Source organism: Carassius auratus, chromosome 50, assembly GCF_003368295.1.
Source record: "Carassius auratus strain Wakin chromosome 50, ASM336829v1, whole genome shotgun sequence".
Lineage (NCBI taxonomy): Eukaryota > Metazoa > Chordata > Actinopteri > Cypriniformes > Cyprinidae > Carassius > Carassius auratus.
This window is the reverse complement of record NC_039292.1, coordinates 876,455-928,327: the sequence shown is the minus strand read 5'-3', so window position 1 is coordinate 928,327 and position 51,873 is coordinate 876,455. Positions and strand designations below refer to the sequence as shown.

The 51,873-nt window shown below is 37.7% G+C and overlaps 1 protein-coding gene across 1 annotated transcript; it reads right to left on the bottom strand.

Moving 5' to 3' along the window:
* Positions 1 to 13,601: 13,601 nt before the first annotated feature.
* LOC113066561 (beta-1,4 N-acetylgalactosaminyltransferase 2-like) lies at positions 13,602 to 28,806 on the bottom strand. Its single transcript, XM_026238454.1, has 11 exons — positions 28,136 to 28,806; positions 24,805 to 24,855; positions 24,577 to 24,714; positions 24,397 to 24,503; positions 23,932 to 23,969; positions 23,326 to 23,506; positions 18,059 to 18,145; positions 16,151 to 16,332; positions 15,921 to 16,064; positions 15,456 to 15,681; positions 13,602 to 15,106 (listed from the first exon to the last, which is right to left on the bottom strand). The coding sequence occupies exons 1-11, from the start codon at positions 28,246 to 28,248 to the stop codon at positions 14,925 to 14,927; spliced, it is 1,449 nt and encodes a 482-aa protein (XP_026094239.1). The 5' UTR covers positions 28,249 to 28,806; the 3' UTR covers positions 13,602 to 14,924.
* Positions 28,807 to 51,873: the final 23,067 nt, after the last annotated feature.

The following is a 51,873-nucleotide window of genomic DNA, read 5'->3' as shown; positions in this document are numbered from 1 at the left end:
CTTCCTATTTCATTGTTTAAAAAAATAGCGCCGCAACTTGGTGGGCGTTATCCTCGTAATGTCTCTGCGTGAGAAATACAAGGTGTGGCGTGTGAACGGGTTGAAAAGCGTGGGTCTCACGCCCAGTGCGTGAGACTTGAGAGCCCTGTATCCTGACTCATTGAAACTGGATCAAATACGTGAGATGGCGTGAATTTAAATGGTCGCCAATAGTTTAAAAGTAGTCCAACCTGTAATCCTGCTGCAGCTAGGTAGTTTTTCTCGATTGCTTGAACATTTCTTGAAACTATGCCTCATATTCTCAGAAAAGTAAACCCACATCCATAACATTGGCGTAACTTTGCTTTAAAAAGTGGTGGAACACCGAGCAACTCTTGCTAGTTGTTTTATTTAACCTTTTAACTGTCACCCCCATTTTTGAACATAGACGTGAAAGTACACTATTCTCACTTAAATTGTTATAATTCATAAACGCTTTTGAATACAGACCAAAGGTTGGTCTCTTTTTAAAGAAGACCATCTGCAGATTATTGCAGAAGTGAAATCATTTTAAAAAATTAAAGCATAAAAAAGTTATAGAAGTTTACATTTACTGTAAATACATTTATTATTTTATTTTTATTATATTTTATATAAAATAAATATTTTATAAAATATGTTTTAATCCAAAATTCCTATAAAATTAAAGCCATATGTCTAAATAAGTTGTGTTCCAAATTGGAAGTTGATATAAAAAAAATGTAGGTTACTATGCAATTTTGTTTAGGCGTTATACCACAAAAAGCCACCGGGGGCCATTGAAACTCCATTGAATTTTTTGGATGCATTTTTCTGTCACAAATGTATCAATTTCTCTCTCAATATTATGTCTATGACAAAATAACCACCAAATATGGAATCTTGAGACTCAGACCTTTCCAACGATATGTATTTTGTCAAGATTATGAAAAGTTTTGATTCTAAAAGACCGTAATATATATGGAATATGACCCCTCCCACTAAGGGGAGGAAAACTATAACTATATGAAATAATAATAATAAAAAAAAAAAAAAAAAAAAAAAAAATATATATATATATATATATATATATATATATATATATATATATATATACACACACACACACACACACACACACACACACACACACACATTTCTGCCCCCATATCATATAAAAACACTGAATCATGCAGTGTGAGTGAACTAAAGTGCACCAATCTAACCTATTAGACTTCCTATTGCCTTAGCTGAACTTTAGCTAACTTACACAATAGCTCTCTCATGAATCAGGGATGTTAGAAAGACAAATTAACTATTTTGTCTTTTGGATAATTAGCTGTAACTTCAAGGCACAGGTAGCTTATTCTGTTGTTCATCACTCACCTCCACAGCAAGACAAACACAACTGAAAAGAGAGAAGGCTTCACTTCTGCGACCGTCTGTGATGTGCATGTGCCAGTCAATGAGACGCGGATCATTTCTCAGCTTTTCCTGACCCCACCTGATATTTAGATTTTTATTTGTCTGACAGGGACACATATACAATATGACCACATAAAAAAAAAAAAAAAAAAAAAAAAAAAACTCCCCAGAAAAAAGGACACTCTCTTTAAAGGAAGAAAAAGAGCAGGTGCTCAAGGCCCTTTGATGTGTGCATGTGCCTGCTTACCATTCTGTAACTATTAAAATTATACTGCTCTCCTGACAGCCTATTATGTTTCCATACAACAGCATTATTGAATTACAGCAAAGTATTTCTCTAACTGTTCTGTTAAAGTTGCAAAGATCAAAGCATAGACCATAATAAAGATGCGCCTACCATTTTAACTCTGAATAAAAAAATATTCTATTTGACAGTCGGTGTACTGCACCTTAACTATCTTCTCTGAATTTTTAATCTTCAAACAGGAATCCCTTCTGTGGCACTGAACCTGCATTAAGTATTTTGTACTACAAAGTGGCATTAAAAGCCTTGGTTAATTAGCTATAATATTAGCTAGATTAGTTATAATAACAACATATTATAAATAAGTTTTGCCGATATTCCGCCATAACATCGGATTTAGATGTAGCCAATGTTTTCCTGAAAGAATTAAAGAAATCCCAGTGCAAATCAACTGGAAAACACTCTGACTCATTTTTCCATTAGACGTAAATTTTATATTATACACACACACACAATACAGGGCAAAAGTTTGGACACACCTTCTCATTCAAAGAAGAGTTTCCTTTATTTTCATGACTATGGAGGCCAGGTAATCTGGCGCAGCACCCCATCACTCTCCTTCTTGGTCAAATAGACCTTACACAGCCTGGAGGTGTGTTTGGGGTCATTTTCCTATTGAAAAATAAGTGATGGTCCAACTAAACGCAAACCGGCAGATATTCTACCATGAAGGCCTGATTCACACAGTCTCCTCTTAACAGTTGTTCTAGAGATGTGTCTGCTGCTAGAAATCCGTGTGCCATTGACCTGGTCTCTAATCTGAGCTGCTGTTAACCTGCCATTTCTGAGGCTGGTGACTCGGATGAACTTATCCTCCGCAGCAGAGGTGACTCTTGGTCTTCCTTTACTGGGGCGGTGCGCATGTGAGCCAGTTTCTTTGTAGCGCATGATGGTTTTTGTGACTGCACTTGGGGACACTTTCAATGTTTTCCCAATTTTTCGGACCGACTGACCTTCATTTCTTAAAGTAATGATGGCCACTCGTTTTCATGTACTTGGCTGCTTTTTTCTTGCCATTATACAAATTCTAACAGTCTATTCAGTAGGACTATCAGCTGTGTATCCATCTGACTTCTGCACAACACAGCTGATGGTCCCAACCCCATTTATAAGGCAAGAAATCACACTTATTAAACCTGACAGGGCACACCTGTTAAGTGAAAACCATTTCAGGTGACTACCTCTTGAAATTAATCAAGAGAATGCCAAGAATGTGCAAAACAGTAATCAAAGCAAAAGGTGGCTACTTTGAAGAACCTACAATGTGACATATTTTCAGTTGTTTCACACTTTTTTGTTATGTATATAATTCCATGTATAATTCCACAAGTGTTAATTCATAGTTTTGATGCCTTCAGTGTGACTCTACAATTTTCATAGTCATGAAAATAAAGAAAACTCTTTGAATGAGAAGGTGTGTCCAAACTTTTGGTCTGTATATATATATACATCTCCTCACTTTGAGTTCACTTTATAATTAGACGTGGAGGGGGGGGGGGGTACTCTAGGCTTCATGCCATTCCCGAGCTCGGGGCCCTTCCCCAGGCAGCACGGCAAATATGCATACCATACCTCAGCTAATTATATGTAAGCGTGAACTCGTGAAAACACCTTCTGTGAGACTATCCATAAGATACTCTGAAACATGAGAACACAAAACCAAACTGATGGAAGCATAAACATTCCTAACGCGTCATAGCGTAACATCATACTTTCAATCATTGTATTTTCATGAGGAAATTATGTTTGCATTTTCATTTATTCACAGCCTATTGTTGCTATACATTTCAGTTTAAAGTGCCATTGTTTAAACAAAATGCTCTACTGAATGACGTTGACGTTTCATACACGTTCAGTTGTTATGCTTTCAAATTTGATGCAATTAGTATTTTAACAATATGTATACACACCTCCTGAGTAACTATACCACTTGTGCAGTCAAAATGTTGTAATGGTTATTCTGTAATGGCCAATGGTTTGTGTGTAATGTGTGTGACATTTATTTTGGTATGACATTAAAATTCCTTTTAGAATAATAGTGCATAAATAGGAGAGGCAAAACAAATGTAATTATTTCTGAAATTAATTAATTTTATATACCTTTTATTTATACCCTACCTGCAGACACGGAAATTACATACACTTTACAGTACAAATATTTTGAGCATCCCTTATTCTGACCCTTATTTTCCTATATAATATATAATATATAATCATATAAATAATCCACGCAACAGTTTAAAAGTAGTTCAACCTGCAATCCCGCTGCAGGTTGTTTCATCGAAACTATGCCTCATTCTCAGAACAGGAAACACAAATCCATAACTTCTCACCCAATTCCTCAAACCCCCTATTTTCAGGTCGAAATGTAACTATTCACTCTTGCTGAAAAAAAAAAAAAAAACACTTTTCCCTCAGGCATCGCACACAAGACCTCAAAAACACACAACGACATAGTCTTACACACTGGTAAGATATTCAAAACAACATTTCCAAAACTGGTAAGTTATGTTGCCTTTTTATGGCCTATATTTTGATTCATTCATGTACTGCACAATACAACTTACAAAAATTATTCTGCCTCAGCATCCCGTCTTTGGTCTGGGTCAGGCCAGAGAATCTGGTCCACATCACAGGCTATATTGGCTTCATGGTTCCTATGCTTTCTGGCTGAAGTTTTGGTCACTTTTGATTGCTGGCGGTGCTTTCACTCTAGTGGTTGCATGAGACAGAGTCTACAACCCACACAAGTGGCTCAGATAGTGAACGTTCTAGCTTACTGCTCTGCACTTTGCTTCTTATTTCTGTACTTTTCTCTGATTTTTCTAAGATTTTTTACTCCAGCAGATCAGCACAATGCTCAAACAACAGATTTTTGGCACAAACGCTAAATCTAAAAACTTTGGGACTGGAATAATTCTACAAAAATTTGACTTTGCCTCCCACTGCCAGCAGCTTACATTCCGGAGACAGGAAAACAACTGCCTACATTCAAACAGAAGAGAGAGAAAATGCCTCCTGTTGGATCTACTTGTTGCATGAACTGCTTCAAACTTCTACAAAGGATTGTGATTCTTGAAACAAAGTTACTTGCTGGACTTCCAAAACAGATGGAACACTCAGCAGACCGTAGTCATGGACCCCCTCAGCATACAGCCGGTGAGTCCCATGAATCTTCTGAATCCAAACAGTTTATACCAAGTGTAGAGGAACAAGCTAAAACTGATCGCAACACTAATCGATGGCACAAACAGGGAGCAAGACCCAAAGGAACACGAGACATCAGATTGTCACGAGTTTCTCGTATTGCTGCTGTAGCTTCCTCTACCCCAGATTCGACTATGACAAGGCTTGTAAATACTGGTATTCTACCACCCCCTTTACATCTGGAGAACAGATTTGAATCATTAATAAATGTGGGTGATGAATCCCCAAATGTGATTAAACATGGATCGGATCAGCCAGCAGCTAACATCGCTACTAACAGACGAGGTCGAGCAGACAGCGATATTCAGCTCAGAGCGCAGCCGAGCCCAGGACTCTGATAGTGGGTGACTCTGTTATCAGAAACATTAGTAGCAGGACTACAACAACATGCTGCCTTCCTCAAGCAACGGTCTCTGATGTGAACAAGGAACTTAAGAACATTCTGATGAAGCACAAGACTGCAAATCGAATCATCATCCATGTGGGGAAGAATGATATTCGGAAAGAGCAGTCAGAACTCCTTAAGAAGGACTTCAGTGAACTCTTTGAAACACTTCAAAGACTCTGAGTTCAATCATTCATCAGTGGACCACTCTCAGCAAGGGGAACAAATATGTTTTCACGGATGCTTGGGCTGAACACATGGCTACAAAGATCTTGTAATATAAAAGGAGTGAATTTCATCGACAACTTCAATCTTTTCTGGGGCCATAGACAACTGTTTAAACCAGATGGCCTCCACCCAAACAAACTTGGTGCTAGAGTGCTTAAAGGTCCCATGACATGGATTATTTCCTTTTCTTTAAATGCTTTTTAATGTTTCCTTAGGTGTACTTATATTGTTAGTATGATTTAGAAATAAAAAGCATTTTTAGATCCTGATATTAGCCCTCTGGTTCGAATGCTCTGTTTGAAGGGGCTTGTCTGCTGTAAAACTCTGGGTAAACGACAACTGTTTTGATTGGCTGACATCTTTGCATACGAAATGCGTATAACATGTGGAACCCCTCTCATATACATATTTACTATTACAGCTGTCAAGATTAAAGAATTGTGGATTTGTTGATTATATAATTATTTTTTCGATCTTTTCACATCACATGAAAGGCTGCAGAGATGAGCACTGAGTAGACAGAGTCTGTTTATCGCGTGAATGCAGTGATCTCTTCATTATTGCAACACGATTTAGAAAGAAGTCTGTGTGAACTTGAATGATTAGCTACACATCAGAAATCACTGATCACAGATCAGGCATTAATTAACACTGTTATTCACTGTTTGTGCTGGTGCTGTCGAATCCATATCATAAAAGTCTGTTTGTAACGCCTGTGCTGACATTGCGACTGAATTATATGTAAATATTTGGGCGGGCAAAGAAGAGAAAGGGGAGGTAACAATTCTCCTTACAACATCACAATGACGAGATTCAAGATCAGCCCGTTTGAGCTTCCATTTTCTCAAAGGCAGAGAAAGATAGCAAAATCTCAATTTACACCAATTAAAATGTCTAGAAACTTGGGGACCATATACAGGCTAGAGGAACTCATATTAATGTTAAAAAAACCTCAGAAACTGAAATTTTCATGTCATAGGACCTTTAAGGACAATATAGTGTGTCAATCCATTCAGCACACACACACTGGGTATGAGTCATCATGTGGTTGACATATCCCACAAGGACACTGATAACACCATGCAGCCAAAACAAGCACTGTGGACGGACACTATCCCGGCTGAGCCCTGCCCACAGAGCGCCTCACAGACAGACCGTGATATATCAAAACAGCTACAAGATTCAGCACCCAAGGACGGCTTTCTGGAAAACAGCCAAAGAAGCCAGGACAACATACTATTGCTCTCTCCAGCATCTTCTGTGCTTTTCACAGAAAATGGAAGAATTGGTGTATGCTGGGACTAAACTCTCTCACTCATTCGCTGCTAGCCCTCAGATATAAAAAAAAAAATGGCGGGCCCCCCAACCACCAAAGCCTGTGGGCACTGTTCCTGTAAGAGCTCTCCAACCGCTGCCACAATGCCAGGGCCCAAACCCTCTATCTGTTGAAGGTGAACCAAAAAAAAACTGATAGCAGTGATATTTGTCGGGTCCCCGCTATTATAGCAGCAACATTCACAAATGCTTACAGAACAAGCGGGAACCTAGTGTGCCTGTAGCTTTCTCTATTTCAGTTTTATCACGTGATAGAAAGTCTAAAGCCTTTTCAAGCCGAAGGGCAAACTCATCTTATCTGCGGCCTATTATGCATCAAACTAAGATTGATGTAAAGATACAAAGCACTGCCATCAAGCTAGAACTTGTAGGGTGTTTCACACTTGGTTCACTTGCCTGGTCCGAACCTGAGTTCGGTTGCTCCCCTCCCCCTGCCCTCGCTGGACTGTGTTCATATTATAATATTTGAGTCCGAACCGCGGTTCGCTTGCATCATCAAGCCAGCAGCTGTTTACCCCGTTGCTTGGTAACGACAGCGCAGGAGAAGGCGGCAAATGCATAACATTACTCTCTGCACTTTTTTGCATTACGTTTTTGAACTGTATGTTTTGTCTATAAAGCTTCGGTATATAACGGCAACTTAAGTCTGTCTTACGAATGTGCTGAAAATGCTCTAAAGAACATTGAAGGCAAACAAAAATTAGATGTACAGCTCTCTGCTTGCAGTGCGTCAGTCACGCTCATCAGGAAAGTGAGTGAAACACACACAAACACACATTTTCAGCAAATAATTTGTCATTAAAAGCGGTTCACTTCCACGATTTGGTACGATTGCGTTCACATAAGCAGCGAACTGTACTAGAGTTCACAAAAAGCGTACCCCAAACCACGGAGAAAAACCCAAAAGACCATGCCCCCAAAAACCATGGTTACTATAGTTAAACCATGGTTACCACAAATAACCATGGTTTTGCTATATTAACCATAATTTAACCATGATATTTGTAGTAAATCTGTGGGTTATACAAATGGTGGTCAACACGCCAAAAAACCATGGGTTACTACAGTTTTACTATAATAAAACCATGGTTATTTTTCGTAAGGGCGCATCTGAGTACGGAAGACAGCGTTCACATCATCCAAACGAACCGAACTCTGACATCAATCAACCCGGGTACGCACCAAAAGTGCTAGTGTGAAAGCACCTTTAAACATTAGCTCACTAAAAAATAAATCATTTCTAATCAATGATTTTATAACCACAAACAATCTGGATTTTATGTTTCTAAATGAAACATGGCTAGAAGACAGCTGCAGTGCAACAATCCTAAAGTAAAGCAGCCCCTCCTAACCTCACTTACATTAGTGTCTGCAGGACTATTAGGAGAGGTGGAGGTGTCATTTGGTCAGTACCTGTCTTTAGAATATCTAGGGATTGTGCTGAAAGGTGCTCCACTCATTTTGATTATTATTATTTACAGGCCTCCAAAATACTCTCCAGCCTTTGTTGAAGAGGTCACAGAAATGTTATCAATTATTTCCTCAGAGTTTGACTGTTTTGCTATTGCAGGGGATTTTAATATTCACATAGATAATGCAGAAAACAAAACTACAAAAGAAATGATAATGGTTCTAAACACTTTTGACCTGACTCAGCATGTGCATGGACCCACACACAAAGGTGGACACACTCTGGATCTAATCATCAGTAGGGGTCTAAACATTTCATCCATTGCTACTAAAGACATAGCACTATCTGATCACTTCTGTATTTTCTTTGATATATTGATCCCTGCTACCACTGAATCTAGATCTGTCTCTGTCAGAAGGAGATGCATAAACGAGAACACAAGTGTACTATTTATGGAGGCTATATCTTTAACACCAAGCATTTCTGCAGACTCTGTTGATATTCTCCTTGATTCTTTCAACTCAGAAGTTAAGAATGTTATTGACGATATTGCGCCAATAATAGTCAGTAAGAAAACAAACAGACAGAAATCAGTTTTGGAGAAGATCAACAGCAGTTCAGACTAATGAATGTGAAACTAGCCACAGCTAGACTCTCAAACCTTATAAACAGTAACTTAAACAACACTCATACTCTTTTTGCCAGTGTTGAGAGACTGACAAACCCCCCAAGTCAGATTCCCAGTGATATGCTATCAGACAGCAAATGCCAATGAGTTTGCTTCCTTCTTTCCTGAGAAGATCATAAATATCAGGAAGGCGATTAGCACACCCTCAAATAATGCAGAGGTCAGACAGATTCGGCCACAATATCAAAAAGATACTATATTTATTTTTAAGCTATTGATAGCAAAATTCTGGAAGACATAGTGCAGCACCTAAAATCGTCAAACCTGCTATCTCAACACACTTCCCATGTCTTTTTTCAAAAGTGTGCTTAACTGCTTACAAGCAGATCTTTTAGAAGTCGCGAACACCTCACTTCTTTCTGGGACATTTCCAAACTCCCTAAAAACTGCAGTTGTTAAGCCCCTCCTGAAAAAGTGCAATCTTGATAACGCCATTTTGAGCAATTTTAGACCAATATATAATCTTCCTTTATAGACAAAATTATAGAAAAGTAGTTTTTGATCAGCTGAACAAATAGTTAAACTCAAATGGATACCTGGACAATTTTCAATCTGGTTTTCGACCACATCACAGCACAGAGACAGCACTCATAAAGATAATAAAGGATATTCGCTTGAATAGTGACTGGCAAAATATCGGCGCTGGTATTGCTAGGTCTTAGTACTGCGTTTGACACTGTCGATCATAACATACTTCTACAATGTTGTATGACACAGCAGGACATGCATACAAAATACTGAAGTGCTAAAGTTTGGTTAAAACATTTGTAGACAAATCTAGCAGGACAGCACTTCAAAAACACAACAAAGGGAAAGACAATTGCCTTATACTACATACAATCTTGACTTGAGTGTCTTATTGTTTGTGGGCTTTATGTAAAAAGTTTTGGGCAAATTAAATCAAAATACTTACATTTAAACATGAATTCCTCTGCAGAACTCTCACCTGCCTTGTTATTTGAATATATACACCGTCGCCATATGTAAACAAGTGATTCTGGGATATGGTACCCAGACAGCAACATAGTGTCGGCCCAGATCCGGCCCGCAGCTGGCCCGCATGAAATCCATGAAAGGAAGTTTCTGTTAATTTAACTGAAAATGTCCTGGTAACTTTCTGCCAGTACATCATCCGTTTTTTTACGGAATTTTTTTTACAGTGTGGAGAATAGCCAAAAGCAAGGTTTCAGTTGTGATTTCTGACATGTTTATGATTCACTGATGTAAACACAACATTTAATATATCTCCTTTAACATATATTTTAAAACATACTGTTTCATATTTAAAACATACACTGTTTTCCTATCAGCCTTGACGGTGAGTGTCAAATTATAGTCTAATACAGTTTAAACCCACCCAAACATAAAATTTATTGAGCAATTTTTGAAGGGGACACAAATAATACAGCTAAAATTGTACTTGTAAGGACAAGCATACACAGCCTTTACTATAAGTGTAGCAGGGAGGTGCTAATATACTTTAGCGGAGAAACTTGCTTACTAGCCCATAGCAATTTGCAAAGATTCATAAAAAACCTTATACTCACTTCTTCTGTAGATGAAGCCGTATCACAAATGATTAGTGCGAACATAAGCATTTACTGAACTGAAAGTGACATACAGCCAAGTATGGTGACCCATTCTCAGAATCCATGCTCTGTATTTAACCCATCCAAAGTGCACACACACAGCAGTGAACACACACAAACCGTGAACACACACCCGGAGCAGTGGGCAGCCATTTATGCTGCGGCACCAGCAAAAATCCTTTCCCATCAACTGGTCAAAATGTACAACACATGCAAGACACATGTGCTTTGATGTAAACAAGCACGCGATAAGCACATGGAGAACATAGATGAATAAAAACCACATTCACTCTCTGACAGCAGATGGCGCTAAGCTTCAGAAAATGCAGCCTGGAAACCCCATAAATAAAGCAGCTGGCTACTTTCTAAAACAATGAAATAATTTGAAATAGTAATTCAGTTTTGTGTATTTTCTATGGTGTTCATCACAGCACCAAATACTTAAATATTTAGACTTAATTGTACATTTATTTTCACACTCTTTTATTTTAATTTAATCTAGACTACAACATGCCCTAGATATTGTTTGGAAGTGTTTTGATTCTTTATTATTCATTCACACTTTACATTAGGGCTTCATTAGTTAACATTAGTTAATTCATTAGTTAACAAACTGCCAATGAAAAATTCTTCTGAACATTTATTAATCTTAGGTATTCCAATATTTAATAACATGTTGTTAAAATCAAAAGTTGCAACTGTGTTATTTAATGAGTTATCATGAACTAAGACTTGTATTTTTTTTTTAACAAAGATTAATAACTTCTGTGCTACATGTGCTATTTTTAACTACCTATAATCTTATAATTCAGTTATGTAACACAAGATGTTTATTGTTGGACTGGAGTGGTGTAGATTACTTGTGGAGTGTTGTTAAGTTTTATCAGCTGTCTCTCAGCCTGACGACACAAGGATCCGGTGTCAATGCATCTGGTTATTTGGAGATTTTACTCCTCCCAAAACTGTAAAAAAAATTAAGTTGTGAGCATGTTCTACTGACCCAGATGTGATGAAGTGTAAAATGGAACTTGTAAACTCAACTGAAAAGCGATACTATCAATCGTTAAGTGCACTGTTAAGCCTCAAAATCCTCAGAACATTTAAAACAATTGTGTTAGAACACAGGGAGATGTAAAAATAAAAAGAGATGAATGAAACGAGTGCTCACTCTGTTTCACACTCAATCTATTTCTCATGTTTTTCTTCCTAGAGCTGATTTGAATTTGATCCATCACAAGACATTGATGGGGTCTGTTCCCTGTTGAGAATACAATAACTTTAAAACAATGCTGAATGCATTTCAATTAAAATGGAGAGAAATCATGCCCTAAAGGCCCTAAATCCCTTGATGCAAATAAGCTGTTTTTATGCAAATCTTTTAGGAAAATACTCATAGGCAAATATGGAGTGGGCAACCGGTGCAGACAGAACAGGGTTCTACTGATAACACATACAGGGTGTAGTTTGTCATGTTTTTTTTTTTAGCATTTTTAGTATTTTATTGCATTTGGACCCGTTTGTATATTAAAAATGGCCTACTTGGTCTCATGGCATAAATGTACCTGGTTACACGTTTTAGCGAGACGCGAAATACTTACCAAAAAGTACACATCACTGCAACTTCCAAAATAAATGAACACTAGAGGCAGTAAAGCTCTGACACCTTTTATTCCTTTTCACACAAATGTACAGTTTCGATAAATAAAGCATAATCTTTTGTACAATTACTTGAAAAATATCATGACTTCAAAACAATATGAATATGCTGGGAGATTTGAATGTTAGTATCACACATATCCCGCTTTATGGGTTTTCATAGATGGTAGGTTTGTTTGGTAGCTCACAGACAGAGACATACTTAAGAGGGTTTGAATCCCATGTAACCGCGGTTCGACAAAACATTTCAAATCTGCATATAAGGAAGTTCAGATGGCACTATTTTTTTCCATTTGTTAACACTATCTGGCAGGTTTAGGGTTGGGTTTGTTGTAAGAGCATATTTCCAACACGATAGAACATTAACTTTTAGCGACAGTCCGTGGATATTTGAATTCTGAACCACTGCAATAGGCCAGAAGCAACAAACGTAATAGAAGCAACATAAAAACACAGTAATACGTACCCATTTTAACGTAATAAAAACGTGCTAGGGTTCATGAATTGAACCAATGTTTTAGTGCATTTTAGACATTTCTCTTTGAACCTGCTGCGAAATGTGCAGTTGGGTACGTAAACGGTGTTACACAAAAAGTGCACAGAGGTACCTATTTTTATGAGACCAGGTTGAAAATGGCGCATAAAAGTTTAATTTCTTGAAAGATGAAAACACTCATATCTTTAGTGTGCATTTGAGTTGATGCCGTTTCACATGGATGATGCAATTGACATTTTTTTGTATCGGTAACCTGAATGTGCGAAGCTTCAGGTGTCATTCACTTGGAGTTATCTTAGCTGTAGAAAAACAGTCCGTTATGCTGATTGATATCATATTTTAATGTGTTGTTCTAATCATGAACACATTGGTTTATAGCGCAAGTTTAATGTTTACTATACTTCTACACTTCTTGTTGTTCTTCTAGTTATTTACCTATGGCAGCTAGTGAATCGGAATTCGGACATTTACAGAAAATAGCTTACTTCTACAGTGGATACATAAGCTGAAGAATAGAAACAAATAAATAATTTTCTCAAAAAATAAAATGACAACAGAGCATTGAATCTTTATTGGCACTGCAATGTATTTAGTGACAATATTGTTCCAGTTAACATGCAAAGACCAAAAACCGATGACACTTTGACATTTGTGACAATGATGACTTTGGGGTAACTTTATCTACAGCGATATCGTTGACTTGATTGCAAATAAATGCACAGAGACTATTCAACTGAACAGAGATGACATCACTGAATTCAGTGATGAGCTGCCTTTAACTATCATTTTGCATTATTGACACACTGTTTTCCTAATGAATGTTGTTCAGTTGCTTTGACGCAATGTATTTTGTTTAAAGCGCTATATAAATAAAGGTCACTTGACTTGACTTGACTTTGCAGGCCTGTTGATTTGATCAAATAAAATACAAATCTGACTATTATATAAATAAGTAATATGCAGGTTACGCCATCAAAATATATTTAAAAAAAAAAAATTCTACCTCAAGCAAAAATGAACTTGAGTTTAATCCTACACTCTCAGAAAAAATTAGGTACAAAAACTGTCACGGGGCAGTACCACCCAACATCCCCCCAGTGACAGTTTTTGTAAAAAAACTATTCTGAGAGTGTGTACAGTACACAGGTGATTCACAGGAACTGCAGCACTTGTTTTCAGTTCACTTGTTAATGTGCTATCACAGCTAACAAAGTAAGAACACTTTGCTAACACTACCATTGTTATGAACATTATTTCTGAATGAACTACCTTTGAATGTTCTAAAAATAAGCAATAACATTTAAAAAAAAAATTAAATGAACTCCCAGCATAAGCTGTAATATTTAGCAGCGTACACTTTTATATACTTCACTTATAAAAATCGTGTATGATCCACTTATAAAAAAACAGGAATGTAACACTATCATTTTCACCCTCTTTATCCTGAAATCATTACCAGTTACCCACATGAACATCCAACCCATAGGCCATTACTTCATTTGCAAAAATTAAATTAAGTAAAAAATAAATAAAAAAACTTTTGGAGTGGATATGAAAGGAAAGGAAAATCAAACCCAGTCAACCAGTTCTCACTGACAGACCATGAAAACATTAAGTTTAGTAAATATGTTTGGTCACTATATAATTCTCATTCTTCCATCTGTACTTTTATAGATTTAATGACTTTGTAAGCATGTTTTCACCATGGACTAAAAGATTGAATAGGCAATTGCAATTTTTGCAAGGATATATCTCGCAATACTGGGTTTCTATCTCACAATTCATAATTTTGACTTTTTTCTTGTGATTTAGAGAGAAAAATAAAAAAGAGTCATAATTGTGATATAAACTTACAATTAAAAAAAAAGGCAAAAATTGTGGGGAAAAAAAGAAAAAAGAATACGGACTCAGAATTATGAGAGAAAAAAAGTTACAAGAAATTTAAATCCAAAAATCTGAAAAAGAGGAAAACTGCAAGAAACAAAGTCTACATTTTGAGATGTAAAATCAGAATAGCGAAGAAAAAAAATCAGAATTTTGAAAAATAGCAATTCGTTTTTTTATTCCATGGTAAAAACAAGCTTTCTTGTGAATAAGTAGATCCAAACCTTTGATTTGTAGAGTAAAAAAAAAAAAAAAAAAAAAAAAAACATCCAATGATTAATGAGGTGTGAGGCATGGCATGTTTCACCTAAAATGCTCCTTAGTATTTGATGCATTTCAGATGGTTCTTGAAAAAATGGTGGGTCATCTTCGCCTGTGAATCACTTCTGGGAGGATGCCTGTAGGAACCATACTTGTTCGTGGAACCGTGTTTTTGATGACCAATACTGAGACCTTTACAGGTGGCAACTAATAAATCTCCAAGCCCATCAATGAAGAATTCTGTTGGGAATATAGAATAAAAACAGATTCTTGAATGAACACTTATTATCTCTGGCATCTCTATCTCTATAGCTGGCATGTAAATGATTTGTTCACCGTGGATCAAGAATAAGCTTCATTCACATTTCTCATTTGTCAGCTGTCATAAACTGTTGTTTTTGGACAATGAATCAAAATCTGTACCACACCCATTGCTTTGAATTACCTAAGACCTACATGCCAGTGGATGAATACAGTATATCAAAGCATATAGTCACAATAGTCAGGTCTTTGGGCAACTCTAATAACAGACTTAATCTAAAATAAATAGTTGACTTCATCTGATCTGATTTTTTTAAGATCCACTCACCAGTGTGAGCCACTCTTTTGAGGAATGGGTCAAAACCGACCCTCCGCACAGCCTCCGTCCGGCCCAGGAAGTAGTTGACGACTCCATCTGCAAAGAAGCAGCCTTTGAAACCCGGCAGGGGCGCATGGGTACGAGTGACACGCGTGATACAGCCGCCTTCCTCACTGTTCCCTTCCTCGTATTTCAGCTGGAAGGCAAACTGATTTCCTCCTACCTGACCACCAACCTGATGGAGAGAGAAAGAATAAGATCAGTCAAGGTCTTTCAGAAACATAAAAATAAGATCTGGACACAATAAAAGTCTTTATTGGTTTGAACAATATTTTTCATACTTTTGTGAACTATAAATACTATAGATTATTTTAGATTTTAATAATATTTCACAATGTTACTGTTTTACTGTATTTGTATGAAATAAATGCAGCCTTGGTGAGCAGACTTGTTTTTTTGTTTTTGTTTTTTTACCACATCTAGTTCAGGAACGGCTTCCATAATGTTCACAAAGCTCTCAATGCGCGTCTCATTGAGAAACACAAAGTCATCATCCACCCACAGGAAATATTTAGTGGTGACCTGCGACACTGCCAGATTTCTTCCTGCAAACCAGCCCTGAAAAGCCAAACAATGAAACAAGTAACCTTCACACGTCAGGAAGATTATATTAACAGTCAACTTGAAAAACCTGATGTTTGTACCTGTGCTGGGGGCATTATGTAGTGCTCTATATTGTCACCGACCACCTTCTCTGGGTTCAGACTGTCATCAGCAACAATGATCTTTATTTTTGGGTAGTTCACACGGATACTGTTGATGAGGACATTTAGTTCATTGTAACGCAGAAATGCTTTTACTAGCACAGTCACCTGAGAGTTCACATCTACAGAGAGAGGGGGGGGGGGGCAATTATTATGGTGTTTGTGTTCACATGATAAAGACACTGTGATTACACTATAATATCAATAAAAATGACAGAAAGTCCATAACAAAATCAATAAAACAAAAATGAAAACTGAATATAAAAATAAATGCTATTCAAAATATTAATAAAACTATAATAAATAAATGACGATAATAAAGCACACACTGCACTCTATAAGAACTGTGTAAAAATATTGATGAAAAAAAGTTCTGTGGTCTAAACTTAATATAAAAACTGTAAAGATTTAATTGGGATGTTTTATGTTATTAAAAAAAAATGGCTGTGAAAAAGAACCAGAATGCCTTCTATGAAATTTCACAATTAATGATTTTTGATTGAGACATTTTTTTTTTTTTTTTTTTTTTTTATTATGTACATTTAGGTTTTTGTTAGGGCTTTTGTTGCTAAATTGGACCCTCTTTACATTAAGTGTCCCTACCAGTGTGCTAACACAGTAACTGCATGTGTCCATAGTATGTAACCATAGTGTAAGTACACATACCTGTAGGTACATAGCATATACAGCTGTAATATTTCTGTAACAACACACATGTAACAACCCTCAGATGGTCTGTGTAAGTACAAATGTGTAACAGGACATTGGTCACAACACTTTTTTCCCCTTCACTACTTGTGTAACAGGAACTACCTTTTGTAACAACAATATTTATAAGAGTAATTGGAACCATTTAATCCAAGGGGTGGAAATGGGATCCAGGGTGTGGACATGGGAAGGTTTAGGGCCGGAAATAGGATCCGGGGGGTGGGAATGGGAAGGTTTAGGGATACGTAAAGTAAGAGGAGTTGGATCTCGAGTTGGAGTTGGTGCACCATTGTAATACCAGTGTACTTGTATGGTAACTCCTCATGAACTGTACACTTAATATAAAGTGTAACATTTTGGGCACCAACCACAATTTCTATGTAAAACCTAACTTACTGGCTGCTGCTGTGTAACATCAGAGTAATTACATGATAAATCTAATGTAAAGTATCGAGTTTTTAGTACACAGGTATTAGGGACACTTAATATAAAGTGGGACCAGGGTAAAGATTTAGGTAAAGATCATGCTGCATGAAGATATCTTGTAAATTTCCTACCGTAACTATATAAAAATTTAATTTTTTATTAATAATATGCAATGATAAGAATTCATTTGGACAACTTCAATGGCAATTTTCTCAGAGGCAATATTTTTTTGCACCCCTTCAGATTTTCAAGTAGTTGTATCTCTGCCAAATATTCTCCTATCATAACAAACCATACATCAATGGAAAGCTTTCAGCTTTCAGATGATGCATAAATATAAAAAAAAAATGGCCACATAAGACTGGTTTTATGGTTCAGGACCACATATAGCTTTCTCAATATAACCTGTGGTTTTATGGTTGGTACATTATAAAGATAAGTTGGTATATTAACATCATATCAGTTAATTAAATGTACTGTATTTCAATGTAAGTCCTACAAATTGTGGCTACCATATTTCTTCAGGTACATTTCTGCTGGTTTCCCATACCATAAATTCCACAGATTATTATTATTATTATTATAAGTAATAGTTCTGTTTTATTTTATTTTATTATATATATATATATATATATATATATATATATATATATATATATATATATATATATATATTTTTTTTTTTTTTTTTCTACAGTAAGTATTTGAGCTCACCTTTTCCCATGTCAAACAGAACAGGAACTGACAAACGTCTGATCTCAATCGGGAATATGACCTCATGATTCTCAAAAGAGAAGTACGCTAAGGACATGAATGCATTTGTAAAGTCAGTACATTCAGATTGATGTTTAATGAAAAAAAGTATATGTCTTATGAAACTTCATAATGTCATAAAAGTTGTCCTTGTGTGAATCATTATATTCCAAGGGCTTGTCGAAATACCACATTTTTGGTTTTGGCCATTTAAGAGCATGCGCATGGAACTGGAAGTAATTCATCAAAGTGCAGCAGCCTTAATGCATGCTAAATCTACACTTGAATCTTGAATACTGCTCTGGAACGGTATTTGAGTCTAAGAGTATCATATCGTGCATCATGTTCTGGAAATAAATCATGAGACTTTTGCAGGGATCTCAGAAGGTTTTGCGGAAATCTTTAAAGTTAAATGTGAATGATAATTAGATATTAATTTGGTAGTAAAAAATTATTGCACATTTTAGGATGAGTATGTTTATTTTGTAAAACATTTGCAACTGCTTTTTATCACTTAGAAGCACCACTATTACTAAACTGAAAAGACATTTACAGGTGCTGGTTATATAATTAGAATATCATCAAAAAGTGGATTTATTTCACTAATTCCATTCAAAAAGTGACACTTGTATATTATATTCATTTATTACACACAGACTGATATATTTCAAATGTTTATTTCTTTTAATTTTGATGATTATAACTGACAACTAAGGAACAATTCCAAATTTAGTATCTCAGAAAATTAGAATATTGTGAAAAGGTTCAATATTGAAGATACCTGGTCTTCACAATCATGGGGAAGACTGCTGACTTGACAGTTGTCCAAAAGATGACCATTAATAATAATAATAATAAAATAAGCTTTCTTAAACCGAAAGCGCTACAGTAATAAAGTAATAAATAAAATAAAACAAAACACCAAAAGCAATACAACAATTCATTAGAGAAAGACAGTCTTGAATAAATGTGACTTAATCAACTTTTTAAAATCACCCAACCTTGGGGCATTTCTCACCTGCAGAGGAAGTACATTCCATAGCTAGGGGCTTTATATGAAAAGGCTCTTACCCCCATGGTCCTTAGCTTACATGATGGCTGGTAAAGTGAAAGAGTTAAGGCTGGTTCACACGGCAGGATAATTAGGCCGATTTTAGCCCTGATTCACCCCTTCTGACAATCTTAGGATGCTCCGATTATCGTTAAATAATCTGATCAAATATTCCTGCTGTGTGTGGTGTGTTAAGACTGCTCTCCTCTGCACGGAAGAATGTCGGGACCGCTCTGATCTCAAATCGGGGATATCCAACAAGTTGGATTTATTTGGCCCGATTTCTTCTCGTGTGTGGTGTCCCCCGAGGACAAACAATCACGCAGCCTGTGGACTGTGGCGTGTAGCCAATCAGAAAGCGAGGTGACGAGGCGGTGAGGAAGTACCGGGAAACAAAATCAAAACAGCCGGCGTATATAACAAATATAACAAATACAAATAAAGTCGATGGGCATAACTACATCCACAACTGCAGTCCACCAGAGTACATGGAAACGAATATATGAACGTTTATTTCAACGGTTATTAATCTGTGTAGTACGTATACGTATATCGCCGTGTGTGGGGTCTCTCAGGTTTGGAAAATCGGCCGACAATTTTAAAATCGTCCTGTGTGAACCAGGCCTTAGTAGAGCGAAGAGAGCGTGATGGAATATAAGGACTGATGAGATCACAAAGATACTCAGGTGCAGTCCCATGAAGTGCCTTGTATGTTAAAATAAGAATTTTAAAATCAATTCTCGCATTTACGGGAAACCAGTGTAATTGTGAAAGAACTGGTGTAATGTGTTCACGAGAAGTACAAGTGAGCACACGACCGGTAGAATTTTGTATATACTGAAGCTTGCTCAACGATTTAGATGGAAGGCCAGAGAACAAGGCATTACAATAATCTAACCTAGTTGTTATGAAGGCATGTATAAGCCTTTCTGTGTCTGCAAAAGAGAGAAAAGGTCTAAGTCGAGCTATGTTTCTCAGGTGGAAAAATGCAGTTTTAGAGATGTGTTTTATGTGTGCTTCAAATGATAATTGTGGATCAAAAACGACACAAAGATTTTGCACCTGTGAAGTGGGGATTACCGTACAAGAATCAACAATCAAACTGATCTGCTCGGCCTTACGAGTAGCTGCAACTGTACCAATCTGCATCAGTTCAGTTTTGGAGCCATTCAGCTTCAGGAAGTTGTTATGCATCCAGATACTGATCTCTGATCAACAACCACGCAAAGCTATTAATGAGCAATGGACATCAGGACTAGTGGTGATGTAAATCTGCGTATCATCCGCATAGCAGAGATACCCAAGACCATGTTTCCTAATGATCTGCCAAAGTGGAAGCATATAAATATTAAATAATATTGGACCCAATACTGAACCCTGAGGAACTCCCTGTTGAACAGGCACGGTATCTGATTTGTAGTTACCCAAACCAACAAACTGGGAACGATTCGTTAAATAAAACCGAAACCAATTGAGGACAGCTCCAGAAAGACCCAACCAATTTTCCAGCCTGTCAAGCAGAAGAGAGTGACATATAGTGTCTAAAGCAGCACTGAGGTCTAACAAGATCAAAATACTGCATGCACCTGAATCAGCCATGATAAGAAGATAATTTACGACCCTAATTAAAGCGGTTTCAGTACTATGCCCTCTCCTGAACCCAGATTGGAAAAGTTCAAAGAGACTGTTCAGAGCTAGGTGATTATTTAACTGAACAGCCACAACATGCTCAAGAACTTTAGCCATGAATGGGAGGTAAAAAATCGGCCTGTAATTGGATAAATCAGATACATCACAACCAGTCTTCTTAGGGACTGGTGTAATGGCAGCTATTTTTAGTTCTGGAGGAACAATTCCAGAAGTCAATGACAAGTTCACATTTGAAGTCATAAAAGGGCAAATTGATGCAAGGCAGTTCATGATGACCGAGCAGGGAACCGGATCTAAAATACTGGTTGTAGAGTTCATGGACTTCACTGTACTTATAATAAAATAATCTCCGACCATTTCAAAGTTTGAAAAGGTAGTAGTTGGGAAGTTTGAAGGCTGGATATTAACTAGCTCAAGAGGAGTGATGGTATTTAAAGTGCTATACCATCAACCTTACCAATGAAATAATGAAGAAACTTATTACACTGGTCAACAGAGGAATGAACAACAGCCTTAGTTGGTTTGAAAAGATTGTCAACAGTCTCAAACAGCGATTTAGAATTTGTTGCAGCGTTACCTATGATGCTTGAATAGTAGCTCTTACGTGAAGTATTCAAGGCAGAATGGTAAGCAGACTGTTGTTCAGTGTAAAGAAGCCTGTGCACTGTCAGGCAAGATTTTTTTTACTGCCGTTCTTATTGTCTTCCGGCAGCTTTCATTAAACGTAAGTCCAGGGCAGGGATTTTCTAAACAGGGTTTTCTAAAAGTAACAAGCCGTTCTCCCATAGGTGCGAACTCATCCAAAAGTGAGGAAAGCATGGAATTATAGTGCTCCACGGAGTTAGTAGTGGGAAGCCCAGAGACAAAAGTCGAAACAAGAGTGAAGTCCATGTGCTGTGATGTTACGGAATTTGATATTGCGCTCAGAAATGGATTGTGAGGACTTAACATTTATATCAAAAGTAATAAGTCTATGGTCACTTATACTCATATCCAGAGATTGGATACCAACACCAGCAGAACATACCACATCCAATATATGACCCAGCCTATGGGTCGGAAAAGTAACATGCTGTTTAAAGTCAAAACCATCCAAAATGTCCAAAAAGGTAGCAGTTTTGACACTGTTTGGATTATCAATATGGAAATTGACATCACCAGTCAAGACAATAGACGGACAGAGTGGACTAAGAAGTGTCAGCAACTCAGTAAACTCAGAAAAAAATAAAGGATTAGGTTTTGGTGGACGATAAATGAGCAGCACAAGAACAGTTTGGACTGAGTGGTCCAAAGTTATGTTCTCTGATGAAAGTAAATTTAGCATTTCCTTTGGATATCAGGGTCCCAGAGTCTGGAGGAAGAAAGGCACACAATCCATGTTGCTTGAGGTCCAGTATAGAGTTTCCACAGTCAGTGATGGTTTGGGGTTCAATATCATCTGCTGGTGTTGGTCCAAGGTGTTTTCTGAAGTCCAAGGTCAATGCAGCCATATACCAGGAAGTTTTAGAGCACTTCATGCTTCCTGGTGCTGACCAACTTTATGGAGATGCTAATTTAATTTTCCAACAGGACTTGGCACCTGCACACAGTGCCGAAGCTACCAGTACCTGGTTTAAGGACCATGGTATGTTCTTAACTGGCCAGCAAACTCGCCTGACCTTAACCCCATAGAAAATCTATGGGGTATTGTGAAGAGGAAGATGCGATATGCCAGACCTAAGAATGCAGCAGAGCTGAAGGCCACTATCAGATTAACCTGGGCTCTCATAACACCTGAGCAGTGCCACAGACTGATCGACTCCATGCTAAAGACTGATCGACTCCATGCCACGCCGCATTGTTGCAGTAATTCAGGCAAAAGGGGCCCCAACTAAGTATTGAGTGCTGTACATGCTCATACTTTTAATGTTCATACTTTTCAGTTGGCCAAGATTTTTTTTAAATCCTTTCTTTGTATTGGTCTTAAGTAATATTCTAATTTTCTGAGATAATGAATTTTGGATTTTCCTTCGTTGTCAGTTATAATCATCAAAATTAAAAGAAATAAACATTTGAAATATCAGTCTGTGTGTAATGAAAGAATATAATATACAAGTTTCACTTTTCACAACTTTTTGATGATATTCTAATTATATGATTAACACCTGTAGAATGCAAAGTGCTGAAACACTGTAAACCCTTGCATTTTTGTAAACACTATAAGAGTGACCCATCGGGGTAATGAAAAGTTCTACACACATGTCTGGTCTTCATGCTCACTTTAACACTTGGGTCAAATACAGGAAATATATCATGCATGTAAATAAGTGGTCAAGTGCAAAGACCTAAAGTGTGGGTTTTTGGACAAGCCCCAAGTCATTTTGAAAAATTTCTTCTTCTTTTTTTTTAGTTGGGTCCAATGTTTTTTGGAACCTAAAATTCTTCAACAAAAATCTGTGTTCCGCAGAAGAAGTCTAAACAGGTATAGAATGACAATAAACAATGATCAAATTCAGGTGAACTATTCTTTAAGTCACAGGTTACGTACCGAGGTCTTCTGTCTTGATGTGGTAGATGGTGCTGGTGTAGGTCAGTCTGCTCAGCAGGTCGTTGAGCTGTTGGAGGCTGCTGGATGAGATGCTCAGATGTTGCTCATTCTGGCCCTCCACCTGCTCTCCTTCCTGGACATTCATCACTGAAAGCACTCCTTTATGCACCCTTAGAGAAACCTGGAGAGGTTTCATATAATTTTACCTCATTTTATACATTTCACACATGATGAATCCTTTTGAAAAACACCCAAAATAAAGGCAGGGTAGGTGATTTGGTTCAAAAACATGCTGGTTGAAGGTCTCTTAATGTTTTTATATGTTTTCATATTGTCTGCGGAATATATATATAGTCTGATTGTGATTCTGATTTGCAGAGAGGATGGGATCTTATGCTTTCACAGCTAGCTTGCTATTGCTAGCCTCTACAAAATCACCTACCCTAGCTTTAACAGCTTTAGATCAAAAGCTCACAAAGCATCAATTAAAAGAAGGAAAAACAGCAAGACCCCCATTCAGAGACCGTCTGAAACAAACAAATTATTACGATCAATATAACAAAACCCACCACCTTTAGTGAGAACACCATATTCAGCAGGACAAACCTTGTAAACCGCTCTCTTTTGTGTTTGCAGGGCTAGACCTTTAATAGTGATACATTTCTTTGATTAATGAAATGGTTAAAGATGAAAAAAACAACTGACAGTCTTATATTGTATAGGTGATCGAAGGATTTGATGAACAGAACGTTCAAAAGAGGAGCATTTATTTTAAATAGGCTTCTTTAAAAAAAAATCATAAATGTTGGTACTTTTAATGAATCAATTTAATACAACCTTTATGAATTCCTTTTCTTTTACTCTTTTAAACTTGCTTAGCCTAAACTATTTAATGGCAGCAAATCAGAATGATTTCTGAAGGATCATGTGAATAAGAATAAGAGACTGCATTCAGAAACATTTTTTAAATCTGAGAGGTTGTGCATGTCTCTCTGTAATCTTCTGGAGATGCATTTAAGAAACCTGAGATCATTAGCAATCAAATAAAGGACAGACAGAAATCAGACTCACCAGGAATGAGTGTTTTATTCATGGGAGTTACTCTGAATCCTCTCATCGGATACTGGAGCGGTGTGTTGGCCGGGACGAGAAGAAGAACATCATTTTCTTTACCTGATCTGAAAGACAGCTCATTCAGTCAGAGGAATAAGTGTGTGCCACACTAAAGAGATCTGAGGAATTGTGGGTAACCTGATCTGGTGTTGTCTGAACTCTTCTGCCCGGCGTTTCTGCAGGTCATCCATATCGTCTTTTGACACGAACTGGTTTGCTGGATTTGTCTTTTGGCAAGTACAGGGTGCTGGATTCTCATTGCGAAAAGGCCCAATACTGAGATGTGTAACAAGCAAAAGGTGAAAATCAGAAACAAGGAATTCACTGCTTCAGGGTCACTCTTAAAAATAAAATGAATCTACTTACTTTGGTCTGGGAAAGTCTGGGATCTCTGAAACATGGTGGCAATTTGAGAGTCTTGAGAAAGTTGTTTGAGTGGGGGGAAAAATAAATAAATTTGAGAACAGTTTACATGGACTTTTTGTCTATAACCAAATTAACCTTAAACAAGAGTGAATTGTATCAAATATCTTTCCACACCAGAATTAAATCGTTTTTGTTGTATGATAAAGACGTTAAGGGTTACCTGTAAGAGTTAACATTTTAGTTAATGAGTAACATTTTTATTTGTAGCCTATAGACATCTCCTGGGTTAAAACTGCCTAATTTGGGTTGTTTTTAGCCCAGAGGCTCGGTAAATATGATACAGAATGCATGGTGGGCTAACCCAAAAACTTTAAATATACAAAGATGATATACAAATATTACTAAGAATGGGACAGTTTTGTTCAGTTCAGTTCCCCCCATCAGGACTCCTCTGTAAGAATAGAGTTAGCTAGGTGGTACTGTCACAAAAAAAATATAGTCCTAGAAATGCAATCCTGCAAGTCTCCGGTATTGCAGGAATACCCTACTCGTTCAGTCAGTGTACGTGTGGTTAAAACTGCTCATGCGCATTGGCTGGACTGAGGTGTTGCAAATATGGCTTTCGAGTGAACAGACTTTCCTTTAAAGGGCGGTTGGTTTCACTCAAAGCCAGAAGTAGCTGTGACCGACACTGATTCCCACTGTCCATAAATAAACAGTGCAACTTATCGATGGAGCTGAGTTGCTATCTCCTGAAGAGGATGCAAAATACCTGCACTCAACCGGCTGGGTTACATACCGGTGGAGGAGGGGTGAATTTGTTTTCGGCTGTCTGTGAGACTGACCAAGCAGCTGACTAACACAAAAACTACCCAACACTGAAAAAAAAACAAAAAAAAAAACAAGCCCCAAGAATGACCCAACAGGCTCAACCCAGTGTTTGGGTTGAAAAATAACCCAGAATTTTTGAGAGCATAATATGGTGCCTGTATACTGTCAAATACAATAAAAATCCATACAATTTACTGTAAAAAACTGGCAGCTGTGGTTGCCAGAGTTTTAACTTAAAAAAATACAGAATGCACTAGTGGGTGTTGCAAGTCCTGCGTGAGAAGGTTCAGTCAAACACTCCCAAATATGAATGAGGAAAGAGAAGAACTGCCAAAAAATAAAGAGGAAAGTCAGTAAAATTTGTTGAAAAACAAAACAACACCATTTTAATAATAAAATAAAATAACAAAAATATATTTGATCATTATTAACAATATAAAATATTAATAACAAAAATCAAATGTGATACAAACTAGTTGTACTAGTTAGACTAGTTGTACGTGTCTGCTTTTATATGACACAGCTGTTCCATTCGCAGCGCTAACAAAATTTATGGTTTAGTTTCAAACATCAATGTAATGTTACAATTCATCCTATAGTTCAGGTTAGTTGTAACATACACAGGGTGAAATGTAACATTATGAAATAAGCATTACGACAAAAAATAATTTAATAAATAAATGGATTAAAGTTGTATGTATGTGTATGTAAGCATGTTTCTGTCATTAATGGCAACTGGCCATAATTAAAGTGAAGTTTGTTTGGGAGCATGTTTGCTACTTTCATTTAAAATTCAAAATGCTGAGAGACATCACTCAGTTTGTCTTTCTCTTCCAAGCCTTAACCATACTGAAATTCAAAGAAAACCTACTAATCAAACTAAAACTTGATTGGGGTAGGTGGCAAATCGTTTCATTGATGTTACAACTAACCCCGAGTCCTGTAGCAATGAAATAGCTCACCTTAAAGCTAACTACATTAGCATTAACAACTTGCATTAAACATAACTTCAGACACTCTAATCCTAGTTTAGCTTTGACGAGTTCAACTACAAAGCAGGATTTTCGGTCACAAAATAATGACTAAGCTTAGCATGAGTCGAGTGAATCTGATTTGTGACTTGTTCCTGATTTGAGAAATAAGAAGTTTTACAACTGATCCTCATTAAAACCATCCCCCAAGCAGTTGAATTTAAAACCATAGCATCATGAATAACCCTTTTATACTGACTTGTGTCTCTCCACAATGTTATCTCAGGGATCTTTTGATAGTGTCTTGCCACCCACAGCTGACTGTTTGCTCCAATTGCACTACCTTAAGTCTTTTTGGATATGATTTGCACATCAACATTTGGCAATTATCTGCCAATCTTGACTTCACCACTCACGCACATTTTCAGGTTTCTCCAGAAATGTTTGATTAGGTTAAAGCTCAGACTGTGGATGCATGGGACACTTAAGGACATTCACAGAGATAAGCCACTCTTGCTGTGTGCTTAGGGTAATTTTCCTATTGGAAGGAGAACCTTCTGCCCAGTCTGAGATTCTGAATGCTCTGGAATGGGATTTCATTAAGGCTATCTCTATGTTTTGGTGTATTTAGTTTTCCTTCTACTCTGACAAGTCCCTCAGTCCCTGCCACTGAAAAACAGTCCCTCAGCATGAGGCTTCTACTACCACCACACTTTACTTCTGAGATGAGCAGAGCTGGTTTCCTCTAACATTATACATGGATTTATATTTCATCAGACCAGAAAATCTTGTTTCACTACTGTATGGAGTTTAAATTGATGTGGAAAAAAGTATTTTAAAGCATTATAACATAAGGCAGCAGAATAACAAAATGTGAAGAAAAAAAATGAAGGTGAATTTGTTGTAACTTGTAATGGAGTCATTTTCACTGTAAGGTATCTGAACTCAATTATTTTATTGTTTTCAGGTACTCTTCACCAGGCAGAACTTATCCCTCATGAGCTCATCAATGTTAAGTTGTTCTGGGTTGCCTGCCATAAAAAAGATGCCACGTCAATGTAATGGAAAATAATTGTTTTGCCTTTGTCTAACCACTTGTGCGTTACGTTTTCTTTGTGCTTTAGCTTCGCAGGGCGTTGTTCATTCGTCGTGCACTGTTACCTTTCAAAGCTGGAATGAATAGGAAATCTATTAAATAGCCTATTATGAAAAACATAATTTTTAATTGATTCACACGGACTCTATAGTATTCTGATAATGACGAGAAAAAAAGGTACACTGTTTTATATATCCATATAGGCTACACAAAATATTTCTACGTTATATTAAGCATAAATTTTTTTCTTTATTACTATTAGATTAATTTAATTCAGAAGTAGGCTATGACTGTATTTGACAGAACCATTCGAAATACAAGTGAGATACTATATGATTTTATTTGGCTGAATACATCAAAATACATTTGGACACGACAGATAAATAAATAAATAAATAAATAAATAAAGTTTACTGATGTACAAGGCACTTACCTCATTACCGGTAGTGAATTTTTACTCCAAAAAACCATGCCAGCATAAAATAAGGCTAAAAGGGAGCCACTTAAAACAATGACGAGGAATAAAGTTCTGCGGGATCCGTACATGATTAAATCTTTCGCGATTAAAAACAATGTAATATATTTAATTATAGGCGGTCTATATCCAAATAAAAATGAAGCTTTGAAACTCAAATTACGCTAATAAGCGTCTAAATAAAGACAGGACTATTACAGATACTGTATCGGATGCTACCTGTTGAAGAGTAACAGGTGAATGAGTGACAGAGACTAGAGGACGGATATGTGACTGTTTGGAGCGACATAAGCGATCGCTTTTATTAATAAGAAAAGATTTTCACAAAACATTTCTGTAATTTGGTTGCGTCTTGCTTAATGTGAAGCAGTTTGCTTCGTGCATCCTCTTTAACAGCATTAAAGCGGTCCAATTTATTATTACGAACTGTGTATGCATTTTAAACACCTACATTAGGCTTTATATACTTCCTTCTTCCATGTCTCTGAATGTGTTTTATAAAAGCACATTTAGTGCTCAGTGGTAGCCTATGACCCGTTTCAGGGGTGACCAATTACTATTCAAAATCATTGAGAAAATCAGTTCCACCTTGTTTCGACATCCTCCGATGAGGTCAATACATACAATTAATTATATTTGAATTAATTCTCTAGGACCACAAACATAAAAGCATAAAATGAAAGGCTAAATAATTTTTTGTCAACTGGGTTAAAATGTTGTCATTATAAGAACATGACATATAGGAGAATATCTGGCTTAAAAAAAAAAAAAAAAAAAAAAACCTCAGGAAGATGGTTACTTCCAGCCTTGACACATGTACTTTACATGTGGGAACTTACAAAAAATAGCTTATATGTGTATATAATGTATGGATACTTTTTTTTAGGAATCTGTTAAATACAAATAAATAAATAAATAAATAAATATACTGTAGCACCAGCCCTAAACCAGAATTGGCTCCCATTTTGTCGAGAATGAAATTTAATAAAAGACGTATTTAAAACATTCCCGATGAAGTTTCAACTTGACTGGAAAACCATGCATATCAATAACCTGTCAGACCTGTCCTTCTCTACTATCCATCTGTGACTAATGCATCATAAAAACGCTTCCCAAAGAAAAAAGCATCTTAAGGCTTTGACTGTTAAATACATGACAAGTTTGGTGCTTTTTATTATTATTAATGCCATAACCAAAAACAATACAAATGAGAATTATTCATTGCAAAACAGACAAAGATAGAGACCAAAAAACTAAACAAACAAACAAAAAATACAATAAACCAGTGCTGTTTCATCTTAATTAAATGTTCCATATCAGTCCAGAATATTTTTGTATATAAGCAATGAAAAACTCAGGAAATTAAATCTTCCTCAGTCATTTTACCTTCATCTGAAATATTGTGTAAAAAGTCATTCATATCAGAATTTACAGAATTTGAAGTGTATAAACACTGTAAAACTGAGTAACAGTGTGATATCTTTTTAACGTTCTCTGTAATTGTATTATTAATTAACAATTTACTTATAGAGGTTAATTCACCATTTCTATATTAATGTTGACGTGCAATATTATCATTCTATCCACGGCTTAGTCAGGACCTGACACCTGAAATCTCCTTTTAATATAGCGACCCCTGCAGATCCAGTATCTTTAGTTTTTATGTTCTTTACAAGCATGTGCATATATTTTCTGCGCAAAGTAAAAATCAACACCCCTTTTTTTTAAGTCATTTCTGTTGCATAACTATTTTGTATACATTGTTCTACAATATACATTTGAAATGTAAAAACCTATGAGCACACAATATTTGTAGTATTCGCTGAGATCAGTTCGTGGATTCCGCAGATTGTCTAGGGCTATTTTCAGATCTGAATGATGGGACTGGGACTGGTTGCAACGGAGGTGCAGCAAAGACTGGCTGGTATACTGGACGTGCGGGGGCTGCCATATTTGGAATGGTGGGTACCACTGGATGAGGATGCCAGTTCTGCATACAGCGTCTATATTGCTCCCACTGAAAGGACCTGGTGTATACTACAAAGATAACAAGTCATGGCTAATCGGCTGAATCCCAGTCGAGGCAAGCTGAGGATCAACGGTGCCGCTGCATATTTCATCTTCGGCTATTGATATGGTTTGTAAGGCCAAGTAATTAGCAGAGGGGATGGGGGCAAGGCTATGTCGTGATGCTGCGATTATGAATGTGACGATGAATGTGAAGATGACCAACTCTGGCTTGCATCTGACAAGTTGTGTCACTTTATATCATCCAGCATTGTACAGTTCTTAATTAACAGAGGTGGCAAATGTGGTTTAGTCTGAAATAAACAAATGAAATATCAGAATCCGTCTGTATACAGTAAAGTATATAAAAAACCCAGACATGCTATGGCGACATTAGTGCAATATGATAGATAAATAAAGATAAAAATATAACTATAACTTACGTTCATGCACGCAAATTTCCCATTCATTGAAAATAGCGGCAGAGAAAATGAAACCGAAAGTAAACTGCAACCGCTCTGACGGACTGCGTCCTCGACACAAACGACCAACTCTGAGGGGCTTCGCCTTCGATGCATATGCAGTCATCGTTTTGTCACACTGTAACGAGTAACGATGCAGCACATAAAAAAAATGTCGGAGTAAAAGTATTAAACGCAGCGAAAATATGTACTGAAGTAAAAGTGGAAGTAGGAGAAAAAAACAATACTCTAGTAAAGTACAGATACCGCCTTTTAATACTTAAGTACAGTAGTGAAGTAGTTCTACTTCGTTACTATACATCTCTGCTCCAACCCTTGTTTTATCATCGCTGAGATTGGACAGAACCATCGAGGGGACATAGAAATCACCAGAATGGCAAAGGTAAAGTAATGCTTTATCAGATGTGCAGTCTGATCTATCTATCTATCTATCTATCTATCTATCTATCTATCTATCTATCTATCTATCTATCTATCTATCTATCTATCTATCTATCTATCTATCTTATCTGTGTATGTAAACGTTTGTTAATGGTATAGGTGCAATGGAAAAGGTATTTAAGCCACTAATATCTTACTGTATTTTGTGTTTTACGTACAATAATTGTATGTGTGGCATCATAATGAATACTTTTGCATATATTGCGTATTATATTGCTACTATACAGAAATAGGCGTCATTATGTGTATTTTGGACATTGGAGAAACTTGGCTGCGGTGTACAATAATTCACTTCGCACTTGAAACACTAGGCTACACGGTGGTGACACCTAGAATAAAACTGAATATTAAAATGTTTTTACTGGCCTTTGTATGTGGCACAAAGACAGCCCTGGTAACCAGTGGTGGACAGTAACGGAGTAGCTTTACTTCGTTACTGTACTTAAGTACATTTTTCAAGTATCTGTACTTTACTGGAGTAGTTTTATTTTGAGTAACAAAATATAACCGTAATATTAAATGGAGTTATTTTTTACATTCTTTGGTCGAAGTTTTCAGATCGGCAATTCGGAGCCTGTTCGCGACTCCGTTGATTCAGATCGGCACTTCGGAGCCTGTTCGGTTGATTCAGATCGGCACTTCGGAGACTGTTCGCGACTCGGTTGATTCAGATCGGCACTTCGGAGCCTGTTCCATAGAGGCCTGTTCGCGACTCGGTTGATTCAGATCGGCACTTCGGAGCCTGTTCGCGACTCGGTTGATTCAGATCGGCACTTCGGAGACTGTTCGCGACTCGGTTGATTCAGATCGGCACTTCGGAGCCTGTTCGCGACTCGGTTGATTCAGATCGGCACTTCGGAGCCTGTTCGCGACTCGGTTGATTCAGATCGGCACTTCGGAGTCTGTTCGCGACTCGGTTGATTCAGATCGGCACTTCGGAGCCTGTTCGCGACTCGGTTGATTCAGAGCGCCACTTCGGAGCATGTTCGCGACTCGGTTGATTCAGATCGGCACTTCGGAGCCTGTTCGCGACTCGGTTGATTCAGAGCGCCACTTCGGAGCCTGTTCGCGACTCGGTTGATTCAGAGCGCCGGGAAATTGGAGCATGTTTGAGATTGTTTTAAATTCAGATCTGGACATCGAAGCAAGTTCGACGGTCAAACGGTTAACTGGTGATAAATGAATATTTGGACTTGAGGCTTTTTTTTTACCTGTCGATTCAGCATGAACATGGACCCACACACAAAGGTGGACACACTCTAGACTTAATCATCAGTAAAGCTCTAAACTTTTCATCCATTGTTATTAAGGACGTTGTTCATAACCGCTCTGAAAATAAGTAGCCTAAATATTGTTAGCTGATGCTAACTGTCTAGCTAACAAGCTTGCTGGTGCTAACTTGAGGTAATTTTATAAATAATGTCCAAATATTTTTATTCAACCACCTATATATATATATATATATATATATATATATATATATATATATATATATATATATATATATATATAGATTACATCTGGGGAGAAAAGAAAGGATGTGATGTTCAGAACATGGTTACTACAGTAATTATCAAAGAGGGGAAGAGATGCACCCAGTTTGGACAGGGGTGTTTTTACACCCCAGACAAGTTTTGAGAAGGAAAAAATAATTATGAAAATATAATTATATTTTCCTTAAAATCTTCAGGCCTTATTATCATGTCATATATAACTGTGATGTTCTGTAAAACAACAAACTTTAAAATACTTTGTTCTTACTGGTGAAAATCAGATGGTCATCTCTGTTTTCTCTCAGGTACATCACAGTGCAAGCTTCACAGTGAACATTACTCTCGTCAGCGTAGTCCATATCAACAACAAAAATATATCTTCACTCCATATAGTGGTTATTTTGGAAAAAATCACAGGTATTTTGAGCAGTAGGATTATTAAAAAAAAGTGCTAATATAAAATTAAATTAGCCTATATAAAATTGCAAAAATCTATCTTCCATTACTTTTTTACTTAAGTACATAAAAAATTGAGTACTTTTGTACTTTCACTTGAGTAAAATTGAAAAAGGAGTACTTTTATTTTACTGGAGTAATATTTTATTATACGTATCTGTACTTTTACTCAAGTACTTGATTTGTGTACTTCGTCCACCACTGCTGGTAACTTACCGTCGGCAGCGCGCGCGCGCACACACACCACCCGCTCGCTGCTAGTGCAAGCACAAAAGTAGTCCCGGCCCGCGCGTGTAGCCTGTCAGATACCCCGGCGCCAATCAAATTACAGCGTTTCTTGTACTGTCGTTGTGGCCGTTAGAATCGATCCAAATAGCAGTGCAAAGATACAAATAGCAGTTCAAAGGAGCTTGCTAAATATTGGTGGGGACAAATTTGTCATCTCAAAATATTGATAGGGACTAGTACCTAGCGTCCCCCCCTAAACCTACGCCCATGATCCTTACAATTATAAAAATGTTACGAATCATTCCATTACAAACCCACATTACCACTGCCAGAACTGTAGATGGCAGGTTTGATGAAGCTGGCACATCATTGACCGAATCAAGCGAGACTGCGCGTGCTGACTGAACTGCTGTGAAGAGAGAGATGAACACAGAGCCGAGCCAGATAATGACTCGTTTACGAGTCAAGAACCAGTTGCATCAGTTTTCGGATAACCAGTAGTTCTTTCTGACAGTTCGATTCAATAAACCAGTTGGAGAAAACAGTTCACCGATTCTTTTGCGCTCGACGTAATGGCGTCATTGGCGTTGATTGCAAGCCTTCGGTTTACATTGGCTCATAACATTAGCACAGAATCAGTTCAGAATCAATCACCAAAATAACCAGTTCCGTTCAGACGCTCTGTGTGTCGGTTTGCTTCACGCTGAATCACACATGTGCAGTATCATCAGCTCCTCGATTCTCGAATCGGACACGTCTGACAGAAATGGTTCTTGACTAGTGAACGAGTCAGTCTGTTGTTCGTTATCTGGCTCGGCTCGGTGTTCATCTTCAGTTCTCTCTTCACAGCAGTTCAGTCAGTGTACTGTTTGAGTAAATTAATTACTCCGGGATATTGGTTTGTTTTAACTCAGAGGGAGTGTCAGACACATTAAACATGTTAACAGCTTAAGTCAATTGTGGATTAATGCGTATTGGAGACACAAACCTTTTAAAACGATTCAGTTCGATTTGGTGAACTGTTTCAAAAAGATCCGGTTACATCGAATGATTCGTTCGCGAACCGGATATCACAAACTGCTTTGTTTTTAACTGTCTTACAACAGAAACGGAAGAGAAGACAATGCTGAATAAAATCGTAGTTTTTGCTATTTTTGGACCAAAATGTATTTTCGAAGCTTCAAAAAATTCTAACTGACCCTCTGATGTCACACTACTTTGATTATGTTTTTCTTACCTTTCTGGACATGGACAGTATACCGTACACACAGCTTCAATGGAAAATTTTAAATCTAAAATATCTTAAACTGTGTTCCAAAAATAAACAGAGGTCTTACAGGTTTGAAACAACATGAGGGTAAGTTATTAATGACATAATTTAGCAAATTGGGCGAACTAACCCTGTAACCGTTTTTTGTTTACAAAAAGTTAGTCAACGGAATTGTGATTGTCCTTTAGGTTAATCATTTGAAATAGTAAAAACAATATGTTCAAACTTTTGACTACTTTCTTTAATAACTACATAACACAATACTTGTACTTTTACTTTCAGTACTTGAGTAGTACATTTTAAAACAGACTACTTGCAATACTTAAGTACAAAACATGTTGAATACTTTAGTACTTCTACTTAAGTGTGGTGCTTAAAGAGCACTTCAACTTCTACTCAAGTCACTTTTTTGTCAGGCACGATTGTGGTGTGTAAAGACACAGAAAACGCGATGCAGCCGCCACGCAACTGACACGCAGCAGAGGGAGACCGCCGACAGACCAGGATCTTGTCTTCAATATCAACTTTTTTTTACACACCTACGCCTACTGATAAAGGACACCGTCACCAGTATTGACAGCAAAATAGACTATGTTTGACAGGTGCAATATTTGAAAATCGACAATTATTTATTTATTTTTTAAATTACATTTATATCTGATTTTATGTCAACCTATAGACTTTCAAATATCAAAATGTCATGAATTAATATGTATTTGTGTACAAAATGACATATAAACATATTTTCCTATTGTATTTTGCCTGGAAACGTTTCCAACACGTGTGTGTGACAGGTGTCTGAAATCAAATATCAACTCACAATAATCATGCTGACCGACGACAGCCGTGAATCATCAGCTTGAATGATGAGTGTGTGACCTGGATATATAAAAAGGGCGCCTTGAAACCATGACAATATCCTTTTCGTCTTCAGGGACAGTTTTGTCTGATTTAAACGTCTGCTTACAGCGAAAATGAAACACATTTAAGGCAAGTCCTAAAATTTGTCACCGGGTGACACTCACGAAATGTGTGTGTACTGTTTGGGTGAAGAGCACACACAGGTTGCTCTTGAGGGAGTGTCCTGTGCAAATTGTGAGTGTTTTCCTATGAGAACACTCCGCTCTCGTTGGGCTCTCTTCTTGAGGGAAGACAGATCAGCATCTGGTCCTCGTGGATCGGGTCCCGCTCGTGCCAAGGCAGAGCGGCGACGCGCTTCATTGGGCTCCCAGATGAAGCTCGCTGACAGTCTCGAGAGGGGCGTTAACCTCTCGGACGCGTCATCGGCTGACGAGAGCGAGCTGCAGGTGGATGACAGAGACGATTCTCCTACTGATACTGCAGCGAGTGCTCTTTGGGCTGGGCAAGAGATGGCTGAGGAGGATAATTTAGATACTCAACCTCGTCAGCCATCCTGCTCCCTGTACGCAGAGTTGGTGGAAGTTATGGAGCACGCCACTGACAATCTTCAGTTCCCATAGTGGCGCGCTCAGTGAGAGATCGTTTGCGGTCGTTTGGACGATTGGTTTCTCCCTGAACATAGACCACCAGCTCAGCAGATCCTTCCATTCCTTCCTGATCTCCATTCAGAGATCGAGAGGGCATGGAAGAAACCGTACTCTGCCCGTATTCATCGACATCAGCGGTGTAATTTCGCTGAGTTTGAGGGGATCAGGGAATATGGTTATGTGTCGATGCCGCCCATTGACGAGACTATTACGAACTATCTCGTATCTGGGTGGGTGTCGACACTAAAAGCTCTGACTCAGCCATCCAAGCCATTTAAAACCACGGCTCGCTTGAATGGCAGAGCGTACACGGCAGCAGGTCAGGCTGGTGCTGCCCTTCATTCATTCCATGGCAGTGCTCGAAGCCTACCAAGCTAACCTGCTGCAGGATCTCGACCAGGGGGCAAGACTGTCCCCTGAGGCAGTTGCTGAGTTGCGCCGGACCACAGATTTGTCTCTCCGGGCCACTAAACAGACTGCTGCCGCGATTGGCCGATCGATGGTGGCGATGGTGGGCATGGAGAGGCATCTGTGGCTCAACTTGGCTGATATCAGGTATAAAAAGAAAAATCCCTTCTCCTTGATTCACCAGTTTCGCCTGCTAAGCTTTTTGGCACCTCCGTTGAGGTGGTGGTTGGAAAGTTTAGGGAGGCGAAGGCGTGCTCAGCCGCATTTAAGACTTGTATACCACTGAGATCCGGGCCCCAGCCCAGGCAGGTGGGAGGACCTGGTCCGTCTTGGTCTGAGGACCGTAGACAGGACCAGAGGTCTAGTGTCGCCCCTCGTGCGCCCCCTCCATGGAGGAGTAGGATGCAGAGGAGGTGAGCTTCCCGCAAAAAGAGGGACTTAAGGGAGGTCATTCAGCACAAGCGCAGCAACGCTCAGTGGAAGTAGGGTTTGATCTCCCTGGAGGGCCTTTTCTACCAGCCCTCTCCCTCTTCTTGACTCCCCAGACGTTTACGTTACACCAGCCCTGGGGATGGGCCTTATGATGAGAACTATGTTCTGATGGCCCACCGTAGCAACTGGTTGATGTGAGCGCCTCTTTTAGGCATGTAAAAGTGGTGGACCCCAGATTCATTGACGCTCTGGCGAGTCTTCACTCCGCACACCGCAGGTAAACTTTTTGGTCTTTAAAATTCTGTGTATATAACTAACACTGATCAGTCCCTCCAGAAAAACGCAGATTTTTTTTGTGATTGTTGCGGGCAAAAATCCTTGATTTTGCGGCATGTTTTCGTAAAAAATGCGATGGAATTGCATGAACTTGCAAAAACTGCGGTTTGATGAAAAAGAGAAAAAAAGATGATTCCCCCAACACCTTTTTATCACTAGGCTACTACCTTAATGTAAAGAGTAATTTCTTATTACTTCCTATGATAAGCGTGCATACTAAATCACAGAATATTTAAGTTGCAACCTCTTACTGCAACGTAAATTATTTTACATACTACTAATATATAAGTTTTTGGTACTGTTCTGTAACAAAAAAGTGCCAACTGTAAAGTTGCATCAACTTCTGAATGAAACTATAACAGTGTTAGTAGCCTAGTGAGAAGGGGGTGTTGGGGGAATCACATTTTTTTTCTCTATTTTATCAAACCGCAGTTTTCGCAAGTTCTCGCAATATAATTTGGCTCCACTGTCATGTAACAAATCGGGAAACTGCTTCGCGGGGTATATATATATATATATATATATATATATATATATATATATATAATTTTTTTTTTTTTTTTTTCGCGCTTCAAGTTTCACCTTGGTTTCACTGCGGGGTTTGCAGATGATGGTCACGTCACGTAATTATGTCACTTCATAAGGTTCCCATGTCAATAGGGGGAAAATGGCACTTTTCTTGTGTGAATTAAACGCAACATTTTTCAACTTTCTGCTAATATATTTATGTGATTTTTTTTCATATTTTTGCACATTATGAAATCATGCTAGCCCCGCATATGTTGCTTTCTGAAATCGGCAATTTATGTGGCAAAAGAGCGGCGTATTTGAAAAAATGTGACCCCCCTCATAAATATGTGGCCTTTGGCTGATTATGCATCAAATCAAGCGATCGCATAATCGCGTTTTTCTGGAGGGACTGACTGATTTGTATTTCTCTAAAGACCTTGTTCCCTGTGTAGACCTAGGGGGTCATTCTTAGAGGAGCAATTAAAGTATTGGACTTTAGGGCCCTGAAGTCTCCCCCAGTTGGTGGCTAGAATGAATTGGGGAGAAGCTCAAAGAAGATTTGGCTTCCGTGCTGAGTACAGCCCAAAAGTGTGGGTTGAGTGTGGGCCCACACTGCGGGGCCCGTGTGGGGCCCGAGTGGGACAGCCCAAAAGTGTGGGTTGAGTGTGGGCCCCACACTGCGGGGCCCGTGTGGGGCCCGAGTGGGACAGCCCAAAAGTGTGGGTTGAGTGTGGGCTGGCCCACACAAATCTGAGTGGGCCCCCAATAGGACCAATTGTGTGCCCATAACATGACCACAGGTATGTACACAGTGTGGGCTGGCTGTGGGCACAGTGGGGAGAGTGTGGGTACAGTGTGGGCACAGTTGGGAGAGCGCGGGGACATTGTGGGCTGCGTGTGGGTACAGTGTGGGCTGGGTGTGGGCACAATGGGGAGAGTGTGGGTACAGTGTGGGCACAGTTGGGAGAGCGCGGGGACAGTGTGGGCTGGGTGTGGGCACAGTGGGGAGAGTGTGGGAATACTGTGGGCCAAAAGTGTGCCCTCTATTCATCCAAAGTAGCGTCCCAGCTGAAAATGTGGACCTAGGGCCCCAGCAGTCCTCACAGTATGCCCACACTTTGGAGGGAAATGTGCCGCCTTGAGAGCATTGAGAGTGACTAGAGAGACGTGAGTATTCAGATTCAGTATTCAGAACGCAGATTATAGATAAATACATAAATACATACATATATATATATATATATATATATATATATATATATATATAGATAGATAGATAGATAGATAGATAGATAGACTAGATACAGTATATAGATAGATAGACAGACAGATAGATAGACATCAGTTCTTTGCAATTCCTCATTTACCCTCTCACGGCTGGCTCGATCGAAATTACACAGCTGAGGGCCATCATACATGTTTGCTCTCGCCACCTCTTCCTCATCCCAGTCAGTCGCTATAGTTCTGATGCTGCGTTCCAGGCAGGTTTTTGAGCTCGTAATCACTATTCCATACCACTACTAACGACTTTGTACCTTTCCAGGCAAGTTACGCCAAACTTTCTGAGCGCAAGGAATTGTAACTAGATTAGATTATTTATTTTATTGCAACGTTGCATTGACCTAAAATCGTTTTTTCAACGTGTACTACTTGCATAAACACTGCATCCGCAGGCAGTATTATTCGTATAGGCTGTCATCGTTGTTTCGCGTGCTGTGTGACCTCGGAACTCGGAGTACATCGATCTAGTACGAGACACGAGTTCACAGGTGGGAAGTCACGGGTTTGATTGTCGTTCCAGTGCACTTTCACTGGTTTAAGGTTGGAAAAACACGGGTTACGGGTTGCCTGGAATGCTGCATCATACTAGACTGAGGCTACCTTTCCTCGACTTCTCCCCAACATGACGTCATCACCGAGTTGCGTAAAAAAAAAAACGTTAATACCAAAAACGTAAAAAATAGGTCTTTAAGACCATTTTTGAGACATTTAAAAAATGATATACATATCTTGAGTGATTTATGTACCCATTAATCGAAAGTGGTGTTTAACCTGCAACATGGCCTTTAACAAATAAAACTTTGTACCTGCAGAATGCTGCAATATTACTATTAAATCACATGCAGAATAATTATTAGTAGAAGTAGAAGTAATAAATTAAAGAGTCATACATTTCAAATACTTTGATTTATTTACGGCCATGTAATAAATGAAGAAAAACACTGTTCAAAGTTTAGGATAGGTAAGATTTGTAAATGTTTTTGAAACAAGTCTCTTATGCTCACCAAAACATTTATTTGATAAGAAATACAGTTAAAGCAGTAACATTATGAAATATTACAATTTGAATTTTTTTTTTTTAGAGAAATGAGTTGAAATGAGAATGGGCTAACCCACATGGGGCCCACGTGGGTTTAGTGTGGGTTTGCTCTGCCCACACTGTCCCACAGAAAACCCGCAGTGGGCCCGCGCGGGCATGTTTGCTGGGTCAGTACCTCTCAGGCTGACATGTTGATGTGATGTCATATCTGATTTAAGTGGGCGTGGTGTGTGTAAGGTAGAGAGGGCATGACTGATGATAGTGTCCTGATCCAGTCATGACAACGCTATTCCTATGCGCTATTCTCAGCCTGCGCTCCAGCTGAGTAATCAACTTTATTTTTACAAATAATTTATATATTTTATATTCAAACTGAAAGCACGATGTGATTAACACTCAAGTCATTCAAGTCATCGTGTCTCAAGTCAAGTCAAGTCCCGAGTCTTTAACTTCCAAGTCCGAGTCAAGTCTCAAGTCATAAAAATAGCGACGTCTGTGACTGTGATGTGCATGTGCCAGTCAATGAGACACGGAGCATTTCTCAGCATTTCCTGACCCCACCTGATATTTAGATTTTTATTTGTCTGACAGGGAAAGCTGTGCACAAACAGAAACACACTATATAATATGACTATACATAAAAAAAACACTCCCCAGAAAAAAGGACACTCTCTTTAGAGGAAGAAAAAGGGCAGGTGCTCAAGGCCCTTTGATGTGTGCATGTGCCTGCTTACCATTCTGTAACTATTAAAATTATACTGCTCTCCTGACAGCCTATTATGTTTCCATACAACAGCATTATTGAATTACAGCAAAGTATTTCTCTAACTGTTCTGTTAAAGTTGCAAAGATCAAAGCATAGAGCATAACAAAGATGTGCCTACCATCTGAACTCTGAATAAAAAAATATTCTATTTAATTTGTACTGCACTTTAACGATCTTCTCTGAATGTTTAATTTTCAAAAAGCAATCCTTCTGTGGCACTGAACCGGCATTAAGTATTTTGTACTACTACACACAATGGCATTAAAAGCCTTTGTTAATTAGCTATAATATTAGCTAGATTATTTATAATAACATGTTTAGATGTAAATAAAGAACAGACTAAACAGATAAATAATTTTTGCAGATATTCTGCCATCTGCCATAACTGTTAGATTTATATGTAACCGATGTTTTCCAGAGAGAATGAAAGAAATCCCAGTGCAAATCAACTGGAAGACACTTTGACAAATTTTTCCATTAGACATTATATATATATATATATATATATATATATATATATATATATATATATATATATATATATATATATATATAAAACACCTTCTGTGAGACTATCCATAAGATACATGAGAACACAAAACTAAACTGTTGAAAGCATAAACATTCCTAACGCATCATAGCGTAACATCATACTTTCAATCATTGCATTTTCATGAGGAAATTATGTTTGCATTTTCATTTATTCACAGCCTATTGTTGCTATACATTTCAGTTCAAAGTGCCATTGTTTAAACAAAATGCTCTACTGAATGACGTTGACGTTTCATACACGTTCAGTTGTTATGCTTTCAAATTTGATGCCATTAGTATTTTAACAATATGTATATACAACTCCTGAATAACTATACCACTTGTGCAGTAAAAATTCTATAATGGTTATTCTGTAATGGCCAATGGTTTGTGTGTAATGTGTGTGACATTTATTTTGGTGTGACATTAAAATTCCTTTTAGAATAATAGTGCATAAATAGGAGAGGCAAAACATACAGCATGTAATTTTTTCTGAATTTTCTATACTTTAATTTATACCTACCTGCAGACACGGAAATGACATACACTTTACATAAAAAATATTTTTAGCATCCCTTATTCTCCTATATAAATAATCCAAGCAACAGTTTAAAAGTAGTTCAACCTGGAATCCTGCTGAAGGTTGTATGCCTCATATTCTCAGAACAGGTAACACAAATCCATAACTTCTTACCCAATTCCCCAGACATCCTATTTTCAGGTAAAATGAAACTCTACACCACTACCATTCACACTTGCTGAACCACCCCCCCCCCCCCCCCCCAAAAAATAAAAAAAACTTTTCCCTCATCGCACACAAGCCCTCAAAAACACACAACAACATTGTCTTACAGACTGGTCAGATATTCAAAACAACATTTCCAAAACTGGTAAGTTATGCTGCCTTTTTATGTGGCATATATTTTGATTCATTCATGCAGTACCACAATACAACACACACAAAAAAATTCAGAAACATCCGAGACCACTTGTCTCCGTGCCCTTGCCCTCCCCCTTCTTTGTTCTCCTCCTCCACCTCGCCCTCGTTCTTCACCAAGTCCTCCTCGACCTCTTCCTTAATTTCTCTGTAAATCCATTGTTCCAAACTCAATAAAGTGATTCAGGCCCTTTTATCTGTCTATAGAAGGATATGATCAATGTGTGTTCGGTTTTGACTCTAAGTATATTTAGGATGTCTTTGTAACAGGTAGTATATATTTCATAGTATTAATTACACTATTTAGCTGACATGAACATGTCATTAAGACATGCAAAACCATGTATTAATTTGTTTAATAATTTGTTTAATGTAAAGTTATTTCGTTTTAACATTAATTGTGTTTGGAACAGGGTGGAAATGAAATGGGGAAAATATTCACTTAATGAATTGGTTTATTCTTTGGTATTTTTTACCAGGTAGGTAGAATATAGGTGGTGATTGACAAAAGAAGCCTGATCCATTCATCTGAAAACAAAGGAAAGATCATGAGAGTTTCCTCATACGAGTAAATGTTCTTATTCAGGAAACATTGCAGTATCGTGTTTCTTCCTGTTTTATCAGGTATATCACAAGAATGATTATAATGCATTTCTAAGATGAGGCAAGGCAAGGCAAGGCAAGGCAAGGCAAGGCAAGACAAGTTTATTTATATAGCACATTTCGTACACAATGGTAATTCAATGTGCTTTACATAAAAGAAAGTAAAATAATAATGATGAACAAGAATAAAACAAGCAATTTAAAAACTTTTACAATTATAAAAAATTGACTTATTTAAAATGAATTTCAAACAGTTAGAAAAAGAGAGAGAGAGAGAGAGAGAGAGAGAGAGAGAGAGAGAGAGAGAGAGGGAGGGAGGGGCTGGGAACTCATGGGCGATGCTGGGAGTGACAACGACCAGAAGTCTGAGTTATTTACAGGTAAGTAGTATTGTGCAAGGGCACGCTGATCGCGCTTGATGGGCACTATTGTTTATTGTTTTTATAATAAAACGAGGATCCTAGCCTCAAGCCGACCCCTGTCTTCTTCCTTCCTGATTGTAACTGAGTCGAACCTCATCAAAACATAAAATAAAATAAAAATAAAAAACTGTGAAAGTATAGTGCAATCAGTTCGGACATCGCACAGTGCTCATTCAATAAATGCACAGCTAAACAGATGAGTTTTAAGTCTAGATTTAAATGTGACTAGTTTTTTAAGCACATCTGATCTCTTCTGGAAGCTGATTCCAATTGTGGGCGGCAGAATAACTAAAGGCGGACTCCCATTGTTTTGTGTGAACCCTTGGTATTTCTAACTGACTCGACCCTAGTGATCGGAGTGCTCTGTTAGGTTAGGTTTATACAGGTGAAGAACCTAGGTATTACTATTGACCAACACTTAAAATTTGATAGACATATCTCTTCTGTTATTGGATCCAGTTTCTATCAGCTTCGTTTACTGTCTAAAATTAAAAACTTTCTCACTCCAAAAACTCTAGAAATGGCTGTTCATGCATTTGTTACATCGCGTCTAGATTACTGCAATTCTTTATATTGCGGTATATCTAAATCTCAAATTGCACGACTTCAGCTAGTCCAAAATGCTGCAGCCAGACTTCTTTTAAACTGTCGTAAACATGAACACAGAACCCCAATTCTCAGATCCCTTCACTGGTTGCCAATTTCTCAGAGAATAGACTTTAAAATTCTCCTCTTCATTTATAAATCCCTTCATAACAAAGCTCCTGTCTATTTATCTGAACTTCTTCATCCTTATACTCCATCAAGAAACCTACGTTCCTATGACCAGGCTCTGTTGGTGGTCCCTCGTGTTAGGCTAAAGCGTAGAGGGGAGCGTGCATTTGCAGTGGCTGGGCCACGACTCTGGAATACCCTGCCTTTAGAGATCAGACTGGCCCCTTCCTTGTCTATTTTTAAATCCTTGCTAAAAACTTTTTTATTTTCCTTAGTGTACTGACTACTGTGTTATGCTACATTTTGAAATGGGTGCTTTTAAATTTTTGTCTGGTCTATTTTATTTTTTATTTATTTTATTTTTTTATTTTTCTTTATGTATATGTAATATTCTTGCTCTTATGTAAAGCACTTTGGTCAGCCAGGAGGCTGTTGTAAATGCGCTATACAAATAAACTGAACTTGAACTTGAACTTGAATATTCAGTGAGCATATCTGAAATATATTTTGGTCCTAGGTCATTTAATGACTTATATACGAGTAAAAGTACTTTAAAATCAATCCTAAATGTAACTGGAAGCCAGTGTAAGGACCTGAGGGCTGGTGTGATATGCTCAGATTTTCTGGTTCTAGTCAGAATCCTGGCAGCAGCGTTCTGGATGAGCTGCAGCTGTCTAATGGTCTTTTAGGGAAGGCCTGTGAGGAGCCCATTACAATAGTCCACCCTGCTGGTGATAACGGCATGAACAAGTTTCTGCAAGTCTTGACTGGAACAAAACATCTAATTCTTGCAATGTTTTTTAAATGATAGTATGCTGATTTAGTTACTGCTTTTATTTGACATGACTACTGAAACTAAGGTCTGTCTCCAGAATCACACCAAGATTCCTTACATTTCACTGGGAATCTGACTTGGGGGGTTTGTCAGTCTCTCGACAGTGGCAAAAAGAGTACGAGTGTTATATAAGTTACTGTTTATAAGGTTTGAGATTAAATTATGTGTAGATGTGGCTAGTTTCACATTAAAATCATGAAGGCTGTCTTTATAGATGCTATATTGAATTTCAAGTTTTGTCGTCCACCACATCCGCTTGGCTTTTCTGCATTGTCTTTTCATAGTCTGAGCTGCTGTCGATCTTCTTCAAACTGATTTCTGTCTGTTTGTTTTCTTACTGACTATTATTGGTGCAATATCATCAATAACATTCTTAACTTTTGAGTTAAAGGAATCAAGGAGAGTATCAATAGAGTCTGCAGAAATGCTTGGTGTTAAAGATATAGCCTCCATAAATAGTACACTTGTGTTCTCATTAATACATCTCCTTCTGACAGAGACCAATCTAAATTCCGTTGTAGCAGACATCAAAATATCAAAGAAAATGCAGAAGTGATCAGATAGTGCTATGTCCTTAATTACAATGGATGAAATGTTTAGACCCCTACTGATGATAAGATCCAGAGTGTGTCCACCTTTGTGTGTGGGTCCATGCACATGCTGAGTCAGGTAAAAAGTGTTTAGAACCGTTTAGAATGATTTTGAATGATAAGTGTATGTGTTGGTAGTCGTTAAACGAGAAAGAGTAAAGTTTAAGTGCAATACATGCAATGAGTGAAGCACACGGTGGCCGGGCCTGTGAGTATACTTAACCACATTAGTGTTTTATTTACTATTAGTGGGAAAGAGAATGAGAAGTGTTTCAAGGAATGTTTTCATGTGGTTAATAGGTTAATATATTTGCAATACAAAAGGAGAATACACTACTGTATCCGATCGATTGGCAATATAAGTTGTATAGTGTGTTTGATACGAGTAAATGTTCTCACTCAGGAACCATCACAGTATCACTTATGTGATTATTTCTCCCGGTTTTCTTAGGGTGTTACATCTACATGAAATGTCTGTAACATACTTTGCTTAAAATTCCGCTATGGTCATGTAAAACAAGTCTTTTATTACCATTTCAAAATCAGGGGGTATTCCAGAATGCAGGTTATTTGGCATACCCAGGTACTGTATGTTTAAAGGTCCTGTTTTTCATGCTTTTTTGAAGCTTTGATTGTGTTTACAGTGTGCAATATAACATGCGTTCATGTTTCGTGCGTAAAAAAAAAAACAATATTTTTCACACAATTCACTTTATCTGTATACCACTGATTTCACTGTCATAAAAACGGGCTAATGATTTCCTTGTTCTATGAAGACCCTCCTTTAGAAATACGTGACGAGTGCTGTTTGTGCTATTGGTTCCTGTGTTGTGATTCGACAACAAATGAGCACGTGCATCATTCCTGGAAACGCGATTGGAATAGTTTTGAGAAGCAAGTGGGCAGGAGCATGTGCTGGAGATGTACTTATAATCACAGGAGCATTTTTACTGACGAGATGGGCATGAAAATCGCATTCAATTTTTTTGCACAGCCCTAACATCTAGTTAACAAATCTAAACAGCGTTGCCCTTTGTGTAATAAGTTACAGAAACTGTTAAATGCACCAATTTAAATAATGAAATACACTTACCGGTTGTGGTCCATAAACAATGCCTTGTCCAAGGCGCAAGCAGTTCTTTCCACATTTTTTTATTCAAATATAAATTTTCACCTTCATATATTCACTTTATGTTTTTAAAACATAAAAGCATTTAGACAGATTGGGGATCGGCACATTCTAAACGAAAGTAACAATAATCCTCTGCCTCTTGCAGCGGCTCAAATGTCAGGAGTAAATGACGACTGCTATGATCATTATATCATCCAACAAAAAAAAAAAAAAAAACTCAATTGCTTAATCGGAGACATTCTTGTCTTCAGAGAAGACACAATGACAGAAAGCTTATTACATATTGATATCAGTGCTTCATAATTAACATATCTAATATATATTATGCAGCATTCACACCAAATGCGAATAGAGCGTCAAGTTTGCGTCTAGTTTGCCGCTTGAACATTTTGAATGTGGATTTTCGGCTCGAGGCAAAATCCACTTCTTGTGGGAGGGGCAAGTGCTTGCCGGTTTTCTGTTTGCAAGATGGCTGATGTTGATCGAGCATTCAGGGCTTTTCCACTATTTCCTCCACACGTCCTCTGAATTGAACACATTATCTTGTTAGTGAAAAGTAATTGTAGGCTATATTGGGGGAAAATAGTTGTAAAAAACGGTGGGAAGGCAGTGGATCAATAAACGTGTACGTGACTCAAAAGCTAAATGTGTATTTACAACACACTCTTCCAAGCGAGGTCCTTTTTATTCCTGAAATATTCAATTGTGTATGATACTTGTGTCATAGCTCGCACACTGACAAAATCTGTCATTCCTCCATGTTGAATGAGTGACTCCTGAGTAGGCTCCTGATTGGTTAATGTGGTGTGAATTGACACCAAAGTTAAAATTTGCATCAAACGCGTAAATGCACAAATGCACCAATCGCGGCAGACGCTCAATTTGCATCATTCGTTCAAACTAGATGTCTACCGCGCCACGCTAAATGACTCATTCGCGGCGTGAGACCTCCAGACATGCATAAACGCATCTTTACATTGACTTAACATTGAAATCATTCGCGCCAGACGCTCTATTCGCTTTTGGTGTGAACGCAGCATTAGACATGTGCCGGTATTTGGTAATGCAATATATCACGGTAATGAATGAGCACAAAATTGTTATCGTGGGCACTTTAAATACCGTGAATAATTCCCAGACAGCAATATAGTGTGGGCCCAGATCCGGCCCACATCTGGCCCCCGTGAAATCCATTCGGGCTGGATCTGGGCTGACACTGCTTGCTGTCTGGGTTATATATTACAGATGATTCAGAATTTGGAATGCATTTTAAGAATACTATTCCCATCAACTTGTCAAAATGTACAACACCGCTGTATATTGCTTGGAAAACGTGTGTGCTCTCTGATGTAAACAAACACACAGGAGAAGCACATGGAGGAACACAGAGACGTGTTGAATGAAAGCAAAAAATTGCATCTGTGTTATTTAATGAGTTATCATGAATTAAGACTTGTAATTTCTAACAAAGATTAATAACTTCTGTAGCAAATGTAGCTATTGCTCATTGTTAATGTGACTGTTCATAGTTAACTGATGAGGTCTTATTGTAAAGTGTGACCTATTGGTCTAGTTCTTTTGCATTTTAATCTGTGTAAAACTTTTAACTTTATGTATTTTTCTTTATGCTTTATTGTATTTAAATGTTCAGTTATTTTTTCATAAGAAAAAAGCAATTTAACCTTTTATACTGCAAAATTTCTATACTGTGATAAAAGCATAAGCAATTAATCGCAAAAGGAAAATTTGATGCTGGCATATCCCTAATATATAGGGGATATATATTATAGGGGACAATGAAAATTTCACTCAATGTCCCCTATAATGGGCTGTGTTGCAGTCCAGTTAAAATTTGGTCCATTGTCTGAAAACAGAAATCTAAATGAGAACAGTGTTTTGGGGAATTGCGTGGCTTTAAAATACAGTACCCTATGTGAGCACAGAGAGTAGGAGAGAAGCAATCTAATGAAAAGGTGATGCAATGACATCAATTTGATAATTTAGCAAGTTGTCTATTGAAAGTAGTTGGCAAGAGTGTGTAGAGAGCATAATGTTATTGCTTTGCTCATAAAGCATTTAACATTCTTACATGTGCTACTTTTAACTACCTAGGACAACCTTATAATTCAGTTATGTAACACAAGATGTTAATCGTTGGACTGGAGTGTTATGGATTACTTGTGGAGTATTGTTAAGTTTTATCAGCTGTTTGGACTCTCAGCCTGACGACACAAGGATCCGGTGTCAATGCATCTGATTGTTTGGAGATTTTACTCCTCCCAAAACAGTAAAAAAAATAAAATAAAGTTGTGAGCATGTTATACTATGTTTTGTGGCTTCCAGGCTTTGTATGAAAAACCAATCATCTGCTCGCACAATTTTTTGAATTTGTATTTCTTTATCAGCTTTCCTGTCAGTATATTTACAACCCCCTGTTTGGCTTTGTCTGCTTTGTACTTAGCTCTTAGAGCCCCCAAGAGAGCATAATGAAAGTTTAAAGTTCTTCTAATTGATGAAAAGGCAGGACAGTCTTGTAGAGTGCTTCTCGTCTTCGTTCTTGTACTTTCAATGTCTTGATTTTTTACCCTGCAAACGTTTACAATGTTTCTTGTATTTGTGGAATAGTCTTTTGTGCTTTTCCAACTTCTCTTGCAACTCCTGACATTTTCTTTGGCCTACCTGTGCTACTCTCCTACACACTCTACGCCCTTGGATTCTTTGTCTGTATAGCATAAAGATGTAATATATTATTTTATTAGATTTCCAATGTGAGGTGCATGCAACATAATATAACTATGAAATCTTACTTAATTTCTGTCATTCCTTTGCTTTGGTTCTGTGTCACAAATGCTAAAAAGTTAGCATACATTTAATGCACAAAACATTGTCTTAAAACCTGACCTTGTAGTACTGGGTTGACTGTCTGGAATGGATGGGGGGGGTCAACACTGTCTTTCCTGCTTTCAATCTCGCTCTGTGTTTTGCCTGTCTGATACGCCATTTTCTTTGCTCCTGTCTTTTTTCCCTTTATGTGAGATTCTTCACTCTCTTTCTTTTTTGACCCTCCAAATCATTTAAGTAAGTCTGGTGTTTCTGTTTAGGGTAGGCTGCTCTGCGGTCTGGGTCAGTATCCCTGCGCTGCCTGTAGACTTTGCTTTTCAGCAGCACTTAATTTCGCCATATCTGTCAAAAGGAAAGCCATATTATGTGTTTGGAATATTAAAACAGTAATGAAATGCTAACAAGTCTTTATCAATATAATTGTTGAAGGTTTTATGAAACCTTATGTTGAGAAAAAAGTTAGTGGTGTTATTGATTGTTACTGGTGTTACCAGCAGCAACAGTAACACCAGTGACGATAACGCCAATGACATATCTGCAGACAAAATGGCATATCTAAGATGGCGGCCACAGTAGCTCAAACTACATTTCTTAAATTGTAAATAAATCACTTATTCATGAAATTTGAAAAATTATATTAATAAAATGTCCTTTCCCCTTACTATAAACAAGAGTGTGTAGAGAGCATAATATTATTGCTTTGCTCATAGAGCATTTAATGCTTAGCATTTAACATTCTTACTTATGTGCTATTTTTAACTACCTAGGACAACCTTATTATTAAGTTGTGTAACAAAAGATGTTAATCGTTGGACTGGAGTGGTATGGATTACTTGTGGAGTACTGTTAAGTTTTATCAGCTGTTTGGACTCTCAGCCTGACGACACAAGGATCCGGTGTCAATGCATCTGGTTGTTTGGAGATTTTACTCCTCCCAAAACAGTAAAAAAATAAAATAAAGTTGTGAGCATGTTATACTGACCCAGATGTGGTCAAGTGTAAAACGGAACGTGTAAACTCAACTGGATAGCGATACTATCAATCGTTAAGTGCACTCTAAAGCCTCAAATCCTCAGAACATTTAAAACAATTGTGTTAAGCCACAGGGAGCTTTTAAACGAGATAAAATTAATGAGTGCTCACTCTGTTTCACACTCAATTTATTCTTTATTTTTTCTTCCTTGAGCTCATTTGAATTTGATCCATTACATGCATTTCAACTAAAATTGAGAGAACTCATGCTCAAACAGTCCCTAAATCCCAAGATGCAAATGAACTGTTTTTATGCAAATATCTTAGGCAAATACTCATAGGCAAATATGAGGTGTTTCTCAATGTCAAGGAAGGATCCTCGAAAGCCAGTATTTCGAGGATGCTACGTCATCGACATCTGTCGAAGGACTGTTCCAATGTCGAGGATCCTCGGAATTTCAACCAAGGACTGAGTCCTTTGTTCGAAGAATATCCCATACACAGGAAAGGATGCATATGTGTATCCTTCGCGCTCTTCGCGCTCTCAAATCACCCACAATCCTAGGCGCGCAGCTTTTCTATCTAACGTTAGTTAAAAATGTTGAACATTAACGTAGTCGGAGCGTTAACGGTTTTTATTTACGTTACCAAACATTTGTTATAAGTGTAGTAAATATAAGTAAAGTTTGACGTTTAAATGCCAGTACAAATTACTACCGTATTGATATTGTAAATTATACAAATAAAAATAGTTAACTGAACTGGACCTGTCATTTAACAATTGGTTGCATCATCAGCATTTCTTTTATAAATAACTAGTTAAGTTGTCCAAAGTAATTTAATGATACCATTCACAGCGTTATTCAAACGGACCTTTTCACTGACGTAATGACGCAATTACGTGCACTTGCTAGCCTGTTCCATTTACGTTTTCTCCGTATGCTAAAGAGGAGTCTCACCTAGCCTCTGAAGGAAGTGACTTGGAAGGATCAGTCCTACCAAGGAAGTATCCTTGACATTGAGAAACGCCTATGGAGTGGGTGACCAGTACAGACAGAACAGAGTTCTACAGATAGCTCTCAATGATGTGTAGTTTGTCATGTTTTTTTTTTATTTTTTATTATATATTTATAGACGTTTTTAGTGTTTTATTGCATTTGGACTGGTTTCTATATTAAAAATGGGCTACCTAGTCTCATGGCATAAATGTACCTGGGTGCACTTTTTAGCGATATGCAAAATACATAACAATAAGTACTAGGCCTGTGAATCTTTGGCAAGGCAGCGATTCGATTCGATTATGATTCATAGGTTTTCGATTCAATTCAAGAACGATTTTTGCAAATTTTGAATGATTCAATTTGATTCGATTCTGCATTCTTTAAGTGCACACTGTAAAATGTAATTAGTTGACCTTACTTAAAAAAAGTATGCAAACTCATTGCCTCAAAAAAATTAAGCA

Coding starts and splice junctions, on each gene's coding strand:
- LOC113066561 (XM_026238454.1), bottom strand. CDS start 28,248: ATGTACGGATCCCGCAGAACTTTATTCCTCGTCATTGTTTTAAGTGGC. Junction 24,504..24,576: donor TTCAGACAACACCAGATCAG/GTTACCCACAAT, acceptor GCTGTCTTTCAG/ATCAGGTAAAGAAAATGATG. Junction 16,333..18,058: donor TCTGTTTGACATGGGAAAAG/GTGAGCTCAAAT, acceptor CTCTCTCTGTAG/ATGTGAACTCTCAGGTGACT.